This window comes from Vanellus vanellus (assembly GCF_965231255.1).
Source record: "Vanellus vanellus genome assembly, chromosome: 3".
NCBI classification, from domain to species: Eukaryota; Metazoa; Chordata; class Aves; order Charadriiformes; family Charadriidae; genus Vanellus; species Vanellus vanellus.
Genome location: NC_138907.1, coordinates 89,435,309 through 89,507,397, shown reverse-complemented (window position 1 = coordinate 89,507,397; position 72,089 = coordinate 89,435,309). Strand labels below are relative to the sequence as shown.

General features: G+C 42.3%; 1 protein-coding gene across 1 annotated transcript; it reads left to right on the top strand.

The window, feature by feature from the left end:
* Positions 1-21,364: 21,364 nt before the first annotated feature.
* LOC309669945 (hormonally up-regulated neu tumor-associated kinase-like) lies at positions 21,365-47,823 on the top strand (the record flags this gene model as incomplete). The annotated part of the gene is made up of 10 exons (XM_082480741.1): positions 21,365-21,616; positions 22,570-22,862; positions 27,354-27,409; positions 28,559-28,697; positions 33,115-33,242; positions 35,444-35,579; positions 37,124-37,301; positions 43,726-43,945; positions 44,891-45,223; positions 47,798-47,823. 10 exons carry the CDS (start codon positions 21,365-21,367, stop codon positions 47,821-47,823), a joined length of 1,761 nt encoding a protein of 586 aa, XP_082336867.1.
* Positions 47,824-72,089: the final 24,266 nt, after the last annotated feature.

Genomic DNA, 72,089 nt, shown 5'->3' with positions numbered 1-72,089 from the left:
CTGCCCTGCCAGTTCAAAGCAAAATTTAGCATGGGCTTGTTCTTACTGCATATATTTAAGCATTCAGTAAAAAATAGCTGGGGCCCCGTTGCACTGGCCCCAAGGAAGATAGATCCTCCTGGGGTTTATATAGCGCTTTTAAGAGAAATATTTTGTGGACAAGAAAAACATTGAGAGAACCTCCCTGAGATACTTTCAAGGAAACTGAATCCTGGACATCCGGGACAAATACCAAGACCAAAGCTCCACTGTTGTCTGCCGTTTACCCTGGGTCTGACTGTGGCTCTATAGGCTTATGGCATGTAAACGTGGGGCACAAGACCTGATGGTTTTAAGAGATTTACCACTTCCACAGACGAGATATGGTCCAAAAGAGAGATTTCTTCTTTCTAACCCAGTGGCTGTCAGGACTACCTTTGCTGTGCCATACCTTTTGGCCAACTCAGAGAAGATGCTACTTGTCTGGCTTATATTTGGTGTGTCCTCCTTGGGAAAGAAAGGCAATTCCCTGTGATTCACCTTAGCTGTTTAGAAAAGACAAAACATTTCAGTGAGTAATGGTCTGTTGAAAAGACTGATACTCTGGAGAATAACTCTTCTGTAAAGAGAAGATGGCCACTGGAGAGGAAAACTGGGAGGAGAGGTGCTGAGCACTGTCACACGTTGGAACCATGTGTTGGGCTATAAATCACAGAGATATCCTTGGCTGCGATCAGGCATGGGCTCAGAACAATCCCCAACGAGGGGTTCTAGATGCATCCTATTTCAGGATCTCATATTGATGAATGGACGATGGCACTTCAGTGGATATTGCATTAGCCATTCTGCACTTTTACTGCTAATTGGCTGTAGGGTGAAGACAAATTGTCTCCTTTCCCCTCTGAACAGTGTCAAGATTAAATAGTGAAAGGACATGGAAAGAATAATTGCTTAAGGCTCTGGCGTGATGTTTTCTCCTGTACAAACATACAATTAGGCTGTCTTAACCTCCCAATGTAGCAATAAACACCACTTCACAAACTAATTTACAGGCAAAAGTCAGAGACGGGGCTGGAGCTCTGCTCTGCAAGGCGAGGGCCCTGTCATTCAGCCAAAGGGGCAGTTCCACTAATTTAAGCCAGCAAAAATCCTTGTATGCTTTCCTCCAACTCAAATGAGGCTGAAGTAAAGTCCATACATTTGAATCATTGAGCAAACCAGCTAATAAAAACTGCATTTGTGACTGGTCATAAAAGAAGAATGTAATTGGTCATACTCAAGAAACTACTCGGAACAGGGAAGCGAGGGGAGCAAGGTCTTAATAATATTGACTTTTCTAACACTTTGACATTTTTCTGCCTCCATCGCTCTCTGTCAGTCAGTAACACCTACGGATGGGAACTGCCAGTGCACATTTCTTCAGTCGGGCTGATGGCAGGGCCAGGTTTGCACTGGAGACACGGTGCTTTTCATGCACCACGCGCTGCCCTCCTCTCACCAAGGGGTCACCCAAACCGTATTTGGATGCTGTATTTGCAAAGACAGGACAAGCTTTTATTTTCTAAATGCAAAGAGCAGAGAGCAGTACAAACTGTGAAACGTGAATCAACAATCCTCAGGCAGGGGTTACAAGGGAAAGCTGCCCCAGGTCCTCCTCGGGCTGGCAGGGGTCCCGCATCCACCCCCGTGCCACACTGGGCACCTCTCGCAGCCTCAGTCACTGGACTGACTCTACAGCCACTGAGCCATGTGCAGCTTTGTGTGAAGGACAGATCTCCGGGGAGATCTTAAGAGCTTTACGGACTCTAAAAGTTTGCTGCTCCAATTTATCTGACTTGGGTGAAAACAGCCCAAAAGACACAGCAACCTGAGCGAGCTGCCCCAGGCTCCTCTATAAACCTGGAGTTGAGATACAACCACTGCCTAAAACCCAAGTCACCTTGTTTTCACAGCGAATTCAGATTGAAATAGAACACTTGGATTATCTAACCAGAGTTAGGAATGTACTTTTTTTTGGCAATGCATAGCTGTGCTAGACCAAGAAATCCACAGTGTAAACTTTGAGAACTACGCTGGTGTAAATAATCCCCAGTTGTTGCCCATGATCCCTGTTGCACAGACTCTCGGTGAACCTCACTGAAATCCCAGCATCACTGGTACTGGTAACACTGGGAGGGATCCAGTCCACCCAGTCCTTTGGATGCCTGACTTAAGTGAGTTCTAGTTTCAGGTTTTGGTCCCTGTCCCAGGGAGCAGATGGAGTCCTCAGGCTGGTCCCCTCATCTCCACTGCATCTCCATGCTCGGGTTTTGAGAGACCCTGTGTGGAGCTGAAGCTCCCCTCCAACCACCTCTGTGTCACAACAGACTTCTGGGAGGGTATGTGGGGGCAGATGGGCATCCCCTTCCCAGAACATCTACTTCTGGCCACTAACGTTCATTGCTCCAGGATCCTTCAGCCTAAGGAGGAAAGTGCCTAATGAATATAGCTGCCTGTGAGGTTAGGAAAGTGGATAGACTGGGCTCTTCTTTAGGTCTTAGGTTCTGGAGCCTCCATTTAGGAGAAACTAATCCCACACTGTATAAAGAGGCAACATAAAAATATCCCCTGCCTCAGGGGGTTCCACTCATTGGCTTAGGCGATGTGCATCACACATTATTCACCGCATTCATCACTGGCTATTCACTGCAGTAAGTATCACCCTTTTTTTTTTTTTTTTTTTTTTTTTTTTAAAATACTCACCATGCACAATAGGTGTTTTCACTTTCTGTGACAAGCCAGGACAATCAATATTTTCACCACTTGCAAAGCCATAACGTACTGACCTTTGTCAGCTGTTTCCATGTCAGCTTCACAAAAGCATAGTAAGCTTGCTTTCTTTCATTTATTTCCTCCCATAAACTGTCAGTATGGCCCATTGTCCATTGTTATTTCTAATGTGTCCCTTAAGGGTAAACATGGCTCCGGATGACAATAACATTTTGCTGAGGCTCCTAACCAGCCCTTACTGTAAGGCTGTGCCTGGCTTTGTCGAAAGCAGTATCACTTTCTTCAATAAAATATCTTTGAACGGCAACGGCACCTCTGTATTTTGGAAGGTGGGCCAGCTCTAGCTGCGCCGCTGAGAAACTGCAGTCTTTCCATTCTTCCACTGCCTCCAACACTATAACAAATAACAAGGTTACCAGAGGGTATGCAGCCTAGTGTGTAAAAAAAAACGCTAATCAGATATCTTTATTTCCCATAAACACTTACAGCTGCAGCTTCTCTGCCAAAAAAAAGGGTGGTTTTTCCAGTGGGATTGCTAAATTCAATATCTCGCTGGGAAATATCAATGAAGGGGAGGGCAAGAGAGCTTTTACTTCCATATGACTAATGGATGTAAATCCCAGGAGGAATGGAAGACCTGTCTCAAAGTAAAAGCTCTTCGTGCTGCTCTGAATTGTGGTTTTAGAGCGAGATATCTACCACAGGGTAAGCAAACAGTCTTCCAGCAGCGAAGACGTAGCCTAAGAACAAAGTCTTTTCCAAGAATTTTAAAACTGATATAGGGTCTTTTCCTCTGAGATCTGAGTAAAGGGTGGTGGGATACTGAATAAGACGGTAGATGATATTACATCTTCGGGGTGGGACAGACTAACTTACACAGCAAAGGTTAAAAACTACCCTGAGGGCACCTGTATGGGGAAAATGGGCAGCAGGAGGGAACATGATTTAGGAAACATTCCTGGCTGGGACTCACCTAAAGGTCTTACACACCAAGACAGGATACTGGCACCTCCCTGAAGCAACATTTTTGTAAATCTCAGTTTTTTAAATGCGTCTCAAGCCAATCTCTCTGAAGTAACCCTGGAAAATACGAGTGGTAACCAGGGTGGGCTTCATCTACGCGCAGTGAGGCGTTAGGCTCCTGTCATTGTCAAAGGAGAGACAGAGGCACTTGGAGGGTGCAGTTCACTTCAGCCTACGTTAGGTGAGATGGATCCCGACCAGAACGTCCCCACAGCATGGTGCAGTGCCGCGCAGGACACCCATCCCAGCTCTGAGCAAGCATGCCGAGTGAACACAACAGTAGCCTAATGTCCCAGCCAGGCTAATATTTATGGGAAGGCTTCTTGAACTGCTGGGCACTGCACCACAGTAAAGGGACCTACCTCTTCCCTGGGTCTTTGTGGGCGTAGCAACCATGAGATTGGTTTTCTTTGTTAAAGACAGCGTAGATATTCAGAGAATTGCTGTTCACCACCAGGTTCCTGGGACTGCAGAGGTCCACCCAAATCATGCTTATCAGGGGTTTCAAGCTTTCATCTCTACCTGTGGTAATCAGATGTGTACTTTCTGCCTGTTCGGACAGTAAAAACTTCCTGAGGAGGTTGGCATGGAAGGCCACTGAGATCTTATTGCAGCCTTCCAGTACCTAAAGAGGGCCTACAGGAGAGCTGGGGAAGGATTTTTTACTAGGGCATGTAGCGATAGGACGAGGGGGAATGGCTTTAAACTAGAAGAGGGCAGGTTCAGATTAAACATTAGGAAGATGTTTTTCACTTTGAGGGTGGTAAGGCACTGGAACAGGTTGCCCAGAGAGGTTGTTGAGGCCCCATCCCTGGAGGTCTTCAAGGCCAGGCTGGACGTGGCCTTGGGCAACCTGGTCTAGTGGGAGGTGTCTCTGCCTATGGCAGAGGGGTTGGAACTCGATGATCTTCAAGGTCCTTTCCAACCTTTCTATGATTCCATGATTACAGCCCTGCGTGTGAGCTCTGTGAGGACACAGACAGCCAGAGCCAGCTGAGAGCCGCAAGACTTCTGGGTAGACAACCCAGTCTCCCCATTAACCTTGGTGTGCGTGCCGGACACACGACACTTCTGATGAACAGAGCAATTTCCAAAGGGGAAACACAAAAAGACTCAGTCCCCCTTGGCTGCCTCGCATGCCCACCCCACCCCATCCAAACATCAGTCATCTGGATGACGGCACGATGCCACTGCCTGTATAAAATCACCGGCTTGGAGGGTTGGCAGTCTCTTTGAGGTCCTACGCTGACCTGGGGTGGGAGATCCTGTCACTCAGCTCCCACTGTCTTCCCAGGCTTTGGATTTGGGGGATTATTTCGATAGCAAATCTTCGGGAACTGCACGTTACTCTGGGAATCCTCTTTGCCTGGAAGCGTGTGCCTTCAGCCTCGGCAAGGCTCGCGGGCTGTTCACAATACTCATTTTCAAAAGCATACGGGCCAAGAGTCAACGAGATTTTTTTTCCTGAGTAATAAGGCTGGGTTATCCAACATCAACACGCAGCTATTTCTGCAAATGTGTGACAACATGCCACAAACCTGCAGAGCAGCCTTCCCAAGAAACGCCACCAATGCATTAGGCTTTCTGCCACGATATTCTGGGCTTACGAACAGCAGCAAGGCAGCCTGGGACCGACTCACGAGCTGAAGCAAAAGCTGGGGTTTGCCTGGGAGCAGCATTCTTCTCTAAATTAAAACCCTGATATTTTATACTGTGGAAGTCAGTCTCGGAAAAGGGGGGGATTCGTCAAGGTAAAGAACAATTTAGTAGTTTAATTATGAGCCCTTTAATGTCTTTTCATAATCAGTTAATAAATACCTTAACAATAAAATTGAATTTAAGCTTTTAATAGGCTGTGTTGGATTGAACCTAAACAAAAGAATTAGCAGCTCCAGGCATTGTGCAATAACTTCTCACTGCTTGGTGCCAGGAGAAACAAAGCATTTCAAGTACATTTTTTTGTACCTCACTATAATAAACGCTTGTAATATTCCCCAATTTCTGGAGTGTAAGATGCAGATCTTATTTATCACAGTATGTGACACATCTGGCACATGGATCAGGAAACAACTGTTTTACTTCATTTCTGTCATCACCTTCCAACAGATTTCTTTCACATTCCAATTTGGACGAGAGAACTTGGACTTTCTCTCCATAAGTTCTCCATTAACAGTTTCACAGCAACGAGCACTATTGGTTCATTCTCCTTCCACAGCAATTAGTTACACCAAGCTGCATATTTTGACTTTTATTACTAGCGAACATGTAAAATTCCTGGTATTTACTCCTATCTGCTCCCAGCGTCTCTGTCGCAGGCAGAGCAGAGATGCTCGCTGACTGTCATTACCTCCCTTTTAGTACCACTTTCAAGCAGCGTTGCTGCCTGGATGCGCGTTGCCGGTTTCTGCCGCCTCCCGCCACTGTTATTAACATGTGTTTTATTTACAGTAGGGCTTTTGTTATGTCACAGAGTGTGTTTCGCAGCTGAAGAGAGCGCTCCGTCTTCTGCTTGAGCAGGGGGGCAGGCATATCAAACTCGCCGGGATGGGAGCTTTGCAAGCTGCACAAACGACTGTGCACTAATAAAGCTTGAAAAGCTTGAATTACACTGGAACCCACAAAAATTTTCAAATTAAAAAGCCATATTTAGAGGCCCCCTGTGGACCATGATTTTATTTAGTTTAATCCCCTCTTGAGGCCAATTAGGTAGACACCCTTCTGCACATGCACACACCAGGACAAAAAAAAAAAAAATAAATATAAGACTAGTTAAAAAGGGGGGGTAGTATATCACTCATCCGTTCAAAGACTGAAATTCTTTTCCCTTCTGTCGTCCCTGAAAACAACATGGCTGTCAGAAATCAATAAAAGTACATGCAAACAGTACTCATTTTATTTTTCTAGGCTGTGCTTTAACTTTCCCTTGTTTCTTTCTGCAACATCTAGTAAATTTTCACTGTCGCATACTGTTTCACCAAATGTATAATAAGCGCAAAACCTCCAGTGTTACTGGCAGGGAAGGGCCGGATGCCTTGTTTCTTAGCCTGAGAAGTAAAGAGGTGCTGTGAAAATAAATTCCGCAGGCAACTGATTGAAATTAATCATCTCTGCGTAAAGTGCGTGCACGGGGTGGGATAAGGATGTGCGCCACTTTCCCTAGCTGAATCCCATTAAGCGCAATAGGCTTGTCCCAGCAGCGAGCCCAAAGAAAGTCTGACATTGTATGCACAGATTTAATTCACCCCTCTCCATAATACTTTTTTTTTTGGGGGGGGGGGGAGGGGGGCACAAACTGTTGGCAAGCAGCCAGCTTCCTCACTGCTGCTCTTTGCATCAGAAATTTTGCAAACTTTGTCTCCTTTGTACCAAGTGGCAGACACCACATGTCCCATATGAAAAAAAAAGGAGTTAATAAAACGCACGCTGAAAATATAAAAGAAGGTCAGAGGTGATGTTTTGGTAATGAGGACTTCTCCAAGTGGGGAAAACAAAAGATCAAAGTTATTGTAACTGTTACAGCCGTCTACAGCAATGGGCAAATAACAAATAAATATCCCTGCTACCCCACTCATGCTTTCACTACTAGAGTGGGTTAAGAGCCCAAAACAAGAAGTTCTTAAAACTTTGTCAGATATTTAGCAACAAAAGGACTGTTCCTGAAGGGAGCACTCTTGTGCTGACGTGTTTACTGGAGAGGGTGTCTCCTGCCTGGATAAAACAGCCGTCACGGCATGTCCTGGAACGAGCAGCCTCCTGGCCTGGGCGGGGGGCTCGGGGCACAGACGGCACGGGGGTCTGCAGAGCAGCCCCCAGCGTATTTTGGGGGCAAACATGAGCTATAGCTAGGAGCTGCAGGCTGCCGCTGCGGTACAGGGAAAGCAAGCCCTGGTATGCAAAAGGAAAAGCCGATTCATGAAATTCAGCAGCTCAAGTGAATTTTCAGGACAAGCATCTTTCTGATTATCCGGGGGACTGCATGGGGTCTGTGCTCAGATAGACTGACTTAAATCCTCAAGACCAACATAATGAAAACAAGGGCTAAGGAAATGTGCCTGAAATAAATGTAATTTTACGGCACTTTAAAACAGATTAGGGCAAAAAGTCTATTTTGTTTTACAGGGGCTCTTATCCTGTGCTCGTTGCCGTAGCACTGGAGCAGCGCTCAGCATCTCCCATATGTTGTTTATTCTCTCATCTGCCACACAGGGGCAATGCGTCTGCAACAACTGTCATGCGTGGGGAGGCTCCTGCTTGGCTTTTTCACAGCGATTGCACACAGGCATGGTGGGGGGCACTTCTGCCAACACACTTTGCTTGGGATTTGTCTCTGAGAAAGTCAGGTGAAAAAGCAGAAAGCTTATTCAAAAACAAACTAAGCAAATTCAACCAGTTTTTCCAGACCAAGGATAAAGCTGCGTGGGAGAATCCTTATTCAAGTTACAGCTCAGGTAAAAAAAAAAAAAAGTCACTTAAGACAAAGGGAATATTTTTCTAAATAGACTAAGGTTGTCATAACTTTGCAGGTACTTAAAAGCATACAACATGCACATATGGACAATGTATAGACCCACCTCTGGATCTGATTCAAAGTCTGAGAAAAAATGTCCTTTTGGCTCAAACTGAGATCTGAGCCAACTGAGGGAAGAAATGTTGCAGAAAAAAAATTACAATTTGGGAACTCAGCCCCAATTTTACCCTGGTCTGACTGGAATCCAGCTTTGCAGAGTGCAAGAGGATGGAGGAGAAGGTGGAAAAGACCCAACACCCTCCCAGCCAGGAGAGAAAACGGTGGACCAGATTGTCAAAGTCTTCTCCGTGTCCTTCACAGGGCCAGCTTCTGCCTCCCATCAGACACCTTCGCTCACAGAGTTGGGTTTGGGGCAGCCCCTGAGTTCAGTTCCTGGGCTGATGAAGGTAGCTATTGCTGTAGTGACATGAATCAACAAGTGCTACTGTACCTTATCTGCGTCAGACAAATGGGTTTCTTCAGAAACTTCAGAGAAATTACACGTATTGCATTTTTATATATACATATGTACACACATAAAGCACACGTAATATAGGGAGCATTATAACCATCCTGCATAATTTTACGTCAACAATGCAGTTTTAATTTCTCCTGAAAACATAGCAGATCTCCCACTGCCTCTTAGGGCTGCAGGAACTCAAAGGCTGCAATTTACGGCCAAACACTGTGCCGGTGTGAAGGTCTGCCAGGGTGCCTGGAGCGCTGCATGGACGCACAGCTCCCGCCCCTCTCGTGCAAACGACGGGATCGGAACACACAACTTATTTGCCTGACTTTTTAAAGTAATGCCTTTGTGAGGGGTACCTAAGGACAAGTGCGAAAGCAGAGTCTGTAGGACAGTTAACTAGAAAGGATGTTCCTGACTCTTTGGGTTTCCCAGCATCTGTAAATTAGGGAGGCAGCTCTTTTTTTTTATTTGTCCCATGGAGAAAGCAAGCCCAAAGTCCTTACCCATCCCCCTCCCATGGAGAAACGAGCAGGAAACTGCACGCTGAAATTCATTGAGTTTCCTCTACCCTACATGTGTTACTCCCCTGTAGGGGAGAATGGGGCCTTTTATACCTCCATAGCTCTGGGCTCTTTGAGTAATGAAGGGAACACATTTATTGGTACAAGGTTTGGTGTTTATTGATGCTACCCATTTTTCACCAGGTTTAGCACTCTGTGGGGAAGGCACACGGACTTTCCAAAACACATTTTATAATCAAGCCATTTCAAGGTTTATGCAGTATAATATGTTTAACTGTTAAATTGTAAATAAAAGTCACTGCCCAATGCTGAGCCTCCTTCCAGGCATTATAGTCAGCTACATCTTTAATTATCTGATTTATAAGCAACTCGCCAGCACTGTTGCACGCGTTACATGCAGATGCTGTTTACCTCGCAGATGTAGCATGCAAAATTATCCTTCTAGAAGGTGTTGTGGGCTTAACCAACCCGTGCCTCACCCTTGACTTGGCCAACAGGGGAAAAATCCCTTTCCCACTGTAAAACCAAAACATGTTCCTGCCCCATCCTCTTCTCAAGCAGGCCTTCACTTTTTCACAAACCTGCCAAACGATTTGCCCTCCCTGCTGGGCGTTTTTTAAAGGATGCCTTCTGCTCTCCCGGAGGCTCCTCCTGGCCCTCCCCAGCAGCTTCGCTCCCTCTTGCGGCAGCACCGGCCCCGAGGACACCCCAGAGCCCAGGGGATTTATTTCCAGCCAAGGGCTGGGGAAAAAACGCAGCTCCGGATCTCCTGGGGGAAGGTGTTTTAGGAGGCAAAACCACAGGCATATGCACAAAAGCGTAGGCACCCCCAGCCGGCACCAGATATTTCCCAGACCGTATTCCTGATATAAATCAGCGGGGAATTACCTTGCTGAGTGTAAGAAATCCCGTGCTGGAGTTCAACGGAGGAGACACTGCTGCCCATCGCTCCGCAGGCAGAGCTCCCCGGCTCTTTCTGGAGGCCATGCACAGGGCTCCGTTTGATGAGGCATGAGGAGTATTAACCGTTTCCAAAATCCTGCATCCGGTATTGATTTAACAAAGCCTGGCCCTGGCAAACACTCTTAGCACAAGGAAGGCTTGCAGGAGTCATTGTTCTGCCCTCGTTTGCCTTTCCGCTGCCGGCAGAGCACGGCCCGTCGCAGTGCCTGTTCAAAGACCAGTCGCCACAAATGCTCCAACTATTTACTTCTCAGTTTGTTATTCTTCACCAAGAAGCAAACCTTTTAACGAAGGAATAAAATAAAATAAAATACGTACCCTCTCAGATTAAGGCTGAGAAAGAGGTACCCCATCAGTTTTAGTTAGGAAATCAAAATCTGCAAAGATGATGAAGTAGCTCTTATCTTTTACGACAGCACAACTAGATCAAACGCTTTTCATGCCAAGAGAGAAACCCACAGGGGGGAGCTCTCCTTTGCAGAGATTCATTCGCTATCTGGCATTGATGTGTTACTTAATTTATTGATCCAGAGAGGATCGAGAATCCAAAGGCAGTACAAACTATGCATTCCGCATAGGTTCTTAGGGAGAAAAAAGGTGTGTTCTCCTCATCCTTCTAATCACTGTTTCTGAAATGGACACCCCTGTCACGGCCTCAGTATATTGTCACAGTACAAAAAAATTCAGGTCAGTTAAACCTGACATCTTGTCATCAGGGCTACACAGTAGGCCTTACTCTCCCGTTCATTCCTATTGCTCACTTAGTCAGTACCAAATTCTGCAGCTGTCAATTTAAATAAATAAATAAAATAAATTGCATGGTAACATGCTCTTTAATCCCTATTCTTCCTTTCAAATTCAAAAAGCAATCAATTTAATGGAAAGGTGGTAAGGGGGCAGACCAAGTAAGATACACAGAGAAGGGGTTAATATTTTGTCATTTATTTTTTTTACCATTTTAGTGCTGTTCAGAGATTTCATACTCATGCATGTGAAGGCTACAGTAGGCTACAAGGGAGCCTGTAAAAAAGACATACCAAGACAGGGTAAAGGATGGAGACCTCCACTGAGGCTGTCTTCTGCAGACCATGGCTAGGAAGGAGCAAAGGACAGCTCAGCCTGACAGCCTTAATGTAGCGAGACCCTTTCCCTGACATCTAACCTTGGTATCCCTTTCACTCCAGTTGCATTTCTTGATATGTCTGCAGAATCTCTTTTCAGGAAGGCACATCGCCCTTGAACAGCCTGATTTTCTGAGTCCCAGATAATTAGAAAAAAAATAAAAGAATGCAATTTTTCTACAGAGCAGTAGATGCCTAAGAAATTACTCTCTCCCAGTGGAGTCAACGGGAGGCTTATGTCTAACTTCAGGGGAGTAAGATCTTGCCAATATTGGGCTTGGGCTCATCAGAACTGAGCAGGAGATGTTCTTCTCACCTCATGAGACTTTGTCAAGACAGTGGAAAACTAAAGTATCTCATTCTGCATTAGAATGCCACCAAATCCCTGAAATGTTGTCCATGACAAGAACGGAGCTCAAGAAGACCAACACAATAGCCACTAGTTGGGCTGGGACAAGAGAAACTGAAGTTCAAAACCTTCCATTTCCAGCTGCTCTTTCATCCAAGACAATTCTTTAGTCAATGAGTGAGCAATCCAGTTTCAACTTTTCTGTCTTAATGAACCTTCATTCGTTTACAGAAGTGGGGCAGCTTCCCCATGATTGCTGTGGAAGCATTTCTCTGGGTGCCAGAGGACTTTGGAGGGCTCAGGAGGTAGGTGTCTCCAACAGTCCATAGGAAAGCTGTAGCCAATTGTTGTTTGCTTGGTCCTGTAATTTCTCTTTCTTTTTCAAATCAAATTCTACCCTGGAGCAGAGAAATAATTCTCATGGGAATTGGTACATTCCCATGAAACATCAGTTTAGTATTTGCCTACTGAAGAGTTGTTTCATTTAAAAAATCCCACCTTGTTCCAGTCTTACAAAAAACAGTGGGTGGTGGCTACTCAGGTTGGGATCTGTATTGCTAACTGCAGTTGGTTTGGTGAAATCTCACATAATAATCAAAACCTCTGAAAGAAGAATTGCACAGTCCTGGGACACGTTGCACCCGATTACTATTTGCACCAAGTCTGCTGCTATTTACATGCTTGTTAATTCCCATTTCAGTTGTTGGCTAAGTAGGACCAGGAATTGAGGTTTTAATCTGGGGGCACACGGTGCTCCCGGCTCTTGATGTGTTGTGCAGGGTTCCACCATACTGAAGCTTGTGACTCCTATTTCACCCTCCTTAATTTCAGCAACTGCTCCTGCAGGAATATGTGCTATCAGACAGCGGGATGTCATCAGCACTACCCCGCAAGACACTTCTTTCCTCAGTTCAAAGTCTTCCAACTGGGGCTCCATTTGATCAGAGATTTACTGCTTTCACATTGTCTTGATATCCTGTGGATATCCTTGACTTAGCAGCTGCTGAGAAATTAATATGAAGGCTGAAGAAATCATGCCAAACATTTGCAGTTCTGACAGGTCTAGAACTTCTTTCCACAGCACTGCTCAAACACTTGAATTCTTTAGTAAGAAAAATCCTGGCTAACTAACTAAAAAGCAGAAATACTTCTTAAAAGTTGCTACTCACTGAAAGAGCCCCATTATTTTTGTTTACCTTATTTCCTACCAAAGGAATTTTTCTCACAGATTTATTATATCAAATTTTGTGATTGTCCTAAGAAACTATACAAGCAAAAGTATAAAATCCCCCACATATGCAAGTGGAAGGGTATGTCTAGACTCTTCAGCTTGTTATTATTAAAGTCATGACCATGCATCCTACAGCATTTTCTAATCTATATACTGGTCTTCACGTCTGCTGTGGGATTTTACATTTTTTTAATGCTTTTCATTTCTTTTTTAAATGGTCAAGCACAATTTTGGTTCTGGTTTCGTCCCTTAATGGAGTCCTTAATTAAAACCCCACTGGACATGATCCTCAGCAACCTGCTCTGGCTGACCGTGCTTGTCCAGGGAGGTTAGACGAGATGACCTCCAGAGTTCCCTTCCAAACTCATCTATTTCGTGGTTCTGTGATATACGGCACTGGATTCTCAGCTGACACTGCACCTTTGGGCAAACCATGCTGAGCATCCCAAGGGAAGGAAAGCACAGCTGTGCAAAAGATTCTCTCACATCTGTAAACCTGTCATCAAAAAAGTTGTGGAAAATGGGGATAGTCAAGAAAAAAACACATTATATAAATTCCTCCACAACTTCTCATAGAGAACTTAGTTTATATTATGAAAGTTGCATGCTGCTTCTTTCGAGTATCATGTTTTCATTAGATCACCCAGACAATATTGACATCTCTCCTTTTCTCATCTGGGAGGAAGGACAAGAAGAGCTGTCTCCTTCCAGACCGATTAACCGCTCAGGAAGAAGGAAACCCAAAAGGTGGACCCTCTTTTCCCACTGCAGGAACCAGGTGTCAGTAAGACCAAGAATTCATGCTTTCTCCTAGCTCCTTACACTTCAGCCAGGTACAAGTGACTAGACTCCAGCTTGCCTGAAAAATTGTACCACTGGAGAAGCTTGGCTATCACCAAAGCACTGGTTATCAATTTGTAAGATCACAATAGGGAATTCACTCACTCAGAAATCGTGGGGCTGGCAAAGACAAAGATCTCTTCAGCTTTCATTTTTCCCTGTGGTCAATGACCACGCACGTGGTGGCCAGCTGGCCTCGAAACAATGCCACTGTAAAAAAAGCAACCTGTAAACAGCATGTTACATGGCTTGCAAAAGATAATTCGGCAAACAGAAGATGCAGGTCAGTACAGAACTCTGTTACTTCAGCTGGTAGATGGACAAGCAAGAACATGGACACTGTAAGACAAAGTAATGATTTGTATTCTTGACATAACAAAAACAAGCATTGATCTTGTACCATTTGCAGCCCTTATACATTCAGTATGTCAATGACCTTGGGTGCAGGACAGATAGTACCACTCCTACACGGTACTGCATGCTTGGAAACTTTGGATGGCGAGGGCTGAAAGAGAGAAGAAAAATTAGAAGAAATCTCACAATCATACAAACTAATGGCTCCCATTTGCCTCTTTGCCGCCAGCAGTATATTAAACGTGTGAACACAAGCAAAATGTCTAAGAAACTATTTTTTTCGTAATTGTCCACCCTTCTCTTGGTCTCCAGTGATCAGTATTAACTGAAGGTCCAACATATGTTTGCATTAAAGTGTATCAGGAAATGGTATGGTCTCCACCCATCTTCAGTGGGATTTCAGGACTATTTATCGGCATTATTCTGCTCCGATTTCAGTGAGAGGTAGTTTTTCATTGACTTGAGCAAGGACAGTGTTAGGCCTATTCTGAGAGTTTTAGGGGAGAAAAAAATTGCCCATTACCACTGGCTCCAGACAATAACAGTATCATTTTCTTATATTCAGAGCAGTAAAGAAAATATAAAACAAACAACAAAAAATTGTCAAAAAGGGGAGTTCATTCTAAGTTCACTCCATTAAGAATTTCAGTTTGATACTGTTGATTTCCCCTGGGTTCAATAAAGATAAAATCACAAAAAAATGAGCGTATCTCTCCTTTTCCAAAAGGCATTAACAAAGAAAGGTAATAATGAGATCTGACTTTATCTAATCAATGAATAACGCCAGCAATACAACTTTGTCTCCTGAAGGCATCAAGCTGTTGAGAATCATAATGTTACATGTAAAACTTCACAAAGACGCAGTGATAAAAGCTGTTTTAAAATTAACAGGCTATCAAGGGCACGGAATTATCTTCACACACGGGCTCAGCACACTGAGGAGTGGTTTCTCTCTGAGGTCACAACTCCTACATGGAAGGATGTACATGACAGTGTCTGTGGGCAAGAGGAGGGTCAAAGCTCCCACTGTACTTGGTGGAGACCTTAGTACAGTTGGACAAGCGTTGGCAGTGATTCATCTCATCCTTAGCTTGTCACTGAGAGCTCAGTCCAATTGACTAATGTAGATGACCAGTGTCATTTGAGATGCCCCATGGTATCCTAGACACCCTCATGGGGCTGGCAGATCTGATGTGGGACCCCAGGGATACCTGCGACCGTCTTGAGCAAAAGCTGAAAGCTGACGGGATACCTGTGAGCAATTCAAACACCATTAGGTGCCTAAGTTTAGGCAACTGAGCCCCTTTACTGCCTCCTATGAGGACACCTAATTGTAAATTACAAAGTTAAGGTGTCTTATTCTTTAACTTAACCCCACCAAAGACAGCTGGAGATGCCAAAGAGGTCAAATAGTAAATAAATACCCACAGCAATGCCCCCTTTCATGAACGTGTAACAGTTTCGTCCTTCATCAGGCTATAGGTAAACAAATAAAACAATCCAGATGCTGTGGTCTTTACAGTCACCTTGATGACTGTCTTGCCCCAGTCACAAAAAAAAAAAAAAAACAAAACAAACCAAACCAAACCCACCCAGCTCTTTGCAGTCTGCACTGGATGCTTATGTTTTTGAGAGTAAAGCTGAAAGTTTTATTTCCGGCCTTGAAAGTTAAGCTGTGCAAAATCGGGTATTGTTGGAAATTAGCATGGCATTGTCTAATGGTGCATTCTTAGAGGTCTGCTTCCCTTCTTTCTGTCCATTTGCACCCTCATCCATCCTGGGGGTGATGCGGGACGATACTTTTTGTGTTTCCATGTTTTCCCATCTATGGCAATGCAAAAATGTTTTGGTTTACTGCATTGTTTATTTCTGGCTATCTGTTCCTTACTGCTCTCTACATAGATACCACATAGATATCACGTGATATTACTACATAGTATCACATGATACTAACCAGCTGAATAATTTCCATGCTCTCTTGAACTGTGATGGTACATGCAGCTGCTCCATTTCTTTTCTTTTCTGAAATAACTTTTTTCTATCCTCTGCCGATTTGTAATTTTTTTCTGCTTGCAATTGTTTTGCTTTAACAGTCTGGTAACAGATCAGTTTTGTTGTGACAACGCAAGTTCAGATATTTATAAATTTGCTTCCCAGTATTTATGTTGGGTTTTTTTTTAATGCAAAATGTTTAGAGTAATTTTGAAACAGAAAAAAAAAAAAAGGAAAGTGATATAAGAGAAAACACTCCAGTTCCAGCAAAAAGCTTTGAAACTCTTCACTTTTATCAGCAACCTGAATCCACCTCACACTTCTGACCATAAATCCTTAGTGTCCTTATGCAATGAGCTGAACATTTGAGCTCAGTTTCCAAAAGATGGGTATACACATAATCTGTGGGCACTTTTGATGGTAGATGCCAAATATGACTTGGATTTTGGAAATTACTGTTGCTTCTCCCATCGCTATTTCCTTCAAGACAAATTGGAAGTAGGTTACTGAGATACTTCTGCCATTCCTGCGGAAGGTCTGCCCATAGATGAAGGACTTTTACGTCTCATCATAGCACAACATTTAAGAATGTGTTGGGTTTAAAGATAAAAGCTACATGTATCCATAGGGTTTGAAAGATATTGTTGGAAATTTACAGAGTCCACGGAAGCCATCTTATGAAGCTTATGAAATCTCTGAGTAGCAAGTGGTTCGAGCTGGGAATTATTACTGGGAGGTGTCATATAGGCTTTACCTGACATGCTTGACTCCAGGTATCTCATTTTGGCCACGCTCAAAGACTGGACACTGACTAGACAGACTTTCAGTCTAACCCAATATGGATGATTTTTGGTTTTCATATTCTTACATACATGCAAGAACCAGACACAATACTGAAACATGAAAGAAACTATAAAGGCTACCTCAAGGAGTCACGTAAGGGTTACTAGGTCAAAGTTCCCAATATGCCTGAGAAACAAAGACCCTCATTTGGAGGAAATACAGATCTGACATAAATACCCCATCTAAAATATGCCATGAATCAGTACTCACGGACAATTAACAAAAGGTGCAAGATTTCTTTCCTAGAAATGGAAAATAATCTGAAAATAAATATCTACACACATGAGATTTTTTTGCAAATCTGGTAAGCATGGCAAAAAGACAAAGACTATCTGCAAAGTAAACCTAGTCATCTTTCTTTCAATTTAACAGGTAGCCTAAGGAATCAGTGCAGAATCAGAAATAAATTTAGTGGTGGATTATGTGGATTGTGTGAGTAAAACACGTTCACAAGTGACATCTTGGAAACAAACTTACATGAATTCAAATTTAATGTATTATGGAGAACAAAGTCTTCTGTGCTTTTGCAGCCTGATCCAACTCCTTATGAAGATGAAAGAAATATTCCCATTCGCTCGTGTGAGCGCTGGACCAGATCGATACCAAGAAAATAATAACCCATATGCTTCTGATTCCACCGGTCTCTTGGTTGTGAAGAATAGTCACCTCTTTGACTAAGGAAGGACTATGACTCTTGAAAGAAAGTTATCCCTGATTTACACCATTCTGGGAGGAGGGTCTGCCCTGCTGTGGAGTGCATACCTTCTTAACCCCTTAACACGTGGCAGTAAGTAAATCCTGCAGAAAAGCTGCTGAACTCGCACATGCAGTAACTTCTAAAGTCAACTCCATGGCTGCCAAAAAGCATATGAGAAGTCAGAAATAACTTACAATATGGCAGGTGTTACAGTGCAATAAGGGCATGTCTTAGGTACGTTATAAAACACAGATTGAAGTGGTTCCAGGATCTGAGAGTTATTACAATACAGACTGTGAGGTTACTACTTAGATGAAATTCCTCCTACCATGTCTTCAAACCATTTCTTTTCCCCTTATTTGCTCCATTCACCACATTTAGATGCCACCATCTTGGATTTCCTTCTCTGAAAAGGAAATCCCCACTTCTCAGCACGAAACTTGAAAAGCTTTCAGTCAAAAGGAGCCGCTGAGCCTACGTCCTACACCCAGGTAACCTAAGCCATGTGGAAATATGAACTGTTCACAACCTTCAAGCCCTCCGAAGCTGGCCAAGCTCAGGACCTAAGCCAGCACCGTTAGTACCTCAAGCAGCAGACGGCAGCAGTTTGTGGGAAAGTCAAAAGTCAAGGGAGTGGGGAGAGTTGCCAAAGCACCTAAGAATATGCATGCATTAAGCACCACTCTTGGAAAAGAGATGTTTGCACTAGTTCTGTGTGTGCCAGTACATCCCTATGACAATGTCGATCCAGGAGAAGAAGCTGACTTTTGTGCTGAGAGTAGGATCTCTCAGCAGAGAGGAGGAGCAGGTCAGCTGCCTCCCAGCTGACAAGATCTGTCTCCGGTGGGATGCTGCCTCCTGACTAACAAGCATTGTCTCCCAGACCACCATAGCATTGCTCCCACACAGCAACACAGCCCCCGACCAGGTCAGCATGCCCTCAGTGCCTGTGGAAAGCACATGTTTAGGTAGGGCGACCACAAAGAGCCAGGCTTTGGGGGAACTCTTGAGTCAAATCAGTGGGAATTCACAGCTCTAAGAACCTGACTTTTTGGCCCTTTTGAAAAAATCTCACACTAGATATTACAAAACCGGCAGTATTCACAAGAGTATAAATTAGGACTTCAAAAAAAATTACTCCAAGAAGTAAAACCTACCCTTTCATTAAGCCAAGGCTTCATGGCAAAAACCAGAAACCAGGGCCATGTTGCCTCATCTCTAATGTGAGAGAAGAAAAACTTTGGATGCGGCCACAGTCAGGATTTTGCTTCACGGGAGGAAATCCAAGAGGGTGACGGCAAAGTGACAAATTCCAGCTCGTGCTGTTTTATTTCTGCTGGACGCAATGAGGTTGTTTAAGTAGCCTGGCCTTCGCATAAAGTTAATTCCTGCACACACACGGCCTCATATTTTCTGGATCCGTAGTACAGATATCATGAGAAACACTTTCATTTCAGTTTCCCTAGAAGGGTACTAAGAATAAAGCAAAATTTGTCTTCTCAAACCTGGAGTTAGTCTCCAATTTATATAAAAACTTTTTTTTCACTTGCTGATAAGAAAACGATATACCTTCTTCAGATCTGGGGTTTTGTTGCTTTGATTTTTTTCTATTTCCCAGGGCAGCAGAACTGCTTCTCCTCCCACCCCACAAGTGAGTGCAAGGTGGTAAAAATATGTGCCGGTTTAGCCCAGGGCTTGTTTGGGGAGGAGGGCTGTTAGGTATTTTAAGCCATTAAGGTGGTCATCCCTTCTATGGTGCTAACCCTTCCTCCTTATTCCTTATTGGCATCTCTCTTCTATCAGAGATCTGCTTTATTGGGTCTCTTCTCCCCCTTTTTTTCACATTGCAGTGCAGCGCATCACAGAGCATCCACATCACAGAGCAGAGACACTACTAGCGCTGGCAAATGGCTCCCTCCGCTTCCAGGATTTCAGCTTCATTTGGCTCACGATCAGTAGTCATGGACTCCCTAACACAGAGGTGGACTCTCTTTTGCTCCTTTTTTTTTTTTTTTAAATCCTCCGCTGTGCCAAAAAAAATTACTTTGAAAGGCATTTGGAAGTTTTTCGACTTCAACGTTTTTCAAGGTGTCAGGCTGGGACTTTCCCCAAAAATAGCAATAGTTAACTTAGCTAGCTATCATGTTTTAAATGTTTGTTATATTTTAAAAGAGGTTTTTTCCTTACTTCTGAAATGTGCCAGAAATATGGGGTTTCTGTTCCATACAGTGGTTCCCCTCACTTTTATTTTCTTGTTTTTAGTGGGAAAGTCAATGAACAGTGGTTTAGGAAGACAGGAAGGAGGCAGAGCAAATAGTAAGCACAAATCAAGAGAATTTCCTCGTCCTTCCCACAGAAAACCACGTCTCCTTTGTTTCTGGCTTTCTTTAAGGAGTAGAAAAAGCAAGAAAAGTCCCATTCCAGCTGAGCAACTGATATAGCTCAAAGTGTGATAACTGAGTATGTTATGAAGATGAAACTTGATCACCTTAGACACTTTACTCAGACATCTTTTACTTAGACACTAAAAGGCAAGGGGTTGCCTGTGCCTGCAAGCAGCTGCAGGCAGATGGTGATGCACTGAACTCGCCCACAAGAGTTTGAACTCTAAAGCGTACAGTAAATCCATTTTGGATTGTAAACACTTTTTTTAAAAAAAAAAAAAAAATTCCTTCTCATTTTCACCCATCCTGGCAAATTTTTGCCCTTCATGAGCTTCACAAGTCAAATCAGGCAAGAAGGACGCCGCTTATTGTTCCACTCCAAGTGACAAAGAGTGGAGAAAGGATTCGTCATCGCACTAAGTTATGGGAAGGGTTTTGGTTCCCTAAGATTCCACTGTAGTCAGTGGAGAGAGATGGCAACTCCCAGCTCAAATTGCAGGTATGTGAAAGCACTCTCTGGAAAGGCTCTTTTCTCTCTCCGTAACTTTGGAAAGAACCCAGGTAATGAAGACAGATATGGATAGACAACAGCTGTAGAACAACAACAACAAAAAAATCTCTTTTCTTCTTTTTATTAGTCATTGCTGTAAGGAGGAAAACACAGTTTCACACACACATGCACATACACACACACACACACACACTCTCTCTCTGTCCCTACTGCTACATTTTACAGAACAGGAATCAAGTCCCTGGAAATGCAAGATACCTGACCTGGAAACAGGCCAGAACCTGGGACTTAAATGTGCTACAAGTGCATATATATTTATATGCCTTACGCAGCAAATGTGTAAATGCTTGTACAGCATCAGGTACATGACTCAGATTTGCATTCACGGCAGGTACCACGGTGTTTTTAGAATAAATTGTGCCCTTGCACACCAGCGATACGCGTGCAAGGAAAACTGGGGCTCAGTTTCGTTTGGTGCAACTTGTTTAGGGAACTATTGTAGGAGGAAGAGAGCCATATATTCCAGGCTAAAACTGGGATTATGTGTCATCTGACTCGTCAGCTCCGGGGCATTAACTGACATCGCGTATCAGGTTAGGTCAATAATCTGCCACTTGGTTCTGCTTGAGCAGATCTGCATGCCCAGGGTAGGGATCAGTGACAAACGCGGAGTCTCGGAGGGAAAGGATTAGCTGCTGTGTGATCAGCGGGGTGGCACTTGCACCACAAGATGTGCAGACTTAATGCCTGGATCTGCTGTGAATCAGAAGCTACATCTGGAAAGTAGCAACACAAATCTGACTCTCCGGGGATGCCCACAGCAATGAAAGCAGGCTTGGATGACAAAATGACAGATACTGGCAACTTGGACGGCATATTACCCGAATGGGAGAAAAACTTGAAGGCTATAAAAATACCTGCTTGTTTTAACAAGATGCCCCAAGAGACTGGGAAGACCTTCCCTCACTCCAAACAAGTTGGGAATTACCTAGTAGGCAAAATGATCAACAAGGGCTCCTTTGCCAAGGTGATGGAGGGGCTGCACATCCCCACGGGGGAGAAGGTAAGCTCCTAACGAGAGGGTACCACGCAGTAGGGAGCGCAAGTAACCTCACACTAACTTATGTCAGAGGATTTCAGACCATTTAATCCGCAAACCACAATCTACTCAGTGAATTATCCTCTGAACCTTATCCTCATAAATTAACCTCATAAATTGAGTTTATTGCTCATGTATAATCAGTCACATGTGTGAATATGTACTGAGTGCAACTGTTTTCACAATTATAAAACAATATAGAGAAAAAAGATGTCCTCCCACTGAAAGAGAATAGATAATGGCATAAAGACAATTTCAAATCTGCTTTCCCTGATAATCCTCATTGAGTAATTAGTACCATGTATCTGACCTATAAAGCTATGGACAACACTTACGGAAAAGCCAGGCACTCCAACAGCAATCATTTATACGGCAGGATACAGATAACATCTGTTATCTCTAGCTCAGTTGGGCTCAAATAACATACCACTAGACGTAACTGCGGAAAGGTGGATTACTATCAAGTGGCTTTTCTTATTTTTAATTTTCTTATGGCTTCGGTAGCTTTACTGGCTGACTAGCTGCCCAAACTGCAAAGGGCCTAATCCCAGCCCATTATAGCCAGTATCTTGAATGGCTTTTCGATCAAGTCAGAAGGGAGCATGTTAGAAAAAAACAATGTGGTACAGCACAGATGTAGTTAACAGTCAAGCAAGTAGAGATTTTTAGCACTTCGCACATTTCATATATGCGTATTTATTAATGCAATCAGATGGCAGTTCAGCCTTCTTGTTTTGGCTTTCGAGAGAAATAAAAAGTGTATTCTTCCATCGAGAATGTCTCCCTCTGGGATATTGACTGTCAACATCATGTCAAAAACAGCTTCTCCCACATGTCAGCTTACTCCCCATCTTTTTGAAAATTAATCTGTGTTGCAAAGCTTGTTGCCAATTTGCCTATGATGTCCTGCAATTTAGGTAGCCATAAAAGTCATTGACAAGAGAAAAGCCAAGCAGGATTCCTACGTTTTAAAAAATATGAAGCGCGAGCCACGGATACACCAGATGATTAAGCACCCCAATGTTGTTCGGCTATATGAGACCTTGGAGACTGACAACTCCTATTACATGGTGATGGAGCTGTGCCTCGGCGGGGACCTCCTGGACAGAATTTGTGACAAAAAGAGGCTCGCGGAAAGGGAAGTAAGGAGATACACCAGGCAAATTCTTTCTGCAGTAGAGCACCTGCACTGCCAGGGGATTGTTCACAGGTAAGATGTTTCCCCCCTTCCGAAGAACAGTAAGAAAAGAAAGTGTGCAATAACATAGTGTGCTCTTCTTCTCCGAGAGCATTTCTTTAACTTTCCCTTGTAAAAACAGGGGTTCCAAAAAAGGCTATGTTCCTTCAGCCCATATTAATAAAGAATTTTATTCTCAGTGGTGGTAGAAGATAAGCTGTTACACACTCCTTGGGGAGTAAAGTAACAAAACCCAAGGATAAGAGCTGATGAGCGCAACAAATTAATACTTTGCCACGATTATCTCAGACTTAGCTGGTGACAAATGTGTATCTAATTCAAATATTACACTGTGGCTGTGCATATAAATACTGATTTCATTTGATCAGCCACAACATATTGAAATAACCACACATCACTCAGTGCAGAAGACTGAGGAATCACAACTCAGTGGTTGTGCAGAGGACCTGGTCCTGCAGGTCCAAGTCTGTAGCAGGTCACAGACCTTCCACGCTGGCTTCTGCATTACAGGGACAGATCATGACTTCAGCCACTGTTAGAGGAACCTGAGCAGCCGACGCAAGGAGAGGTGATTGTCTTCCCCTCACCAGGGATCTCGGTACATATGCCAAGAGCAGCAGAATAAGGACTTCCATTTTAGGTGGGAGAATAGGCAAGAAGCAGTTTTTCCCACTGGTTTTCTGTTTTACTTAATAGTCCATGGTCAATCAGATCCTTAATTTTAAATGGTAAATGCACTCATCAAGAAAGCCCCCAGGACCTAGCAAGTAATCCAGTTGACTGTATCCTTACAGTAACCATGAAACAAATAAGCTCTGAATATGATGGCTCAGAATTTACAAGTGCTTTGTGACTTGAAATGCTTGCAATCCAGCACTTAATTATATTGGATTTGTTAATTAATAAGGAATGGACAAGAAAGAAATAGTCAGTATCTGACCTAGAGAATTTAAACAAACAAGAAAACCACACCAGAAAATAAACCCAAGGGGCTTTACCCATTTAGTCCAGGCTGACATTCCGGCCTTGCTGGTTCTCTAACTAATCTATTTTGCAGCATTTCTTCAGTGCCCATGATCATAACATTTACGTTCTTCCCATGACAACATTCCTTATTGATTTCTCAAGCCCTCCTCCCTTCTTTTTGTTTGGAAACAACGCTTCTCAGTAAGCAGTGAAGCAGCCTGACGTCTTCCCCTACTTTTCTTCTGTTGGTATTGTTTTTTTGGGAAAGCTTTGCGAGAGAGAGAATTTTGCTGCACATCCTGAGAGCAGCCAGGTACAAAGTGGAGTGAGCTCCTCCAGAGACTTACATTACTATCGAACCCCTCCTAACCAAAGGAAAATTCATCCCTACTTCTCAAGCACTTTGTCATAGGGTTTATGAAGTTGCATGGTCCGGCAGGAGCGCAGCCACCTTGCTAGGTCACGAGCGCAGGTTCGATCAGCAGTACCTCAACAACTCATGACCTGCTGCTCGCTTTGAGATTCAGAGCTGCAACCTTGACATACCAAAAGCAGACGGGAAAGGATCTGGAAGGGCTTCCCCACTCAGCTCCAGCTGCAGTGATTTATAGTAACTCACTGCAGACGTTAAATGGACAAGGATGATTGTGGGTGTATCCTCTTCTGAAAAGAAGGCATCAAAGTTTCCAGAAAGATGAGCACAGAAATAGGAAAGTTACCTCACAAAGTCAATCTGATTTTCTCATCTAAGCACTGAGCAAAGCTCAACTCTTTGCATTGCTTTAACACGGGGAAAGGAGGGTTCCCAAACTGTCTGGTGGGAACAGCTGCTGTTCCACACTTCCCCGGAACCCCACAGGTGTCAGGGCATTAACCAGGGAGGGTGCCGGTAAAATCACACCATGTATCATGGTAATAATTTCATGAGGTGGATAATTGTGTGCCAATGCTTGGGTCTATGCCTGGGGCCTCTTTATGTTACTAGAATGGAGGAGCCCAGTGATTGCAAGATCTCATTCCTAAGTGATGAGCTTAAGAATTTGCTAATCTAATTTTGTTTTGCTCAGAAGTGTCTTATGGGCATTCCTGATTTTTAACCCTGGGATATACCTCGGAAAAACAGTATTTTCTATTGTCCTAATAATATACATGATGAAAAACTGGCTAGCTTTGTAACTATTTTTAGGCCAAATTAATATCGCTCATCAGAAATCCTGTGCTATGTTTTGACAGCTACTTTGTTTCCTGAGCTTTACTTTTCCTATTCAGCAACAAAATCAGCACTGATCCAACAAATCCTTATGGCTTAAATTAAGGTTGAGTCTACTTTTCACAGTAAAGGTAGTACCTTTCTCGTCCATGCAAGATCACAGTTGATTTCAATGCCACAGTTGCCAAAATGATCCAGAAGATGGAGGATTGACTCACTTGCCTATTCATCCAGCACACTGCATTTTACTGTGCCAGATATAAGAAGGCTCAGGCTCAAGATCAGGTTGAACAGTTTCACAAGCTAACACTCATCAGCTGAGCTCTGCTAACTATCCCTATGCCTGCTCTGGACGTGGCCAAGTGCTGAGGTAATGCAGCTGAGCTTAAAAACCTCAAATAAAGACATATAAGCTAAATCACATTACGTTGTGATTGGATAGGGTTAGCACATGCACGCGGTCTGCTACCAAATCCTAAAGCTGGCGCTTGCTAAGTGACAGTAACTTGCTTGTATGTACAGTTCCTAATTTTTCCTGGATATTTTCCCTTCTCCCATATAAAAATGTCATGTGTCCTTTTAAATCACTACTGGAGCAAAGACCTGGAGAAGCATCACAAGCTGCCCTCTAGGCATTCTCTCTGAATTCCCCATGGGAATGAGAAAAAATTCATGATGTTGCTTAAACTTACAGGATTTCTGGGAAAGTTTCCTTTGGAAAAAAAAAAAGAGAACAAGATGTATCTTGATGCAAGATAACTTCTGACACTATGTAAACTTTAATAGTGACCATTATCAGGTTTTTCAGGCAAGAAAGAATACATTTTTAACTGTGTGAGCACTCAGCTCAGCCTATAGAACAGTAGTTGTGGCAATCCAATGTAACATTATTTAATTGTAGCGTAGCAGAAGTCACCAGAGTGCACTGTGGGGTGCTAAATCTGATAGAAATGTCAGATTTGCAGTGGCAAATTAGTTTTAAACCACGCAGTTTTAGCGCACAGGGTTATGCCACAGGGACAGGCTATGAACAAAATTACCTTAAATCTACCTCCCTGCTTTTGGGCACTGGCTTATTTGCCACTCTAGAAAACATGCTATTCAGATTAAAAACAATTAAAAAGTTATCATTAAAACCGTCTCCATCCCGTTCTCAGCCTGGGGCAGCAGAGGGTTTCGAGTGCAATGCTGTCCCATCCAGAACCACAGAGATAAAAGGACACTCCGATAAAACCACCCATCGGGACCACCGGTTACACCTCTGGACTTAATCCCTTGCAGCAGTGGAGTGCTTTCCTGCAGCACCGGTCCTCCCAGCCCTTGCTCCTTGCTCCTGTCCTTGTCCCCATCCCTCCTTCTGGCTTTTCCTCCTGTAACGTCCCAGGTCTTTGGGCTGACGAAAGCGCTTCACGACTTCAGAGAGGGTGGGAGGGATATCCACGTACCCGGAGCCGCTTCTGAAACTTGCTCTGTCCCCGCCGTGTCCTCCGCAGAGCCGAGGGAAGCCCCCAGCGGCACGCGGGAGGCCGGGATGGGAGTCAGCAAAGCATCGCAGGCTCCTGGACCGCCTCCCAACACCCAAATTACACTGGCTGAGGATTCCCCCGCGCTGCGAAAGATTTCAGCTGCCACTTCGGGCGCTCCCCACAGTGGAGCAATATTCCGGCTTTTGGTTTTAATTTGTGAGGATATAAATGTTCCCACAATAAGCAAGTACGCGCCTGAGTCAGCTAACTGCATTTTTCTTGCAGCTCTGAATTACGTCCTCCTCCAGGGGCGGCTGGTACTGGTTGACCCTGTTTACACAAACATCACTGCGGAGATGTCTCCACCTTCAGGGTATCTGTCCCCCGACCCAGCTTTGGTACACCTCCCCTCCTCCGCAAGATCTTACTTTCCAGTTCTCTTCTCACCCTTCATATCTCTCAGGCACGATTTGCTCACAAACAAAAAAGCAGAAATACTCAACAGTACTCAGCACTTCAAACAAAGACAAAAACACTCCGGGTCCAAGTACGTGCAACTTTCTTTTTTTACTCAAAAGAAGAAATTAATGCTGTTCATTTTTAAAAAAAAAAAAAAAAAAAACACATCAGTAGAACGTATGATTCCTAAAATGAATGATCAATTTAAAATATATACTCACACAGAAAGTTTCATTTTTCCCAACTGAAAACTTCAGGAAGGAATAAGGATCTTGTTACAATTGTAGGCAGAGCTGTGCAGAACTATTGTTATTATTTCAATTAAACTGTGCTAAAAACTATCTGCAAATGGTTAGCTGGGGCATCAGGCATCTTAAAGTTTGCTTTCTGTCTTTATTTCAGGGACTTAAAAATCGAAAATTTTCTTCTCGATGAGAACAACAACATCAAAATTGTTGGTAGGTGCACGTTATCTGTGAAGCGTGTTTTCAGCTTTTCATTTTGTGTGGCTTTCAGTGACAGTTCAACTACTATTTAAATAGCGCATTTTATTAGTGAGCTTGTGATTATTCAATAAACATATTCAAGCTTTTAGAATAAATAAAAGTTATGAAGTATAACTTAACAGCTTGTTTATTCGAGCTTTAACTCAAACATATTTTCAAGAGAACAAGGAAAACAATTTTGCCTATTGTTTTCCCTTGTGTATTGCTGGAGAAGCAAGAAACAATTACAGCTTTTATGTGTAGAAAGCTGTTCCTAGCAGAAGTGATTTGTAGACGAAGAAATAAATCTTCTGGGGTGAAATGCAGGTATGGACACATTAGCTTCTGTCGAGTCAGTACTCCAACTAGAAACCTCATCATTTGGTATGTGTAAAAAAAAAAAAAAAAAAGACTTTTTTGGTCACTAACAGGAACCTTGCTAGGGTAGTGAAGCAAACATTTATAAAAATGAGGGAATTTGCACCAAGCAGTTAACACAGCTCAGAGAAACATTAATTTTATTCTATGGAAACCACACAGAAAAATCCCCGCAAGGGAAGCTCACTCTTAGAGACGCCACATGTTTAACCCAGTGTTTCCCAAACTTTTAAAAGCTTAACACCTCTGAGAAAAAAGGCAGCAACTCTTCACCCCTGTTTTATAGCCAGCCAGTCCTTTACAATCACACCTTTCTCTTCCCTCCCCCTCGCACACATGCACATATACAGAGAAAAAGGCTTAAGTTAGCACATTTTACCCCACGTTTACAACGGGCTAAAGCAGACCCAGCTGAGCCGAATGCCGTAGCTCGTTAAGCCATGCTAATGCAGCTGTGTAGCTAAGCTCTTGTACTAGCGCGCGCTCAACTGGGGCAAGCTCAAACAGCTAAACCAAAAGCAACCAAACCAGGCCTGCGGCCCCACAGCTGGGTAACTTCACCGTTACCTCTGCTAATTCTTGGCACGTTTATCCAAACCCAAATTGGCATCCACAGCTGAGGCGTCACCAGATGCCGAGGCCAGCTGCTGTCTTCATCTTTCTCCTATCTCCAACCAATTCGTAAAGTTAAACTCTTTTGAGAAGAGTCTAAAACACCTTTGCTTTTGTTTTTGTGACCGTCAGATTTCGGGCTGAGCAATACCGCAAAGTTTGAGGGTCTCTCTCAGGAGCTGTTACATACCCAGTGTGGGAGCCCCGCGTACGCTGCCCCAGAACTCCTTGCTCATAGGAAATACGGTCCAAAGGTGGACGTCTGGTCCATGTAAGTAGATCTAAAAATATACTTATTGAAACACTCTCAGCACCGAATGGTTTAGACAAGACTCTGATATAAATAGGTTGGTGGCACTCTGCTCTAGGGCATCAATGGGGAAAGCAGAGATATATCAGAGAAGGGTTGCCAGAAAAAAAAAAAAATATGGGTGTGCAAAAAGTATTGTGAAATGTGTATCCATTGCAGAACACTGGAGAAAAAAAAAATGAATGAGCAACGCATGTGCTATTCTGGCGTAAGCCTGTGGCAAGGGAAGTCAGCAGAAGGTAGAGTATCCAGCTCTGGGAGCCCGTTCTGAAAAAGCAGAGAAAGAGCTTGTACATATCAGCCCCCTCCGATGAACACCCCCCTCCCCTCCTGTCCGTCTGGCACACAGGTACAGCTGATATCTGAGTAACTTCAGTCAAAGTCAGAAGCCCTGGAAACCCTGGGCTGACAAATGGCCATTTCTGTCTACTTTGACAAAAGAAGAAATCTAAACAGAAAAATTGAGTCTCAGGGACACACAGACCAAAGATGTGGCTACAGCAGAGCCAGAAGACCTTCATCTATACCTACATCTATATCAGATTATGATTTAAAAGTGGAGTTATTTACTTCATCGGTGGCACAAACCTGAATGGACTCCATTTTCTTTGTTTATTATATCTGTAGGATATGTCTCTTATAATAAAGAATAATGCAAAAGGTGCCATCCGAAGAGTATTGTTTCACACAAATCATCTCAGACTTTTCAACTGCATTCGCAGTTTGGAATTTTAGCAATCAAGTTTGGGGTTTTTTGCTTTTTTCACAGTTTTTCTGGATGGACCTGAGAAAATGATAGTATACTAAGCCCATTTTTGTATCCTTTGATCTTCATGGATCTCGATAGGAGAGCAGCTCTCCACATCCATCTTTTGTCCAAAGGCAGGTCATGTTTATCTATAAGCACATGTGCCCACGTATCAGCTTGTCCTCAGCTGCTTTGATAGGGACCATATGCCCGGGTCTGAGTGTTCCACCTAGGACACATTTTTAAGCCCATTTCTAGCAGGTATGATTCAGGGCATAGAAGACGAGTATGAGTGATATAGACCAGGCCAGATCTTCATCTAGAGCATTAAGATTCAAAAACCCAGTGGCTGGTCAAATCCACCTTTGTCCAGACTCTTCCCACCTATTTACAATTGCAACCATAATTCCCTGCAGTATCCTAACTAACAAACATTGGGGTAAAATTCAGGGTGCTATTAAGGCAATGATAAAAGCCTGTGGACTTCAAACAGCTCAGATGGCTTGTAAGAGTATTTGGACTTTTGGGCTTAGAAGTGCCACCTCCCATCCCACCCCACAACTGATCTAACGGATCTTAATGTTCTGCTTCTGTTCAACACACAACGCTGCATTTGGTCCAAACCCAAACCACCTCACTCTGGTCACTTGCCAGAAGGAACAGAAGGTCTGGATGTACCGAACCGCTTGGAACTGGGATGTCCCACCTGCTCATCCAGCTACAAGAATATGGAGTCTCCTTGAGGAGTTCTCAGCAGTCTTCACTAAACTGTGTATCTACAGAGGACAAAGCATTTTAGTTTGATCTACAAGGTCGCTGCTACCTACATATAGGCATCTGATTCAGATATCTAAAGTAGAAGCTTAGGATTTCTATATGCTCAAAAGAGAAAAAGGATTTATATACACATAAATATATAATGCACATTATTCCTCCGAAGACTTGCTTCTGGCAGACATACTATATATTAGGGTTTTGACCTAACTATGACTCCTATACCTCAGCTTCCTCTAAATTTACAGGATATGAACAGTACGCAAGGTTAAAGATGAAGGGACAAATTCTACCTAGTTACTTCAGTATAAGTCTGGATTTCAAGATTGCTACTCTGAATTTATGTAGACATAACACAGACAAATCAGGTCTAGAGGATGCTGTCAGCACTCAAATCGAATTGTACTTATTTCACATTTCAGATGCCTGAATGCAGTAACCTTAGAACCATTTACTGAGCTCACTCTGTTAATAAACACCACATAACAGGTCAAGGGCCGTATAAAACTTATATAAGGCCCTTGGTATTTAACATAGACATAGTCTACATTTTAGGCATAAAACCTATTTACAGTTTAACCCGAATTGTTTACATTAACATCACGGAAAAGGGAATTCTGATGAACTAAAGTATTAATTAGAAAGGTAAGCTATTTCTATTGTCACAAAGCAATTAAAGGATTACAGATCGACTGGACTCTGGCAAAAGACAAAAAGTGTGGTGGAGAAATACTGACTTTGTGCAGCCGGACTGACAAGGAGTCGTTACAATGGGAACCAGAAAGCCACATTCAGTCAGAAGCACGTTCAGAAAACCAACCGGATTCAACTACAATACAGCTCAGGCTCCTACGAGGCAACAGCAAACAGCAGCGCCTGTTTTGCCTGATCTAGATTTTAAAGATTCTTTGGAGGACTGGGAAGTGATTAGCTTTCGTGCACCAGCTGAATTGAGGAAACAGCTGCTGTATTCAAACAAATCCAGATAGTTTGGTGGGATAGAGGAGAAGCAGTCTGTTATAGCTAATAAAGTTTCAAGTTTGACATGCCATCAGATTCCAGCTGCAATTAACTATTAAGTGCATTACTGTTAACTAGCTACACTTTGTGTAAGATTTTAAAAGGGATTTTTAGGATGGCAGCTCCACTCATTCCCCAAATTCCTGTGCCTTGGGGATTTCTCCATCCAGTAGGCTGATGAAAAGAACTATTGCCAGTTTAAAGCACCAATCACGTATATCATCACCGGCAATTTAAAGTGCATGGTAGTCTTTGCAGTGTTGAAAAGAAAAATGTATTTAATGTTGTAATGACATTAGAGATTCACTCGCACTGCATGTTACCCCCACTCATCAGAGAATGTTCAGGGACCTTTCTCTCGCTTCAACTCCAGCTACATTTAATCCACGTGCTATGAGGACGAGAGTCCTTGCTACTTCAGTCAACTCTATGTTATTCCACTGCAGCATGTTTTCTTTGCATCTCTGTTGGGGTTTTTTTGACTCAAAGGATTCATCAGGAACGTTTTGGAAGGCGTTACATTCAGGGACTAGATTTGTCACAAGGTTTGGTAAAGTGAGAAGAGCTTGATCTCACCTGAATTTAGCCATTTAACAACCAGGCATCTGGGTTATAGCAGGCAGTTAGCCTCCTGTTATTGTCAGTGCAAGGAGATGGCTCATATCCTGAGACACTGAACTGTAGCCTAAGATTGCTGTATAACATATCGGTGATAAATCTTTCTTGGAAGGACCTTTCTCTTTTCGTTGATAACTACTGACACCTAGGTTTTAGATGGTTAAAGTGAGACAAGATAAGTCCTGGTCGAGAGTAATAAAAAGCATTTATCCATAGGGCACTGGTTCAAATTCAATCCAAGGCAACGTTTATAAAAAGGTGCCACCATCTTCTCGTGGTGTTTCAACAGGGCTATGATCTTCTCATGGTTTTTCAACTGTTTGAAAACATTAAACAAAAGATCGTAGTTGTGCACACCACAAACAGATCTGTTTCACAGATAACTTTGTCATCATCTGCACTGATGTACGAACCAGATCAATTAAATCAGAATCGCCCCAGTCCCTAAAATGACTGTCTCGACGGAGTTCAGTAGAGACACGGCAAAGGATGGCGAAGAGAAGCGCTGTGGTGGTGGCACAGCTCAGCTGGAGCGAGGAAGTACCATGGAGAGTGTTCAAGGAAACCTCCCTGTTCGCAAACTCGGGACAGCTAAGCAAGTTTTCCCAACGTTGGTACTCCTCCAGACTGAATGGCAAACCTTCACAAAGTTTGCTGATCGCTGCTAGCAGACTGTTAGTTTTTCGCAAGAGCTAAAGTTTTAAGTTTTTAGCCAACAGCAAGCTGTTACCAAATGAATGCCTTCTAGGCATAAGTCACACCTAATTTAGCAATCTGAGCAAAGCAAAAAGAACTGAATTACTATTTGGAACAGGATCTATCGCATCAGTCCCAGCTCTGTGTTGTCACTCAGCCTCCAAACCAAAAGGCTTTATTCTGATGGGCTGGGTACGCTACACTGACACTCCAATGAGCTTATTTTAAAAATAAACAGCAGGTTTCCACTTTCAACACTGCAGGCTTTCCAGTCACTCACTGTACAGTCTATTTTATATATGCTTCCCACAACATTATTTTCTATAAAAAAATGGCTTTTACACAAAGGCAAAAGGTGTAAGATATGTATTCAGTACAAATTGCTGCTTAGAAGTAATTTGTAACCTCATTCTTGATACTGAAGGCAAATCACTGAAACCTGACTCACAGCTTTGTGGGATTTTTTGACAAATATTCGTGAGCATTATATGGTACTCTGATGTTCGTCTTTTTCTTTAACAGAGGTGTAAGCACGTTTGCTATGCTAACGGGCACATTACCTTTCACGGTGGAACCTTTTAATATCAAGCAACTACATCAAAAGATGTTAATTGGAGAAATCAGCCCTATTCCGTCAGACATCTCCCCTGGTAAAGCATTCCAATTTTTATAAAGAATAATGATCTATAAAAGGTCTAACCCATGTAATAAAGTGAATTTAGCAATAACACAATCTTCTGGAAAATAAGAGGTACCTTTTCCAGTTGCTTTGTTTGCATTTAGAAATAACTTTTGTTTGCCTTAGGCAAGATCTCTTTATCTCAGGTTAGTAGGAAAATAACATTGTTGCTTCTTCAAAAGACCACTATTCTTGGTTCTTACAGGGGGAATAAAATGTACGTGGCTTTTACATAAGTAGAGCAGCTGTGCAGTAAATGAGAACACTGGCATGTTTAGTATGTCCCATGTTGTGTGTCATAGCCAGACATTCTTTCCTGTTTTTCCCAAAAATCAGCTATCAAAACCTTAGATAATTTCTCCTGAAGAACTTATCTTTTGGCTACAGACAGAACCCACAACACTGAGATAATTAAAGAAATTGGAAGGCTATTTTTGTGAAGAGTCTGTTCATGCTTTTCATGAGAAAGAACTGAAATACAGCATTTTTCAATGAATTTTACAGACAATCTTTTATGAGGTACAGTCTAAAAGTCTTTTGGGACAAGTGGGAAAGATAGGTCTCAAGATCTCTAGCCTGAATTACAGCCTATAGCTCTAAAACCCAGAAGTCATGTCGGTGTGTATACACTCTGGGTTAGCAGTCCAAAATTTACTTCCTCAAAACTCAAAATTCTTCTGCTTTACAATTCCTATATACCCCTGGCTTTAGTCCCTATTTTCTCTCCACCTGGACTAGCATCTTCTCTTGACCATTACAGCCCTGGGCCCCTTCTCACAGCTGTGCTCGAGCAGCTTCACTGACCAAGTGAGAAAGCAGAGCAGAATGAGACATGTTTTGCCCAGCTATCTACCAGCACAAGTTCAGATCTCCCCATCGTTTTGAGCAGCATTGCTCTGACGTTAGGCAAGAATGAGCCTAGGAACCAAGATTAGCTTCAGCGGCCGCCGGCAGCCAACTGCTGGGAAGCAGCAGACAGTTCCAGAATAAGCTAGCTGGATCTAGTCTGGAGTTACGGTACTAAAGATAATGTGATGATTCAATTTCTTTCTCTCCCCAAGTAAATGGTATGAGGTACCATAGCTGTCCAGGATATTTGTACATTAGTCTCTCATTTATCGTGCTTTGGAGATTGGTTGACAGATAGCAGCTCCATTTTTCTACAAGCCCTCCATAGCTGCAATTATTATATTTCTAATTTTTCTTATTTATGCTATTGTTATAGCTTCTACTAATAAATGCATTATCTCTGCTTTTTCTACAAAGCCCACACAGTCAGTGGAAGATCGCGGATAACTCCATTGTTCCCTTGCCCTTTGGGAATTTAGTGAGAGAGCAGTAGTAAACAAGCTTTGCATACTTTAGATCTAAGTTCTTCTGAAGGAGATTACAAGTGAAAGGAGCAGTATGTTCTCAGTTTAATGCTCACTTGCCATTTTGCTGATTTCAAAACATCCCCAAGGAATATGGAAGAATTTGGTAGAGTTTTCCCAAGAAGGAAAAAAAAGAGAGGGACTCTATGCAGTGTTGGAGCAGAGTGATAGACATATGGCAATGTTTGAGCTTTCTCTGTCCCAATTCCAGGAAGCCAAAGCACAACATGTCATCCGAGCACATGGGTCCATGTCCCTCCCTTGATACGGAGAGTTGTATCAATGAAATTAGCTTCTCTGTGGGAGGACCGTAACTCCTGGGTAGTCAGCTGGCACAGAAGCGCCCCTTCTCAGAGCCTTGATCAAATGCTGAGTAAGCACAATGCTGAGATTACTACTGATGCCACGGGCTGCATTCACTGGGGTAAATCAAGGGAATTCGGAGGGCAGATCCAGTGCTGTATCTATAGCAGCATCCATAGGTCCATAGCATGCCTCCTGGCATGGTTTGGCACGTGGTGCCCACCCTGCTCAGGCATCCTTGGAGGAACAGGGTCACCACACGGGGTCACAGCAGTCTCAGAGGAGAGCTGGAGCCATTTTATTCAGCAGTCCAGAGACTGGGTTGTAGCTGAGGTTCTTACAATGTGGAGAAGCAGGGCAAGTGCCACGTTTCTGAAACAGATCGGAGGGGGAAAAAGGAAAATTTGGCACTGCCCAAATAATCAGTTATTACTAGCAAACAAGCCTTTTCATCTGAACAATGAACTTTCAAGCCTTTTCATCCTGCACAATGCAGGAGCTGTACACTTCATGCAGTCCTTACTCGAGCCTGACCCTGCTAAGAGGCCCGGAGTCAAGGAAGCAATAAAAGACAAATGGTTGAATGAAGGCTTCACCAGGAAAATACTGAATGCTGCTACCTATGAGAACAGGTAACAAATTTCACATGTCTCTTCTGGCTTGGGATTTCAGGATTCAAGATTTGGGGGGGAAGTGGTGGAGTTTTTAGGAATTTTTTTGGTTTGTTTGTTTTAGAAGATTTTTGTTATCTGCTCAGGGCTGTTCCAAAATGACAAAATATTGTTTCAAAAAACACCACATCAACTTTTCTAACCATGGATAAATTCTATGTAAGAGGAAACTTATAGATCCTTATAGAACTGCTTATACCCATTGTATCAATAATTTTGTTCTCAACATGCCTCACTGGTGCCACTAATTTCTAGACAGTGTGTTTCTAATTCTTTCCTGCAAAACTAACTCTCGCATGCCCACCTGAGTGAATGACATTTTTATATTACACTGAATTTCTTCTTGTTCTAATAATTTTTATTCTCATCCATTTTTGTAACTGGCCTTAACTAGTCTCCATTTTTTCTTGGCAAGCCACTTTACAGTTTAAGATTATTATAGAAGTTTGAAATGGATATGTGCAATATGACACTTCATATAAACATTGCCAACTTTTGAGATGTTATTAATCTTTAATGTTGGGAGGCTGCAAAGTATAATTTGCATGTCTTTAAATGCATAATTTCAGTGATGGATCTTTTACATCCCTCACAGCTGAAAGTAGCTAGCCATGGGTCAAATATTTTGTGCCCAGATCATTCTGTAAAAGTCAGTAGTTTACAACTAATCAAAAAAGAGAGTAATTTCGCCTCTGTAATCTGCACCGTCTGCAATGGTGCCTACAGGACACACGGCAGGTTTTCCTACCACGATCCAGGTTATCCACTGCCAGTGACTGCCAGGGCTATTAGAAATCTATGCACAATTTGTTCATTTCTCTGAGAATTGCTCACCGTTCCCACCTTTGCCTTCCTTCCCTCCCGTCAGATGTGTCTGTGCCCATTCACACTGAGGTTTGAAAAAATGTCTTAGGAGTCTTAGAATCCAAGGCTGTCGCATTTCTAAAACGCCTTTACTGGACTTCACTACTCACAGAAGCCTGTGAGTCAAATAGTTATCATTATAACATAACCAGTTTTATTTCACTATCAGATTTATGTAAAAATAAAAATTCTCCTGTGCTTTCCTTAGTTCTTTTTTTGTCCTTTGAGATTTTTCTGCCTATGGGGCTCTTCCTGTCTTCTTACGCACACACACTATCTCTCTGTTAAACCATTTGAGACCACTGTGCTGAGAACCAAAATATACACACTCGATTAAAATGAGAAAATGCTGGTTTCCATCTTTTAATTTCTCAAGCTTAATCCTGGTGGGTGTCCTTTCAGAGTAATCAATTATATCAACAACAGGATATTTAATAATGCAGTAACAGAGCCTCAGCCCAGCAGTGAAGTTAGCGTAGCCAGACGGAGAATTTTTGCAAAACTGTGTATTATAATTTGCCTGTACAATCGACTTAGCCTACTCCAGCTACGTCACAAGTATCTTGTCCTCTTACTGTAAATTCTGACATTGTACCCAGACATGTCCTTTGTATTTAAGTACTTTTTTCCTAACATTTCAGACTTTGCCCCAGTGAATTGAATCCTGTTGTTTTAAACTACATGACAGAAATGATGGAGTTCAGTCTTTCAGAAGTTATCAACATTTTAATAAATAACAGACCCTCTCCTGCCATGGCTTCTTATTGCTTATTGCTGAAGAAACTTCTCAGGTACCAGAAAGACAGCAAAAGAGTCCAGGTAAGATATCATGATCATGGCACGCATAAAGTGTTCCCTGCGTTCTTATTTGGAACATCATGACAGCCACACAGCACATGTGAAAAAGGTGGTTGTTCATGGAATGGAGACAAAACTCACCAAAAATAGTAATGAAATTGCAGATCTGGGTGCAGTCTCAGGAAACTTATGTTCTGGCATTCTCAGAGGTGATTAATTTAAGAGATTTTTTTTTTTTTCCCCAGAGATAAATATACCCTTTTTTTATGATGAATGAATTTTAAAAATGGGCTGCTGGTTGTAATGAGATTGAGAATTATTTTGCTTTACATAAAAGATTACTTTTCCATAGGGAAAAGGAGCATTAGCATCTCAGAAACTTTGCCATCCCTTCCCTTTCTGATTGGTCCATGAGGGCCTGATCTAAAGTCTGGGGAGGTGAGTGGGAAGCTGTGAAAGTCGTAAAATCTTTTCTCAGCATCTTTTTTTTTTGTATTTTTAACACTGTATCTTATGCTCACACTCCAGCTCCAACTCACTCAGGGACACGAAGTGAGATCAGAAGGGACAAAAACTTAAAAATTAAATTCAGAAAATTATGGTAATCTCTGGTAAGGCCACAATTAGTTAAAAAGGCTGTAAGCTTTTCTTTTACAACCGTCTCCACTAAGGGGTTCACAGCTCAGTCATAAAAATTTTGCTTCAGGCAGAAACTAGCAGACAGGAAGCCAAATTCCAGCTTCTAACGCACAAGTGCAATGGGAAAAATTTCAGCTACAAAACAACACACATCAGCGATTAGCCTCCCATTCAAAGCTTTCGCCCTGGAGAAGCTGTATTTTGAGAAGGTCCAGTTGACTCCTCTAGAAATTATTCAGATGAGCTTGAGCAGATCCAGATCTCCATCCCAGCACATAGCCCCAAGGTCGCAACAGCCTGTGCAGTGTTTGCAGGCAGAGCCATAACTCAAAAATATGACTTGGGCAGTGTGTGTGTGTGCGTGCATGCTTAGGGGGAGGAGGCTTTCCTTCACATATGTGATTTTTTTTTTCATATTATAATTTTAAATTGTATCTGCTAAATCGTAAGTCACTCAAAAAGAGCTGTATTGTGAAGGCTATTGAATGGCTTTCTTGAATCTCTGGATATCAAGCTGATTTACAGCCCCTAGAGATCCAGCCTTCCAGGCAAGTGGTAGCGTTTCACATCCTCTATGACCTCTTTCAGCATCCTACCTGGGTGGAAGAGGGAAGCGATCAAATGCATAAAGTAAGTTACAAGCTGATTAAGGGGCTGCGTTGCTTCCTGCCACTCCTGGCATCCAAAATGCCCTCTTAAGGCAGAAAGTCAAGCTGAATTCAAGCACAGACCAAAAAAAAAAAAATGGCTCTGATTGTAAGGTAATAACACTACAAATTATTGTTTTGAAGTCCTAGTATATATATATTTGCCAGGCAGGCGGGAGGTTTTGGTAGAGCAAGGCGGAAAAGAGGGGAAGTTTAACAAAGGAAGGACTGGCATTTTTTTTCTCTGAGTTGACATTTTTCTAGTCAAAGGTTTAAACCCAAACTGGTACTGTCCCAAAATAACTAGTCAGCTACCAGCTCAAAACAGTGGTGACTTTCACAGAATCACAAACTAGCTGAAGTTGGCAGGGACCACTGGATGTCAGTCATCTGGTCCAACCTCCTTGCTCAAGCAGGGCCACCTAGAGCTGGTTGCCCAGGACCGTGTCCAGGTGGCTTTTGAATATCTCCAAGGATGGAGACTCCACAGCCTCCCTGGGCAACCTGTGACAATGTGTGGTCATCCTCACAGTGAAAAAGTGCTTCCTGATGTTCAGAGGGAACCTGTCTGTCTTGTACTGATGAGCCCAGACCTGGACACAGTACCCCAGGTGTGGCCTTACCAGCGCTGAGTAGAGGGGCAGCATCACCTCCCTTGACCTGCTGGCAACACTACTCCCAATGCAGCCCAGGATACCATCTGCCTTCTTTGCAGTAAGGCATGCTGATGGCTCATGTTCAACTTAGTGTCCACCGGGACCCCCAGGTCCTTTTCTGCCAAGCTGCTTTCCAGCTGGGTGGCCCCAGCATATACTGGTGCCTGGAGTTGTTCCTCCCCAGGTGGAGGTCTTTGCACTTCCCCTTTCTGAACTAAACGTAGCAGGGGACATGTCTAGCACATGAACTGGGTATGCACCCTGGGGTCTGTTCAGTTGTGTCACATCACAACTCCCCATTTCTACATCTTCCCTGTGTCCCTTTCTATGTAGCTTCTGGGTGTGCAGTTATTTTTTCCACACCAAAAAACAATGCTGATCTGCAAATCTTCACATGTTCAATGTGGGGACTTCTTAAATTTGCATTCAGACAGACAGAATCTCTCTTTGACGGCTTGGCACGGAACTGACTTGCTTTTAGGAGGACATCTTTGATAAGAACCTGAAATACAGGCACAAGCTAGATGCCTAAATTTGGCGGAGTGGGTTCTATCATAAATAATAGCTTCTACTACCTGTTACTAAGACATAGAAATCAGGAAATTAGAAAAGACCGATTCACACCATCTTTCTATGTCATTAAAAGGTTGTTTCCTCTTGTTTGTTAGCAGAAGGTTTGTAAATGCTACCTTTAAACTCATAAACACAAAGCCTGCTACTAGCACCATTTAGAGATTATTCTGTTATCAGAGTGTTTGTAAAGCTCATAGTTTTTTCCCAGATAGTCACTCTACATTGTTTGTTTCTTAATTTTGTCCCTCTGCTCCCTCTTATATTCTTCTGTATTATGAAAATTAGTACTTCTCCCTTGCTAGCAGTTAGGCTCTGCAACTATTTGCAGTTAATATTGATCACCTCTCGGTTGTTTCCTATTCAAGTCTTATACACAATTAACCTCTGCAATCACTCCTCCCCAGGAGCTCTTTCAAATCATGACCATCAGTGCTACCACCTTATGCCAGTTTCACTGATGTTCAGTAATACTCCTATTGCCAAGAAAGGCGGAGGTTTGGCCAAAAAGTCGGGAGAAAGAGGGGAAGGCTGGCTAAGAAATCAAGTTGGGCGTTCTTACTCAATGCTCTTATTTTTCCAGTATCCTCCGGCCTGTTCTTCAGCAAAAGCTACTTTATGCACATGCTTACACAATGGCAAAACTTAGCCTTAAGCGTATGCAAAGTATATAGGGAAAAGAAAAGAATGCATCTCTTGGATCCCGAGGCGGAGCCCCACACGGGTGGCATGACGTTTCTGGGCAGAGGCAGAGCCAAGAGCAGCCCCAGCTCCCCTGGAGCCTAGCCCACGCTGGGCTGGCACGGCTCTCGGAGGAGGCAGCTGGCAGGGCACTATCTTGGGGGGAGGATTCTCCGCTTTGGTCTAAAAGAGGCCAAATTCAACCACCTCTTTGGCAGGCTGCAGTGCACTTCTCCGACCACCCGGCCACAGAGAGTTGAAACCGAGGAAGACGCATGAAGATCATTAACTGAGTGCAAGGGCAAAATTTCCCACTTTTTCTTCCCACTTCTTGTTGAGATCCTGATAATGTTACTGGAGCTTAATTACAACAGCATGGGTATTTGATAGTTGTATTACAAATTATGCCAAGGATATTTCAAAATGCGTAGATAGATGTTCTTTCTGCTCTGTATAATGCCAACTATTTGCTATTTATTACTAGCAGCGTGTGATCCGTCATTAAATCACATAATTTCCTTTCAGCTCTCCAGATCTTGCAAACGTATGCATCTGCTTTAACTTTAAGTATGTGAATAGTTTCACTGAGCTCCACAAGACAACTTGTGTGCATAAAATTCAAGCACAAAAAATAGCATTTGCATCTAAATGAGTGTAAATTTAAATCTAAATGACTGAAACAAATAAGTAACAACTAACAGTCACAGGTAAAATGAAGTGCCCTGAAAACAAATTGCCACTCATTTAAATTCTATCTCTCTAGGACCACAAAGGCAACTGTGTATTCCTGCCTGCCTACGAAAAGAGATGTTTACAGACAGCTAATATTTATAAAGGAGTAAATTTATAAAGGAGTATGGTAAAAAAATTCTCCAGTATTTTTGAGCAAATTAAAAACCTCCCCTCAGTGAATTGTAGAGAAAGTTGGCATCTGGCTCTTCTGAAAATTCTATCCAAAAAGAACCAAACGTATCAAATATCAACACAAACGAAGAAGTATTTGCATTCATGACAATGCTTGTGAATAACACGCAATAAAAAATTCCACCAACACAATCAGCCCAAAACATTCTTTGGAATTCAAACACATACTCACAAACCACTGCATTCAACTCATTCCAGGCAGCAGACTACGCTCTGATTTTTCACACAATACCGAAGAAACATACAATTTCCTGGGGACAAATTTTCAGCAGACCTTCAAATCTACAACTGCAAAAAAGTCTGTGGAAATTATTTTTCATGTACAAAACCTCTGTGTTTGAAAAACCAGTGCGAGTCGTTGTATTTGCAACTCCTCCTTGTATACACAAGTTAACATTTGTACATGCAAATAATAGTTTTGGTGGATGCAAACAGATGTGATTCTCATTTTTCTGGGCGCAATTAGAGAAGTCTGCTGAAAGCTTGACCCTGAAAAAAGCATAAGATCCTTTCCATGTTCAAATTTGAGCCATAAGTCATTGGACAAACTTAAAACACAGCCTGTCCTTTTATGCATTGTAATTTCTCCAAGCAATGTATTTACATTTTATGTGTTCTGTTGTAGAAGAGGGAGCCTTAATGATTACAATTTGCCATCCAGAACTTTATAGCTAGTCCTTGCAGAAAATAGCATTTCTGCCAAAAAGCTTCCTGCCCAGGTGCTTAACCAATTAGCTCTTAAGAGGTCTGGCAGTAAAACCAGTCATGGCAAGTTTTCTGATATACTGTATATAAGGTGACAGCTTGCAAAATGTAAGATGAAAATTTGTTTTCTTAACTAGCAGTGTGTAAAATCCTGGGAGACTATTTGATTGCATAGCCTAAAATGCTTATGACATCTCAAATTCCCAATTGATCTAGTGTGGTTTTAGCAATATGTTGTCAACTTAAACATACTATGTTTCTTTTTATAAATACTTTAAAAATAATTTCCTTAATTGTGATTGGGTTCTGCAAATATGTAGGAAGGATGGAGTAACCCCACAAGCTTGAGGTTTGGGGCCCTTCAAATTTTTCCAAACATTTTTGCTAACTCACAAAATACATGCAAGCTTTCAAAAGCGTCTTTTCTCCACAAATTACACCCACTTTTTATAATGGCATGCTAGATTAAAAACATATTTTTCACAAGGGGAGTACTTTGCAATGCAAAGAATAGAAGAAAACCATGAAAGATAAATACACCATAGTAAAACAAATGACTTCGCTGCTTCTGGAAGCAAGAAGTTTGTATTATGTGGGGACAGCAGTGAAAAGACCAAAACTCACTACAGATAATCCTTGAAGTGGTAGCTGCGTAACAATGAAGTGAGTGTGCCTAAGATGATACAGAGAACAGGCAAAAAAGCTTGGTATTGAACTGGAATAGCCATGTGGGTAGTCAATACGTTTCAGAAATTTCATTTTCAGGAGTGCCAGACCTGAGAGAAGATGGTCTTTGGCAGAAGCAGCACATGGTGCAGATAGCTCATCTTAGGACTTAGTATTGGAGGAGGGGATTTATCTCACTAGGCAGCCCTCGCATTTTTCACAAGGTTTTGATTCCTGAAACTCAGCGTGCGTGAGGCTGCCACAGTGAGGACTCTGAAAACCTGGATCGTGGGGTAGACAAGTGTTCTACATATGAGAACACACCCCCACGTGCATGTAGGATGTATGTAGAAGTAAGGGTGACGACACTGCAGCGGGAGCAAGTCCTGGAGCCTATGCTCTTGTTAGGATGCACAGTCCTGTTACCACAGCTCCATGGAGGTCTTCCAGCTGCAATCCTACTGCAAAACCTTCCCAGGACTGCTCTAGCCCTGTGTTGACTGCCTGCCCTCACAGCAGACAGCAACAGTCCCACCATAATCTTCCTCCTGGATTGGGGGATGGCTCACAGCATCCTGTAATGTTGTTCCGTTGCAGCATGAGCTCTGTGGTACCCTGGTCTCCCTTAGACATCTGTTAGCAGACTCCGTGAACCATAAGCCTCGAAGGAAGGGCTACAGGCTCTCCAAAGATGGCATTCTATTCTCCGGAGGATTTTCACGAAAACTTGCTCCCTATGGCCTGTGTGGTAAAAGGCAGAGTCTGCCAGCCCATGTGCAGCTGGGTTTCAGGAAGAACCTCTGGCATGGGGTTTGCTCAGATGAAAAGTTCATGTGTGTAATTAAAGCTTGTGTGGAAACAAGATTTCCTATTGCATGTGTTATACCGTGATTTCCTTTAAATCTCAAGGTCCGTTTTTGTTCCATACTAATAGAGTGGTGTCTGATCATTTTGCAGAGGGAAAATGAAGTAGAAAAACACAATATTAATCCCGATGAACATTTGAATAAGGAGTCAGAAGTTCAGATTTCTCAGAAGGCTGAAATGGATACTCTGGAAAACCTCAGGAACTACGGCAATAGGGCATTTCCTTCTGTACTAACCCTGGCAGTGCCAGATGCTATTCAAGAAGATGAGATCGCAATTACATTAGAAAACCAAGAAAACTTGCCAGAAGGTACTGTTCTGAAATATAGTCTTGGCATCTTAGTCTGAAAGGGTACTAAGGTATCTGTCTGGGAAAAAAAAGGGAACACAATTCCTGAAAATGCTACAGAAATATCCTTCCACCTTGTTTTGAAATTACAAGTATTTTGAGCAATTGTTTCCCAGCCCCAGGTTTGGTGGTTGATTTAATTTTGATCAGGTGAAAAAATTAGCAGGTGAACACCTGATCCAGTTTATACTCTGCAGGTACTGATTACAAATAACTGTTCTGTGTCATTGTGCAGGTGAGTTCCTCTATGACTCACTCACCTAGACAACTCTAGTTGTCTAGGTGTCCCTGCCCATGGCAGGGGGGTTGGAACTAGGTGATCTTGAAGGTCCTTTCCAACCCAAACCATTCTATGATTCTGTAAGAAGGGGTTGCACTCATATCCATGGCATTATTTTCCATAGTCTCAAAAACATAGAAGATGGACAGTACTGGATAATCAAACACCAGATCTGAATTTAGACTTATTTCTGCTCCAGTTATTGCATACCCACAGCTATTCACATATGTGGCACAGTTAATAATGTCATAAATAGCCCCAGAAGCATAAATGAGTAATAGTCACTAAAATTGCATATGTGGCATGGTTAAATTAATGTCATCAATAGCCCCAGAAGCATAAATAAATAATAGTCACTAAAATTAAGCCAGGCAACTTTATGCTGAGATGCTCATTTAAGACTGTTCACCCGATCAAAAAATTGCTGATTGCCTACCTGCAGATCACCATTTGCTTTGAATCCTTGGTGCAAAATTTCTATGATGTCAAGATCTACTTTTATTTATGCCTTTACAAGTACTGACTTTTTTATTATAGGATCAAGCTGTTTTGATATTAACATGTTATTTTTCTTAAAAATACCATTCCAGCAGAAGTCGATCTGATTTATTATATATTGTCTTTAGTTTCCAAGTTTGCAGGCAGAGAGTTGGTCCACCTCGGACCTCCTAAATCATCAAGCAAAAGTACTTCATGTCAGCCCATGTATCAGCTGCTTTTGGACCTTCAGGAGAATCTGAATGACTTTGAAGAATTGAGTGAAGCCAGAAAACCATGTCTTCATGAGAAATCACCATCCACAACAGCAAATAACCAACCTCTCTCTTCAAACATCCAAGCAATGACATGTACAAGCAAAGCGCCTCCCCGGTCCCTAATGAAAAACAGAATTATTACCCGGAGTCCTTTGCCTCATCAGGACATGAGGTTTAAAGACCTTCTGAAGGCAGTAGATGACAGTATTTACATCCCAGCACGGTGGCACCTTGATAAAGAGGGCACTGATCTCCTCATGACTGACTCTCCCCAGCTGCCGCCTTTCCCCAGGCTGCAACAAGCTGCCCTGAGAGAAACCCTAGCTAGAAAGATTTCCTGGCTGAGGGAATCACAGCAACACACAAATATCCGCCCTCTGGTTTTAGTCAGTGGTTCAAAACCACCAGCCTTCCCCATGTCCCAACAGCAAACATTTACCGTAAGAAGTATGAGGCAGTCTAAAGAAAACCTAACTCGTTTTTTTAACAAGAAAACTAAGAAAAACTTTATCCAACTCAGACACACACCTAAAACTACAGATCTAAATCTTCCAGTTTTATCTCCGCCGTACCAAACCAGGCTGGGGAAAAATACAGAAATTCTAAGGTTAAACTTTGCATAAATAAACCACCCACAAAGCATCAGAAGAAAATAGGACAAAGGAGCAGGAAAGAAACAAAGATGGACAGAAAAAGAGAGCAAGAAAAGAAAGGCAGGAGAGATGAATCAGATCTTAAAATGAGACACCTCCAAACACAATGAAGGATGATATGATTTAAGCTGTGTGTCCTCTGATATCCATCGAATATTGGGCTACAAATTTTGCAGAGCGCACCAAAGACACAGAAAAACAGAAGCCACTGTAACAGAACATTGAGTGCATTTAGGCAAAAAAAGTGGACATTGCAGGCAGAAGATATGTTTTAAAACATTTTGTATCAATACATGTATTGTCCCAAACTTGTGTCACTTGTACTTTTGAGTTTCATTCGGGAAATAAACCTGGTCAGGCAGTTTTCATTAAGCTGTGAACATAATGCAGAAGGTAAACAAACAGTAACAATGATGGAATAATCAATTTGGGGGGGATAGTCATAATAAACAAAATAGTCATGGCACTGAACTTTTATTTATCTATTTATTTATGTATTGGTTTTAACTGCACGTATTCTAATTAATGGAGACCATGCCACCTAACTCCCCTGAAAGGAGAAAATCAACACATTTTCCTTGTAAATTTAACAGCTTAATTAGGACTGCCTATTTGTAACTGTGTGCCTTTGCAACCTTTGTCTCTTACTATTGAAAACATGCGTTTGCTTTCAGTTTCAATGATTTATGCTTCTCAGCTAGATTATCATAGTACTAAACTTTGAGCCTGATTCTGTCTTCAAACCAGTTTTATATCAGTTTAAAACCCTTAACTTCAACAGATTTGAACTTGATTGATTCCAGCAGTGGTGAGAACACAATGGAAGTCTTCATATTTGTTGCTTGGTCAGCTCACATGTAGAAGTAAAAGATGCGCAAAGGGTTTCCAAGTCATACTAGACAGATATACAAAGAATAGCAGCAAGAAAAAGCTGCAGAAGAAGAAGGTATAATCCTATGAGCTCAAACCAAGGCTTTTGTCTGACAAGCACCATGGTGAGCATTTTGTCACATTGAGCAGGACCAAACTTGTGGTCCCATTTTTGTCTGTCTCGCCTTCCCCCACCACGCCAGAACCACATCCATGGGGTGAGCTCCTCATGGTCCATGCGGCTCCAGCACTGTGCCGCCTCAGTGAGGGCAACTTACACAGACCCGCATGGGTGCCAGCCACTCTGCCATCTCCTCGGCTGGGCTGAGACAGCTATGGCAGAGCCCTGCTCTCAGCCAGCCCTGATCTGAATAACAGAGATGTTTTTAACTGAGGACATCTTTGCTGACCAGGCTTACAGGGCAAGTTCACAGCTGCAGCTGCAGAGCTGGAGAGGAAGGATGGGGTGCGTGGGCAGGAACTTATCACCACTGAAAAAAACATGCTGTGTAACTTTGTCCTGTGAGCGTGTGGCTGCAAGTCAGACGTACCACATGGGATTGCAGATCAGCCAGGTGGAAAAGTTAGTGCCTCTGCCCATTGCTTTTCTCCGAAGCTTAAAGTCTCCTCAGAGCATAACAGCACGTGTAGTCACTCCAAAATCTAGTTGGTCAGAACGATTCAGGTTGGAAAGAAAATTCCTATTAAAAATGTTGGTGACCCCAGCACAATTTGGCAGAACATGGCCAAGAAGCAGATACACGTGCGGCATCTGCAGCCCTCCACTCAGAGGGCAAGGAAGGACCACTGGCCTCTGGACAGGGGCGGTGACAAGGAAGCTCAAACCCAGCAGTTTTCCTTATGCACACCCGAGGTAATGAGCAGTGCAGGGGCCATTTGCTGTGCTTATAACTCTGGTACCATCCAATTCAGAACCTAGAGGTACCTGAGTGATTTCCAGACAATGTTTTTCTTGGAAAAAATGATTTCCTTAGAATTTAGAAAATGTTTATGTCTCAAAAACATTTTTAGCTTTGAATCGCTCTTACAAAACACTTTGTGTTTGAATATACGGATTGAATCAAATGGTTTCAGCTGTAAGTTGACATTTCAATTTACTGTTTCCTTTCACAATACTGAAATGCTTCCTTCTGACCATAAATGTCTAAAAGCTTTTTCCTCCACATCAATTTTTTCTGAGAAAATTTTTTTCCTTGACACTTTTTAACATTGTGTCTTTATACTCTAATTCCAGATGACAATAACATCAAAATGCTCTAACTTTTTTCACCAAGTCGAAACTCCATTTTCCAAACAGCAATACCACCATCTTCCAGCTCCCCCATGAGCTCTCGGAGAGAGGAGAACAAGAGGAGCTTATGCTTCTCCTTTACCAACTCAGTGCAGGCACATCTATGTAGGTGGCAAAGTAGACGACATCCACAGGAGAATAATTGTTCCCCGCTAAAATGAAGCCTGGAAAAGTCAGTGACTGTGCACCATGACACAAGTGCAGAAGAGGCAGCTCTTCCTGGAGGAGCTCTGAATTGTGATGCCTTCATCCTCCCATGGCCTTAGCTGCCTTTGCTCCCACTGCCCAGCCTCTGCTCTGGCTGCATCAGAGAATGGGGGTGAGACACCTACCAGTGGTTGGAGAAAACATCAAGTCTTTGCAGGGTGCCTGCCACCTGCCCATTCTTCCCTTTCTTTGAGGTAATATGGTTTCTTATATTGTCAAGGACAACAAAAAGAGTTTCTGTAAATATATTAGCAATAAAAAGAGGACTAAGGATAATCTCTGTCCCCTAGTAGACGGGGCCCGTAACATAGTGACCAAGGATGAAGAAAAGGCTGAGGTACTTAATGCTGTTTTTGCCTGTCTTCAGCAGTAGGACCAGTTGTTCCCTGAGTACTCAGACCGCTGAGCTAGAAGATGGGGATGGGGAGCAGAATGAAGCCGCTGTAATCCAAAGGGAAATGGTGAGGGACCTGCTTCAGCACCTGGAGGTGCACAAATCTATGGGGCCGGATGGGATCAATCCAAGGGTACTGAGGGAGCTGGTGGAAGTGCTCACCAGGCCACTTTGCATCATTTATGAGCAGTCCTGGATAACCGGGGAGGTCCCAGCTGACTGGAGGTTGGCAAATGTGACACCCACCCACAAGAAGGGCCGGAAGGAGGATCCAGAGAACTACAGGCCAGTCAGTCTGACCTCAGTACCTGGGAAGGTCATGGAACAGATCATCCTCAGTGCCATTGCACGGCACATGCAGGAGAACAGGGTGATCAGGTCCAGTCAGCATGGGTTTGTGAAAGGCAAACCTGATCTCCTTCTATGACAAGGTGACCCACTTAGTGGGTGGATGAGGGGAAAGGATTTTAGCAAAGCTTTTGACACCATTTCCCACAGCATTCTCCTGGGGAAACTGGCTGCTCATGGCTTGGACAGGTGTACTCTTCGCTGGGTAAAAAACTGGCTGGATGGCTGTGCCCAGAGAGTGGTGGTGAATGGAGTTACATCCAGTTGGTGTCTGGTCACAAGTGGTGTCCCCCAGGGCTCGGTGCTGGGGCCCGTTCTCTTTAATAGCTTTATCAATGACCTGGATGAGGGGATCGAATGCACCCTCAGTAAGTTCGCAGATGACACTAAGCTAGGCAGGCGTGTTGATCTACTTGAGGGTAGGATGGCTCTGCAGAGGGATCTGGACAGGCTGGACCAATGGGCCGAGGCCAATGGTACGAGGTTCAACAAGGCCAAGTGCCGGGTCCTGCACTTGGGTCACAACAACCCCATGCAGCGCTACAGGATTGGGGTGGAGTGGCTGGAAAGCTGCCCGGCAGAAAAGGACCTGGGGGTCTTGGTGGATGCCGGCTGAATATGAGCTGGCAGTGTGCCCAGGTAGCCAAGACGGCCAACAGCATCTTAGCCTGTATCAGGAACAGTGTGGTGAACAGGACTGTGGAAATGATCATCCCCCTGTACTCAGCCCTGGTGAGGCCCCACCTCGAGTACTGTGTTCAGTTTTGGGCCCCTCACTACAAGGACATTGAGGTGTTGGAGCGTGTCCAGAGAAGGGCTACAAAGCTGGTGAGGGGTCTGGAGGACAAGTCTTATGAGGAACGACTGAGGGAACTGGGGTTGTTTAGCCTGGAGAAGAGGAGGCTGAGGGGACACCTTATCGCTCTCTACTACTACCTGAAAGGAGGTTGTAGAGAGGTGAGGGCTGACTTCTTCTCCCTGGTGACAAGTGATAGGACAAGAGGAAATGGGTTCAAGTTATGTCAGGGGAGGTTGAGATTAGATATTAGGAAACATTTTTTCACTGAAAGGGTTATTAAACATTGGAATAGGCTGCTCAGGGAGATGGTGGATTTGCCATCCCTGGAGGTTTTTAAAAAAAGGGTAGATGTGGTACTTGGGGACATGGTTTAGAAGTGGTTTTGTCAGGGTAGGTTAATGGTTGGACTTGATGATCTTAAATGTCCTTTCCAACCTCAGCAATTCTATAATTCTATGATTCTAGGAGTGATTTATTAAAAAGCAAGGGAATATCCCTTCTTCTGCCCTGTCTGGGCAGGCTTTAAAGGTCACAGTGCTGAAATACATGTTTCTTCAACACAGCACAGCTGAGTGTTGCTTTATAGACATCGTGTAGAGAGAAAAGAGATTTTCTACCTATGCTTTCCATACACTCATTTAAGGGCTAGCTTCAACCTGGCCTTCCCTCGAGCTGTTCTAACACCACTGAAACATATATCTGCTGCTAGCACAGAGCGGCTATGTGTGAGCAGGAACTCTCATCTACCACATATATATTATCACTTTGAAATAAAAGCCACCTTGTTCCTGAAGGGGAGAAGGGAGGAGCGCAGTTAACGGTTCAATGCCATAACTGCGGGTCCTGGATCACATGCAGCACTGGGAAGGGGCAGAGAGCATCGTGCAGTGTAGCCGATAACGTAGCATGTGACGATGGAAACACCTCCAGGCAGCCAGACTGCATGGGTGGCCCAGGCAGGGAGATGGTGCCAATATTTTAACAAGTGGCTCCCACAAAAACGTTTCCCTTCAGCAGGTGATGAATTTACGCTTTGGGGATGTGGTGTCTGCAGAAAGAAGCACAGGGGTCTGGAATCCACCCTTTTATTTAACAATGTAAAGGAAAAAAAAGATATGCTTCTAACTAAGGAAGGGGACATCACTGCTTGGCAAGAAAATATACATTAAGATGCAGTTGGCCAGAAATGCACTGAGTCATGCAGAGTATTGTTCGACCGCTGCAGTTCATGTAGGGGGAGAGGAGGGAGCTGAATGCCTTGCACAGGAGTCCCACAGGATCCCCCTTCAGGAAGGGTTATTGAAAATACCTAACACTGAGCAGAGTCTTATTACAACCCTGATAGAAAGCCAATTCTAATAAGATGCAAGGCAAGGTGAAGTGGGACGGCAAGGCTTTCACATCTCCTCTCTCGTGTCTGGTAGCAAAAACATAACAACAGGATCCAAAAATGACAGCTTCCGAAGGAGTGTTTAGCTACTTCATTATATCTACAGCAGTCCCTTGTACAAACAAACTTCACATAGAGGCTCTGCTGGGACTGACATTGGATATTTAGGTCCTTCTAGTCAGTCTCTATAAATGGGTCTTGCTATTGCATGGTCTGTCAATGCAATCATGAGAGATTCCCAGTCCTCCATGTCATAGGTTTTCCATTTACACATAGGAAATGGCACCTTTTACTACTATCCTGTTTCTGCGCCTTATTAATAAGTTCAACTGCTTTATGTATTACCAGTTTCAACACTGTTCTGCTTTTCAAATCACAACTGTTTTCATGTCAGCAAAAGAATTTCAAACCACAGGAAATTCTGGGGATGAAGCACAAATACACACTTAGAAAGAGCTATCAGGAAGCAGAATCAAACCTACAGTTGGAAAAAGATTAAAAAAAAAAAGTCATTGCTTTCATACTGCACTTTCAATTTCATCATTTTTTAAACACATAAATGAACAAGATTAATAATTTAGCCAGTAAAGGAATTTCTGTTTAGCCTCTGAAAAATCCCTGAATAATTCAGAAGTTCTGACATTAGATAGCCTTAGTCATGCTGACCCATCCACGCTGGGTAAAACGCTGAATAGAGATCGAAGTGAGTGACCCATTCTCTCACAGCCCTCTCACATTACAGCTTATGAAAAACAAACCTCCGCAAATCAGAAGCTCACAAAACCACACAAAACAGCTCATGTTCACCTGTTGTCTGCGCCAGCAAGATGACGCAAAGGACAAACAGGAGCATTTTGCTCATCCTTTATAAGCATGGTCTTAAAACTACAACTCCTGATGTGCAGTCTAAGGAAATCTACTTCTTCTACTTCCCCAGGCTTTAATGCCAAGGTACGCGAAAGGTTTAAGAAAGTCAGAAGACAGTCATCATACAAAAGCCATCTTAAAAGAAATCGGTGTTTGTCAAACTGAAAATGACCCTGAGAAATATATAAACACATTTTTTCTTCTATAAAGCAGGACTTACAATTTGTATGTTCCTTATATGTAAAATACATTTGCCTCACACATACCTCTGAAATTAAAATCTTTCAGTATCATAATGATAATGAACTACTATTCCCTTCCTCTCTTTCACCACTTTTTTCAGTTCTGGTCATTGTTTTGGACTACAGACTATATAGATGGATACTACAGAAAACTGTAAGGTAGTGAATATAGTCTTATTAGGAATAAATATTTGAGATTTCTGTTAGGATTCCTGGTATAAAACATTCCAGCATGAGAATCAGCAGGGACATTCCTACCAAGTCCACCATTTTCCTGGCTCTACTGTTTGGGCTCTAGTCCCTTATACACACATATTTTGCAGCTAATCCATTAGAGAGAAAGCAAGAGGAGGCCTTCAGGAAATAACTATTTCCAGGTAGGAAGGAACTATCATAGAGGTTAAGACTTGTAGCGCCACTCAGGAGAGCAGGCAGAGGGGCAAAGGGAACGAATAGAGCAAAAGGGAACGCCATGAGGCATACTCAGGTTAAGATTTTGGGGAGCAACAGGATCTTACAGTGGGATGTTGTTTACCCAACCTTAAACAGAGGAGATATCTCTGTCGAAGCTGCTTGTTTAAACTCCTTTGTAGTCAATGGAGACTGTGGACATCTGTAAAAGAGGGAGAGTGAATTAGGTTTGGAAGCCCTTGAACAGACTCTTCAATTGAAGCTTACCCAACTGCACTGCCAGAAGGAAGACTTGATCCAATATTTTGGGCTTGGAGCTTCCACAGACTGGGGAATAAGAACAGAGCATCCATCTCTTCTCATGAACGTTATAGCCGGGCAGGACTCTTTCCTGACCTCCACAGGAGCCCAACGACAAGTTTTTTAAGTCCTTATCTGGAGCATATATTAAAGGCTCAGAAAGGTACAAGGGAGGATCAAATGGGTCCTTAAACCTAACCAGCTGCTTCTAGGCAGGCAGATATTTTACTTGAGACATCTGTATTTAGTAACTGTAGCCTTTTGAGACCAGCAAGAAGACTGAAAGCCACTTTTTACAAGTCCTTTCTTAGAAAGACAGTCTTTAAAACAGAAACGAGTATTCCCCTATTTAGACAAAAGAAGGATTTAAATATCAAGCCTATCCATTGCAGCACCTCAAGTGGGCAATGAAAAGCAGTAGGGACTATGTTACACAAGTCTTTTCTATGCTAATTGATACTTAACTCACATCAGCAGTTTCTACAGTACACTTCAATGGGACCAGAAAGGAAAGCAAGTGTTCCCCCAGCAAAGGAAGAGCCCTTTGGTTCAGACCTTCAGGGTGTCTTTCCAGTGAAGTTCTGCATACAAGCCCTTGTGGGTATGGCAGTATTTCAAACTACCAAGAGGTCTCTTTCACAGAACACAGCCGATACATCTGCCAAACAGCCACTCTTAGCCAGCCTACACCCTTTCCTAGCATCGCCACGAATTCCCATGAATTCCCACTTTACGGAGACTGCTCTTTCAAGGCATTTCTACTTGCTGCTTCCCATATGCTTTAATAGTTCAGCGCCTCTCCTGCAACTAAACCAAAAAATAACCCTCTGAGATGACTGACATATAAACCACATACATTTACAGGCATTTACACGTAGGCTAACATAGAGAGGTGTGCAGGATATGCTGTTACACCATGGATATGAGAGGTTAAATGATACATACTCTGTCTATAATGCCTCCCTTTAATTGCTGCAGGACCACCCCCACATCCTCGGACAAAGATAGACGAGTCATAGCTCAAGCTGTTTTGTTATGGTGCACCCTTCTAGAGAAAGAAAACCGTGTTCCCGTCCCTTCACTGCTTTCAACAGGAGTAAGCAGGCAAATGACCCAACCCTGCAGATGAGAAGAAAATTTATGTTTCAGAAAACATGCCCCAGATTGTCGGAAACACTCTAAGGATACCCTGCTCCAATGAGCTTGATTCTCTTCCATTAAGCTCATTATCTCCCTTCCACAAAAAAGCAAGCAAGCACCCCTTGCGTTCCCAAAGGCAATCCTTCGAGAACAATGGATATTTGAGAGACTTCTGTGTTCACGGAATATATAGCAAAGATGGCAAAATTTCCCAGGAAGCCTGAAAAATATTCAGCTGTGACCGAAAGTCAGTAAAATCATGACTGTCATATTGCTATTATGTTATCCTGATAGATATCAGTATGGGACAGTATGAACTAATGAACATCTAGCTCAAAAGGCACAGTCTATGACTACAGATCATACAATACACATCTCTGTGCAATCTCAGAAATAATTTATAAGCTGCCCTCTCTTGCTGCTTTCTCTGCAGGAATCTTTCCACTTCTATGTCTAATTCTGCTTTTGCCCTGTGGATAGGGCAGAAGAAATGCCAAGCACAGATTTCAATGTATAATCACATTATGCGGCATGGTAAGAGAACCTCATAATAGCCCCATTTGGATGTACTGACCAAAAAACGGCTTAGCATTAACTAAGAACTGGGATTTTTACCCTTCCATTAAAGCAAGGGGAGCAAACCATGGCTTCAGGCTTAAGCAGTCGCATCAAGCTCAGCGTCACTCCAGTGACTGAGTGCACTCGCTATACTTTATGCCCTCATACGCTGTGGTCTCTACAGATTTTTTCACTTTAATTTGTCTTGCGAAAATGAATGCCTGCCCCAAGCATCTTTGGTTTTGCTTCCTTGGGCCTATCATGGACCCAGAATTTACATGTTGGAAAAACCAAGTTCAGTGTCTGAAATGAAAATAAAAAATCCCTTCAAATGGCGCAAAGTTGCTTAAAAATGTTAATCTGCCTTATTTTTATGATGTGTTTAAAATTAAATGTTCCCATATGGGGACAACAGGGCAATCCATGTCCTTCCTAAATAGCCTGTTTACTTTAAAATCTGAAACTAGCTACAAATTTAAACCCTTTTTGGTTTTGTCCACCTGGAAAAAATTATCAAATTCTTAAGTGCGCATTGTAATAGGAGCAAACACTGAAGAGTGTGAATTCTTAGGTTTCAATATCTATTTTTAAATTGTTTTTCCTGTAAGCTTTTAATTTAGATTTAATAAGATTCTAATTGCATTTAAAAAAAAATACCAGTTGATTATTGAAGACATATTTCTGTAGGATTAACTTACATATCTCAGACTTTTAAAATATTGTTTTAAATAATAATTTGGTATTTTATGATTTATGCTACCAAATCTAAATATAGTTAGTGTAAAATAATTACAGAATGGTTGCAAGAAATAGATTTATTGAGGATAATCCATTTTATAAGAGGCACGCATCTCCCATGCAATTATTCAATGTCAATAAGTGTCTTCAAAAATCTGTTGGCAATTAATGCATGATGAGTGCTTAGTTATATTTTAACATATCGCATAATTAAAGCCAATCGAAAGTTTTGCCATTTGCCATACAGCTCAGAAACAGGAAAAAGAAAATTAACGTGCTAAATGAAATGAGCTGTGCAGCTTCGTTTTCAGGTCTGCTCCAGCTGCTTTTTGCCACTTCAGTGGTGCAAAAGAGCCAGAGACCCAGCAGTCTTGCTCTCCTGATGGTTCTCCATGGAGGGGAAATACCAGGTAATTCAAAGCAGCAAGAGTGGCTGTATGCCACCTTCCTTTCTCCAGCGAGAGGGTGTAGTATCCATACTGCGTTCCTCCCTTGCTACCAGATGTACTCTTTGAGCTCACAGGTAGCCAAGATTAATTTAGAATAGTTTTACGGCAGCCTAAAGATCTATAAAGTCATTTTTGCCTTGCTAATCTGGCACCGCCTGCTATAGCGGATCTGGGCCTTTAAGCACAGGAAGGTCTTATTTAACTGTAGTCTTAGGCTAACTGCAGGCTTTAGACCTGGATTGAAAAGGCATTAATGTCACCTGGAATCTGTCCCTTACCCTCGCTGGGAGCTGCGCAGCTCCTCAGCGTGCTGCATGCTCCATGGAAACACCGCTCTCCTGGCAGGCAGAAATCTCCTGGAATAGTTATTACAATGGATACTATAGGAAGCACTGCACTGGCAGAGTGGTCAATGAGATAAACTATATCTTCTTTTTCACCGATTTATTTTTACATTCCCATACATACCACTTCTCATTCCACTCACTATTACCATGACACCCGCCGCTACACCACCCAGATATTATATAGATCATTCTCTTTAGGAGTTTTAGGATAGCAAATGCTTCTTTATTGCCTTGTTTTGCTCTGTTCAGGTTAAGTCACCTGTTTTGATTTTTACTGTAACCTTCATGTACAAAAGCTGAGCTAAATCAGCCATCCAACAGCACAGCCCAACATTAAAGAGGCATTGGGCACCTGAAGAACCCATAAAGGCAACATCTGCCTTGACAGTGTGTCTGCTGTGAATAAAACTGCCCCTAAAAGAAAAGTGTTGCAGAACGCCAGCAGAAGAATGACTTCTCCGCATAGATGACTCTTCCCTTAAGTACTTTTAAATACTTTACAGGTGTCTTCTGTACCATCTTAATTTAGCATTAGCTCATAAGGCAAAAGTAATATTTGACATCTTTATTTGACTTAATACCACTTCATGACAAAAGCTAGATCCTACAAAACTGCTGTACATGGTGTGTAAGCCAAGTGTACGTCCCTCTGCACAGCAGCAGGAACCTCCAAAGAACTGGAAGGCTTCTGGAGATCCACATAATCACAGGCTAAGGAACTGCTTGTGACCACATTAAGCTGTGTTTCTCTGCCACAAATCACTCTTCAAGTAGTTAAAACCCATACACAAGTAAGAACACAATGACGAATGAAACCCCTGATTCTGATGCTTGATCAAAGCTCTCGCTCCTTGTGCAATGCGGTGGCACTACCCTGCCAGGCTGCTGAAGTCAGCTGTCAACCAGCGCTAACATGTCACCGGCCCAGGCTGCACCCAGCCCACTGCAGGTTGGTAATGGCAACAGTCAATCACAAAACAAAGCTTCAACTGAATCTGAAGTATGATTCAAGTCATTGTTTTCTAGGCTTTTGAAAATTAGTGAAGACTAAGTTAATCAGCCTGCTCTGTCTTTATATTTACTGAAGAGATATATATGTCCGATGGGGAGATGATTAACATGAGTGTGGGCTCTGCTCATTGGAGCAAGGGACTGAGTGACAACGGGCATGGAAAAGACTGAGGTACTCCATCTCTTTTGTTTTCCCCTCAGTTTTCACTGGGCAGGTGTGTCCCCAAGCATTCCAGCCCCTGAAGGCTACTGGCAGAGTCCTTGGGAATGACACTGTACCTGCAGGAGAGGAAGGCAAGGTCAGGGACCACTTTAAGCAAACTGAGCACACGCAACCCATGGGAGCAGGTCAGATACATCTGAGGGTGCAGAGGGAGCTCGCTGACATCACTGCAAAAGAGCCATCATCCTCGAAAGGATGAAACAAGGTAAGCATCACACCCATCTTCAGAAAGGGTAGGCAGGTTTGGTGGCCTTATTCCTGCTTGATAGGTACATATTCCAAAGAATTTCTCTTACCTGTGGCATCGTTGTCTGTGCTATGAAGCACTTCTTATATGTTTTCTGGGTATGTAATCTGGGGGTAAATTTTCCAGGCTCTTCCACACAGAAGATATTACAATTAGTTCATTTATGAGCAGCAAATGGCAAAACGTATGGCATGTACTTATCTGAACACCTGATTTCTACAATATCCACACCTCAAAATTGAGAAATTGAGTACTTACTTTTAAAAGTGCGTTTACCTGTTCATCAAATGAGTCCAGTTTTGGATAAGAATGACCCATGTCGGTACTACAGTTTCAGTAAATGGTAACAGTTACATGGGAACTGGAATACTTCTCAGACTTTCAAAAGATGTGCTATATTTTGCTTTGAATAGCCAATCTGGACCATTTCCCAGACCACTAAACACTTTCTAGACTTGGGTAGCTTTTTCTTCGTGATCTCTCCCTGCATTTCCTGACATTAGCTAGAATATGGGATTGAAGTATCAATAAAACAACGAATCATTTGTAGCATACTTACAGACACCCCCACCCCAAATAATTAAGTATTCTAAACACAACTTTAAAAGAAATAACTTTTTACAGTATTTCCAGGGCAGTTTTGCAGGCTTTGCATCTTGCCCTACTGTTTTTATCTGCTGGGACAGTTTTGAAGTGATTGTATTTTACAAGTGAAGTTTAGTTAATTCAGAGGAAACTTTGGGTACACATGCAAGGAGATGGGGCTAAATTTGTACCACAGTTCTGTATTTTTCAAACAAACCCAGCGTACTTAGATCATAGACCTTCAGCTGGTGCAAATCAGCACAGCACTACTGCAATCGTCTTTACCAGCAGCTGGGACTCTGGCATGGATAAAGCCTTTCTTGTTGAATTAATAGTGCTCTTCTTGTCAGCATCTCCCTCCCAGGCAGTCATTCTCAAGAGTACTGATTATGGCTCCTCAAACTTTTTGTGACTAGAGGGCTAGATTAATAATGACAGGCCACACAGTAACCATATTTCTTTCATCATTTATGTCTTTTTTTGTTGCATGGAACAGGTGCACCCAGGTCCCAGTCCCATATTTCATCAATGCCGTCATTTAAAGTAGCAAAAAAAGGCAACTTTCAGTCCTCCCTGAGAAGCCTGAAAATAAAATTATGCAGGTTGGAAAACAGGAAAAGCCTTCTAGCAAGACTGCTTTGCAAATACTGGAATAGACTTCCTTTAAAAATTACAACCTCTTTGGTGGATGTCTTTAACAACAGGAAGGATAAACTCATCAGGACCAAGAGAGCTATACTGCATCCTACCTCTGGGTAGGATAATGGACTAGGCGATGTCTTAGATACTTCCTGGCTTTTTTTTTCTCATTCAGTAATATTACCAATTATCCTTCAGTGCGTGCAAATAATACATCTCCTTCCTACATGCCATGTCAGAACAATTGTTCCTTTTACATTTCCTCCCAACATTGCAATATTATGTTTAGTCCTTATTTGCTGTTGGTTGTTATGCAAATCTGTGATCACTAATTTACAGCATCACTCCTAAAATCTCTAAATACCATAAATTTATTAATCCAAGCTTTCAAACAGTCCAAAATGTTGTTCTAGTTCAACCAGAATGAAAGAAGTGTTACAAAGCACCAAATTATCAGATGTGAGACAGCAACCCAAATCGGAATTTATGGCTAGCTGTATATGCGGTCACAAATACAGTACCAGAGAGTGAATGACTCAGCCTCCCTCTGGGGGGATTATGTGCAGGAATCTCTGCACAATTCTGGGTACATCAATACCAGAAAGAGAGCAACAGAACGATGGGTATGTGAAAAAAAGCCATAAAAATGACTGAACAGCTGGAGGATCTGATTTATGAGGAGAGATTAAAGGAATGATGTTTGATTGTCTGCACAATGTCCAACAGCTGTATGTTAACCACTTCAAGTATCCAAAGAGTGTAAATACCAAGGAAGGGAATAAAAAAACAGGCTGGAACAGGAAGGTGTAACTAAAAATACACAAAATTAATATACTAGACGAAATTCTTAACAATGAGCTTTGTTAACTACAGATAAGTATCTGCAGAAAAGCAGCAGGAGTCTTATTGTTCCTAGTAAGTTTGAGAGCAAACTGGACAAATCACTGAAAAAAAAAGCCATTAGGTATCTATCTGGGGCTGGCTGGCAAGACAGCTTGCCAGCTATTATTGTTTGATAACTCCTTCTTTTATGATATTTACAAATCAAAATGCAAAAGACAAGTTATGACTCATTCAACTGAATTGGCCACTTACATCACTTAACCTTACTTATCTAAAATGTTAAAACAAACAATATACTACCCTTATGCAAACCTCACTCATAAATACTTCCTGAAGGTATTTTCTGTCAGATATTTTTAAAATTAATAAAACCCCATAGTGCTGTACATTCAAAAAAACCCAACAACCAAAAAACAACCACCAAAAAAAAATTGTTCCTAAACAACTGTTTAGAAAGCAAAGTTGGAATTACTAACAGAAAACCACCATCTTCTGCTGTGTCATTCTCATGTCTCTCCCTAATGAAAGTATAAGTCACTGCGGTTGTAATCCAGAATTCAGGGATTCCCATTTTCCTCTGCAACTTCAGAAAATGTTATTTTGCACTTCTCCGTTGCTGCTCAGCCTTCCTGTTATAACAAGAAAAGTTTGTTCCTTGTCAAAAAGCTGTAATTCCCATTTATTTGCAAAAGAGGAACTTGATATCCCCACTACTCTCGCACAAAGCCATATCGTTATTTACTAATTCCTTCTTAGTCTTGCTTCTGTGTTTCAGAGATGGATTAGAAAGTGAAAAAGATAAAAATGTACTCAAGGTGGACTCCAGGGAAAGTTTCCCTCAAAAAACGTATTCCATGCATCTATCTGTTTTGGAAATAATTAGACTCAAGCTGAGCCATATAATGGACATAGGGGTGTTGACTTTAATGCTAGTCAATTAGCTACTCTGCAATGCAGGAAAGGTGCTTATATCAAGAGTTGGCTCATTTGAGAGAAAAGCTCAGGAGTAAACGAGTGCCTCTGCTGCTGGAAGCCAGGGCCCACAGTCCAAAGAGGGTACAAGCCAACTGAACTTTGCTGACATGTCAATATGGCCTAGAGTAGATGTTCACAGCTTCATCTAAGGAGTACAGCCATCAAAATGCAAAATGTTTTATAAGAGTATCTAACACAGAAAGGGAAACCCTTTTTTCCCCAAAAAAAATTTAAGATAGGTTAACCATACTGCCTTAATCCAGTGATCAAGATTACAGCTCCCAGCATTCTCCATTTCTCCATTCAAAACCTTTCTAAAAAATAGTGGCTGCTTTTTCCAAAGTGAAAGATTTTGTCTTTTTGAAGTTTTCCTATTTTTTAGCTATTTTTCCCTTACTTTCCTGATTTCTTTCTTTTCCATGCTATCCCTGAAGGAAGGACTCTAAACAGTGAAAGAAGGAAAAGTGGGAAGGAAGAAAAGGAGAAAGAAAGAGAAAGGAAGTTCTAAGGGAGAAAAAAATCCATGAGAAGCAAAAAAATGCGCTTAATATGAGTCAGTGGAAATGAGGCACCTACCTAATGGTTAGTCACCTAAATACCTTTGCAGATTGAGGTCTTATTGCAGCAAAGGGCACTACAGGGCTTTTTTTTGTCACGGGAATCGGGATTTGCCACAATACCAGTGACAGAAGTTGCCGCAGAAGGTCCCCAGCCAAGCAACTTTATTTGGAAATCTACAGCAGCAGTTACTTTTCTGAGCGAATGGGCACATTTACACTTGATTCGCAGGGAAACATTTGCAAGAACCATGAAATATGGAAAGACTTTTGTCCACAAACGTGGTCTTCCAAAACAAAACAAAAAAAAGTGACTCAAGGAAAATGGCATCCAGGGCAGAAAAGAAAGTGAGCTGACAGCCCTGTGAACCCAACACAGCCCCCAAGAAGATCTGTCTGCCAGCAGAGCCAGCTGTGGCGTCAGCCAAAGAATTCAGCCACAAATCCAGACATGGTTGCTGGAAAAACACATTCCAGGTCCTACATGCCGCTGCCAAGTCCACCCCATGATTATAGCCGTGGACTTTAGAGAACCCAGAGGAAGAAGGTGAAAAGGAATAGGATCAACAGTGCCTACATCGGGAAGAGGGAAAGCCAAGGCAACACTGAAATTACTGGTAAGTCCCATTTTACTTTGTTCTTGCACTATTTTAATGCAGGTTCTAGCTATAGTCTTTCAAAGTTTAACGGAGATTTTGTCATTTTTGGCAGCAAACAGCTTTCTTAGCAAACATGATAATGGCCTTACATTACATGGCCTTGTGCCCCAACGGATTCCAAAGCGTTTTACAAACTTCAGCTGATTTGTGGCCAAGGTACACAGGCACCCCTTCATCCACCACTGCTCAGCCTCTAGGACAACCTGTCATAAATGCTTAGCAAAGCACAGAAGCTCTCTGCAGTATTTTAGGCTAGGATGTGATGAATGCTTCACGCTACTGTATCTGAATGAGAAGGTGGAACATAATTATGTGAGCAGAAATTCAGTTGCACACAACACTTTAACTCCTACTCCTTCAGCTCTACACCTACTCTTAAACTCATACTACAGTGCCTTTTAGTGCTACAGTTTGATGACAACCTTTGTTTTCCAAAGCCTCATTTGATAATGTCCTCTGCTTCATGGGTGGATCCTCCTTCCCTTCTGACTGGGGCATCTACTGAATCCACACATAGGTGTCCCACCACAGTTTCCCAACCACCACAGTTTCTCAACTTCTTCTGAGACAGCACTGTATCAAGGCCAATAAAATTCTGGGTGAGGCCTTCCAGATCCGTTCTCTTTCAGTTATTTACTGCACAGTGATAATTTGCCACATATGATGCTTGCTTTCATAAGCACTGCTGGGTTTTAACTCTCTCCTCCACAAAAAAAATACCATTTCACAAGCAGTAGGAAGTTTTCAGGCCCAGTAGCTGCCTGTCCACAGTAGCAGTATTACTCTTAACCACAATTTGCTTCTTTTCCTAATTCTACAATAAAATCATCATCCTGACTCCAAAATCTTTATTAACCCACTTAATACTCATGGCCTTTCCAAAGTCAGGAGAACACTAAATGACTTAATTCTTTAAAAAATCTTCATATAGCTAAGCAGATTTTTGCAAGTGCCTAAAGGGACTGAGGGTTTTTGAAGCGCAACAAACCATCTAATAAAGGTTTTCAGACACAAAGCCATCCCAAATTCATGCAATGCTGACTGGAGCTGCCATTTTAAAAGCATCAGCAGAATCCCAGATATTCCGAACACTAAATAAAACCAAGCACACTTTCAAACTTCACCTACAAGACAGGGATACAGGCACCTATTTCTCTTCAAGGGATGTTAGGGAAAAAAATGCTCTCTAATTCCAGTTGCTTTCAACTTTCTCTTTTTCCTGTCTCCCTAATTATTTTCTCTGGTAACAGGCTGGATTTTTACAGCTGTCACTCATGCTGCCCGCAATTCTGGCCCCTCCAGGGCCACCATGGACTAGTCTCAGAATAATCATTGTAAGAATGTTAAACAGATATTTTTTATTTTAAGCTTTTGAAAACAGACAGTATCTTCTAAATATAAAATTATTCTGGTCACATGTGAATAACAAATATTAACCGCCAGTCTGACTCCGAAACTTTCTTCCTAACTAATACTCAGCACACATTCCCATCCATTTCAGTACACCTGGACGTGTCACACAGTCCTACATTGTGCAACCAAGAACAGATCCAGGCCTTCTTCATTTAGTTGATGAACTATCACTTTGCAAGGAACAGGTAGGAAATCTGTTACACTCTAGCACAAGTGATAAAAATATGACAAAATTGACTATATTTGCCTTAGGAAATGTCTATAAATCAGGTACACACTGGCCTTGAGAAACTGCTTCCAATAGCTCCCACACTTTAGGAGACTTGAAATAAAACTATTTACTATACCTTTTAACTACATCATTACACATCTAGTAAAAGCAAACAGACATAACAGAGTTGAGCCTGTCAATCTCAAGCCGGGCTGAATGTCAGTGCTCTGATTTTCCTTACAAAGCTTCTCATATTCTCAAAGCAAGGAGATTGTGCTAGAACTGCATCACATAGTCTGACTTCCTGGGTCTGTAAATCACACCCAGTTATTCCCGTGCTGGGCCCAGCAGGTTGTGCTTGGCTAAGGCATCTGCACCTGGCTTTGGTGAGTCCAGGACACAGATCTAGTGCCAGGAGTCTGGTCTGATTTGAAGATGTCCAGAGATGGAGACGCTAACATTCCCTACAGCAGTATTTTCCAAAGACTAATCTTTTCCCTGTTAAAACCTCGTGTCTTATTTCCAATATGACTTTGTCTGGCTTCAGTTTCAGGCCATTGGTTTTCATTATTCCTTGGACAAATAAACCTGTTTATAATCATACACGTAGATAACCAGCTCTGACATTCCTATCCTGTCTTCTCTGCACTCCCAGAGATCTGAATAGATGAAAAAGGCAGATTAGCTTGTGTGTTAAAAAGGGGAATGCCCAGCTAGAGAAAAGACTGCAACACAAAACCTCCTTTTTTTTTTTTTTTTTAAAGAAGACAACAGCATCTACAAAGATGTGCAGCGTTTCGAGACTGCAGGCTTCCCTTGAACTTCTCACCACCAGCTCCTTGCTGGAGAGCTGCCTCCCCAGAATCCCTACCCACAGTGGCTAGTAATGAAAACACCTTTCCTTCTCCAGGTTTTCTTGATGGGGGATCCAAGTTTATTCCTTGGTTTGCCACATTTCAAAGAGAAACATACAATGCCAATCTCTTCCACTGCTGCTTTGTTGGACTGCTACTCTCAGCTGAGGTGGCTGCAGAAAATCACACCAGCATTTTAATGAGGAATTCAGAGAAGTTAAAAGACCTTTCCATTGGTGTTTAAATCTCACACAAACAGCAGGCTGCAGCTGTAGCCTTTGCTGCCTATGGGTAAATGTATTATTTTAGAACATGGCCAAGACCTCCTTGTAGGAGGTCCTGCAGGAGTGGAGCCAACAAGTGATTATGAAAGGCAGCCTAAAGAACATTTGACACTGTTTTCTGCCTACGCTTAACAAGCACCTCGTAGTTCGGGCTGCAGTTTGCACGATTTTGGCTTTTAGAAAATATGAAACACCTTAGTAGATGGATTTTACGTCTAGGAGATTCCATCTGAGGCACTGAACCCACCCAATTTTATTACTTATACTTTCAAAAGGTTGGGAAAAGCTTCAAAGTCGCATCTGAAGAATTCATGAACTTATCCTAAAAAAACCCTGGAACTCTGGCATCCATGCACTTTTTTAAATAATAAACACAGACAAAAAAATCTACTCTTCAAATAAATCTCACCAGACTTATTTTCTTAAGCAAAACTCAATAAATCTTATTCATTATCTTGTATTTCATTTCCTTTGAATAAACAAGCCTTTATTTACTACCTCTTGAGATACCACTCAGTATGGCACACACAGCCCTAGTTTGTGTTGCGATTCAGTCACTGGGATGGAAGAATCGATTGGCAACTGAGAATGTTTGAGTCAAACAAAGGCAAAGAGCAGAAGATGCTGACTGGGCAAAACTACAAAGGTGAAGAGAAGGACACCTTCCATTGGGGGAGAGAAGCTGGGACCACTGTTGGGAACACACTTCTTTCTGAGGACTGGAGATTTGATTGCCTCCCTCATGATTTTAATAAGATAGCCAGGGCTTGATGCACAAAGGGACTCGAGCGAGTGAAGACAAGCACCGCAGTGGCTATCTTAAACACTGCATGGCTATTAGTCTCAAACCCACAGCACTAAACAGTCACTGGTGCTCTCTACACTGTGCACATGACTATCAGGTTAGATTGATAAGAGGGATCATACTGGGAAGCCAACAGAAAAAAATATGGAGAAGTGTCTTATTAATCCAAATAATTAATAATCCAAATAATTTTGGATTTTAATTTTGGGTGAAACAGTATAAACAGCCCTAAAAGAATGGATTACAGCCCAGCCCTGGCCTCCCCCAAGTTAACACTCACTTGGATACACAGTCATCTGTCAAGGTCCATGAAACTTGTACCCATTTCTACACAGCAGCCCAGCTTCAAAAGGAAGATTGGAAACTGCCCCTTATTTACCGTAAACTGGTGAATACTCCTTCAGTACTCTTCTGAGGGAAGAACCGCCCTAGGTTTCCCATTCCTTAGCAGTGAATAACACCATATTTATAAAGTGGTGCTGATAGCTGTTTTTTTTTGTCCTGACCTCACTAATATTGGTTTGTGCTGGATGTGGCTTGGACATGCTTCTTGGTTTGGCTGATTCCAAGCTGTTCATTAGAGGAGCACCACCAAGTGTGAGGATCCCCGAGTGATGGAGGTGATGTATCCTGACAAAAAAAGGTAGGAAGGGTGGAGAATCTAAGGGTTTCACTTGTGAACTTTGACCACTGCACTGTAAGAAATGTGATGATGTGCTGGTCTTACCGGCTGCTTTTAGATGTATTGCAGTTGCTCACCAACGTGTTTTCTGTGGGATTCCCTGCTTCTTACCACTTTAGCCCAGAGCGACTAGAGGCACCAATGTGTCAGAGGAATAGGAAGGAACTAAAAGCCTTTTACAGTATCTTGACTTGGCACCTGAGAAATAAAGGCATTCATCTGCAGGAGATCAGTAGAAGTATGGGGGCAAGGGACAAAAGAGGGAGGAACCAGAGGAAGGCAGCAGAACATAGGAAGAAGGGGGAAAAAATCAGCATAAATGATGGATGGATCATAACACACAAGCTTGAAGCAACAAATAAAAAAAGAAATTACAAGATCCCTTTGAGATCATTAAGGACAGAGAAGCCTGGACAAGCAATCTAATGTATGAGAGGCAGGGCTGGACTTGTGCAGGCCTTTGGCATTTAATTGGGAATGGAGCAACTTGACTCTACCCAAGAAGGAGCTCTGAGGCTAAAAAAGAGGAGAGGGGACAACGTATACCATGGAGTCCTGTAGGATTACTAGCCCTGCTTTAAGCAGTTTGAGCTGGGCAGCAGACACCTAGGGACTCAAACACTTCAAGGCCACGCACGAAGGAGTAAGACTGCTGGAAGGCCAGCAACTAAGGAGAACTCCAGACTGAGAAAAGTCAGCGGGCCAGACGATGATGTGAGAAAAGAGCTCAACCTCGCCCACGTGTAAAGAAAACAGTAACATGACATTTTGTCAGGCCAGTCAGCTCTCCAACATTGCAACACTCCTTGTCCTCTGGTATCTGGCGTCAGACAGTATGTCTAATTCAAGAAATTAAGGTGGAGAACAATCTCAGTTGGCATTCACTGCTGTGTTTCTAAAAAATATGCACTGCTGAACTAAGAGTGCAGCTTTTCAACGAAGTCGCTATGCTACTCAACCTGGAAAATGAATTACTGCAAAATACCTGCAAGAACCTGGTAGGGATCCCCACCATCATCCTGCACAGCCTGTGGTTTGCAGGGCCTTAGTCTCTGTGTGCTCAGTACTGACAAAGTTGCTCCAAAGTTATTCAGGTTAGCCCAGGAACAGGTTAGCTCTGGATTGTTTTAAATCCTCATTCCAGAATTCAAATACAAGATTTGTGATCACGTTGTTCAAGCTTTCACCCTTCTGCTCTGCTTTCCTTGGATGTGTTACTAAACATATCACAGCTGAAAATAAACCAAAATGACTGTTAGGCTGTGGTAGTGAAATGAAAAGCAATTGAGCATGTCTTCCAAAGTAAGGTTAATAATATACGGAGCAAGTTAGGTCAATTATGCTTAATGATTCTCAGTTAGGGTGCTAAGATCGTTACTTATTACACTGTTCACAACTAGTTGCCAGTTTACCTCATTCTCTCTTCTTTATTTTCTTTTCCACCTGATGTGGAATATCAGGATATGCAGTGTTTTCAAGTTTGGAGAGGAGGATTAAAGTGTTCTTTTCTTAAAATGTTCTTTTTTTTGCACGTACGTAATGCCTAAAGCAGGACTGTAATGGAAATTATGGTTAAAATATTTTCTAGAGGAAAAGGTCAGCTTAAGTAAGGAAGAAGGATGATCTCATATTTCTGACAGTTCAGATACAAGCAAATCTTAGCACCAATAAGTTATGTCATCTGTTAAATTCACATAAGCAGAATGCCTCTGTACATTTTGCACTATGACAAGGCTGTACAGAACAGGGGTAAATACTCCATACGAAATAGCTATCTCTACAGGGTTACTTGTATCTATTCTTATCTTTAAATAAATCAACTGAGAATTAAAGCCGGCATGGTTTTCTGTTCTGTCTTCAGAGACCTAAGCTGCGCCACATTAAACAACATAGTAAGCATAAATTTATATTTGGCCAGAATGACACTGAAAGCTATCCCTTAGTATCTTACTCACTGAGATACTGTCCATCCTGACCTTGGCTACAGCTTCATATTTTACACACTATTACTGTCATAGTAACAGACAGAGCCAACAATAATTTGCTCATACAATTTACAATACATTGTCTCCCAGCCACACTCAGGGCTCTTTAACCATCAGCAGATGTGTTGCTTGTATTAGCTATATTTGAACAAAGCAGAATCTATTCAGTCCTAAAGTCCCTATGGCTGCTTGGCTGTGTCTTGAGCTTAGTGCATAGCTAATTTGGTGTTCATACCACTGTAACTAATTACAGCATGGCTGAGGAGTTTCAGAAGTTTTAGCCCACAACCTGCTGTCTAAATTTCACGGGTTTCTCCTATTCCTGGCATCAGAGTTTTAGGAGCCTATCCTCAGAGAGGTTAATTTGCAACTAATATGGTAGCTGCTCTGTGATGTTCAGCCCTTTAAATTGTTTCTATGTGAATACTATCAAAGCTTCTTTCCCCATAACCCTACAAACATTAAAGGTCATTTTTTAAATGCTCAATATTTGCGCTTCATTATCAAGTCACAAAATCTTACACAAATCTATATATTTTTAATTAGCATTTTATTAACATTCCTAAAAACAAACTAATGTAAAGAAGATAAAACAGTGTTGTCCCACAAGACAGACATAAAGGTAGTGGTGTTCATTAAGGTGTGGGTATGGACCTACCTCTGGAGACAAAGGCATTAAGAAAGAGGAGACTGGAGAGAAAAAGTTCCAGGTTTAGCTTCCTGATATAGCAATACAAAAACACAGCTACCATTACATCTTTTCTGGGTATAGAGCCATCCTAGCCTGGTGAAAACTCTCAGCTAGGATCAGCAAATAACTTAAACCAGTTGTCCATGAACTCAAATTTATTTGGGAGGAGAAGCTATCTGGCTTCAGCAGGCAGAGAGCTAAAACAACTACTTTTAACAGCTGCAGTAGGCAAAGAATTGCCTTCCCAGAAAATTCCCCAACCAACTTTTGCTTTGTATTAAGAGTATGAAGGAAAAAGAAACAGCTCAGAACGCTGCAGTATATTTTACATTTTTTTGCTAGTTTTTGCTCCTTTACTTCTCAGAATAAGAACTAGAGGATAAAGAAGAAGGCAAGTCTCAAATAGCTGGGATTGACTTACGCAGACTCTATTTTCCTCTGCCAGCTTGCCCCTTCTTCTATCAGTATCCTTCCTAGTGTCCATAATATCCCTCCCTGACATCTGCCTATTAAACCCACCGTAGTAGCATAATGTAGAACGTGGTGTTTATTGCCTATTTTGCTTTTTGCCTATTTTGACCGTATGGCTCCACAGACCAAAGATTTTCCTCTTCAGCTCTCAGGCCAACCTGCAAGGGAATTGCACGGCTGTAGAGGAGTGCTCTTACGCTCACTAGAAAAAGAATGTAGGTTCAGAATCTCCCCTTCTTCTTCTTACTGCTTCCACAGGAGATAGTATTTCTCTAAGCTGATCCCCAGCTGCTTTATTGGCCCCTTGAGTCCATTGTCAGATAATACATAACCCCAAACAGCCTTGAGTTTGCTGGAAGTTCCTCCAAGGGTCTGGATGCAGGAACACTGCATCCCAGAAAAAAAGCAGTTTTACACTTCCTCCCCAGGGTGTCCTTTTTGCTCCTTGGACATAGTAGAGCATCCGGACTTCATATTTCATTTCTTTCTCTCTGCTTCCCTTTCTGCAGTCCTGATGCACGTCAGGCCTCCTGCCTCTTTGCAAAATCCAGGTGAATTTGCTGGGAAGTTCGATGTTGGTTTAATTACTGCACACTGGATGTTTAATCCTTCTGCTGCTTCTCTTTGAAGGATCACAATGCCGGAACTGTCAAGCATTGGCAATGCTTCTCTGGGAACTTTTGTTCTTATATAATAATACCCATCACAGTTTTGATGATTATGAAATGAAGGACCTTATCCCTTTTCCTAAGCTGGTTTTGCTTAGCTCCGATGTGCCTCCAAATTTTCTGAACTTCAGGGTAGTAATTGTCATCAGAATAGATAATTTTGTTCTTATACAGCTCTTCATTGTTCTTCCGGGCTGCCTGTAAAAAATTATTGCTGAGTTTGATAATTCTGGAAACAGAAAACGACATATCTTAGCTGGATCTAGGGATTTTTGTGCTTCTGCCCTGTAAGATCTGTATATAATACTATCAAAATGCAAGGATCATGTAAGTGACGGAGGCAACATTCCCACATTTTTGTTATTTTCGGCATTTTCAGGAATGCTATAAAACCTGTCATTGCTTCTCCTTTGAGCATTTTCTAAATCACCACATTTTGCTCTTTGGAGCCTGTTCTGTTTTACTAGAAAAAATGAGATGTGTGTTCCCTGCAAAAGGTTAATCAATAAAATCTTTGCAATTTCTTCTTATCTGGCCAGCCTCACTTTAATTTCAGTAACAGCACTAGTCAACTTGCTCAGAGAGGCAGTTTAATCTTTCTGAAGCCTTTCTACTTCATTTCCCCATTCTTTTACTCTTTGTTGCTGACCCTTTTGAATGTATTATCAAAGTTTTTGATAGCCAGTGGTTTCCACAAAGCCCAAGTTCTTCAAGTCATGTTATCTGGTGAAAAACTCAGTTTTTAAGAGTATCTGTTGTTCCTCAAGGATGTGGAAGAAAACTTTGAAAATATGTCATAACGTACAGTAAAGATTGAAAAAACAGGATACAAATATCTCCAAATGCATACTGTTTCTAAAAAATTCTCCTTTTCTTCTTAATCTTGTGATTTCTGAGGCCTGATTCATGATTCTGGAATGCCTGAGAGTGGCAGCACTATTTGTTACCAGAAGTACAACAAATTTTCTTTTTGGCCAGCTGGGTACCTCAGGAGAGTCCTGGACAAGAGTCATCCTGCATCTCACTGCTGGAGCCAATCACTTTCTCCAGCAGTGCTTACTTAATACCATACTTTCTCTCCTTGTCCCTTCTGACACAAGAGACTCTTACGCAGTTTCCCCAGTTCTTTCACATCTATTTTTTCAGCATCTAAGTGTCGAAGTGGATAAAGTGAGGCAGGCAACCTTCATTTTAAAACCATATTCTGCAATACCACAGTCCCATTTACATACACATCTCTTCAGCATCGGTGCTGGATTAAGCAGCCCCTATGATTCATCCTCTCTCGCATAACCCATCCTGTACGGACAGTGCCCTCCGCATGTATCACAGTATCACAGTATGCTAGGGATTGGAAGGGACCTCAAAAGATCATCTAGTCCATTCCCCCTGTCGGAGCAGGAACACCTAGATGAGGTTGCACAGGAAGGCGTCCAGGCGAGTTTTGAATGTCTCCAGAGAAGGAGACTCCACAACCTCCCTGGGCAGCCTGTTCCAGTGCTCTGTCACCCTCACTGAGAAGAAGTTTCTTCTCAAATTTAAGTGGAACCTCTTGTGTTCCAGCTTGAATCCATTACCCCTTGTCCTATCATTGGTTGTACTTCCAGAGACACGTGTCAGGAAACCGGGCGATCAGACACAAGTGCAGCAATGAATGCTGAAGGACAGTTAGGGTTTGTTTCTGCCAGCCTATTTGGCACTTGTGCCAAATACCTCACCACAGCCTGAGATGAGATGAAACAATGTTTTGGAAAACGTTGAGGAAGGCTGCCAACATCACCCTTAAAATTAAAAGTGTATTAAATATTATTTTTAATTTTCTGATTCTGAGAGAAGTGAGTCATTTATGCAGGATAAGCTTTATGACTGTGGTAGATTTATTTTTTTAATTGGCACTTTCACCATACTTTATTTTTTCAGACATATCTGCCACATTGTAGGGAACAGGAACTGACAACAGTGCACAGAACTACAGCGAGGTACTGGGTTTGTTTTCTTTTGTAATATTAGTGTACTAAAAATATCTACTTTTTTTCAGTCCTGTCACTGCAATATTTGAGAACCTGAGATTTTATAGTCATAGCATACTAGTTTTTAGTTAAGGAGATTAAAAATCAGATTAAATTATGGACATTAAAAACAAGGGAACAAGAACAGTGGAAAACAGTTAATCAAACATAATTCAAAGTGAATCTTCTTTCTATCATGGCCTAAAGATTACTGTATAGGCAGCAAACTCAAG